The sequence below is a fragment of the Homo sapiens genome, chromosome 15 (assembly GCF_000001405.40).
Source record: "Homo sapiens chromosome 15, GRCh38.p14 Primary Assembly".
Lineage (NCBI taxonomy): Eukaryota > Metazoa > Chordata > Mammalia > Primates > Hominidae > Homo > Homo sapiens.
In genome coordinates, this window is record NC_000015.10 from 20,750,160 (window position 1) to 20,811,107 (window position 60,948).

The window sequence follows — 60,948 nt, forward strand, 5'->3', positions numbered from 1 at the left end:
CTCACGCCTGTAATCCTAGCACTTTAGGAGGCCAAGGCAGGTGAATCACCTGAGGTCAGGAGTTAGAAACCAGCCTGGCCAACATGGTGAAACCCTGTCTCTACTAAAAATACAAAAATTAGCCAGGTATGGTGGTGGGTACCTGTAATCCCAGCTACTCGGGAGGCTGAGGCAGCAGAATTGCTGGAACCCAGGAGGCAGAGGTTGCAGTGAGCTGAGAAAACGCCACTGCACTCCAGCCTGGGTGACACAATGAGACTCCATCTAAAAAAAAGTTCTGTAGCTTTCATAATCAGAAATAATTTCACTTTGAAATTTAAAATGAGATTAAGTTAAAACTCCAAATTATTGTCCTGTATCACTTCTAAAACTCTTTGTAAACACTCTGTCTTCCCATGTCATTTGTGGATCAGTCTAAATACTTAATCTAATATTTGGTTTATCTCATGGAAAAATGATAGGCATATAATAAACAACAACCCTGTTTCAAGTTAACCATCTTGTCTTTATACCAATTCTTGCCAGTTATGTCATGATTTATCAATATACTTATAACTTCCTTATATTCTGCCAGATTATAAATCTATGAATAATTCTGAAAATTATTCAGAAATTTCTATCTCTCTTCTGCAACTAAGTTACAAAAGTATTAACTACTTCGGGAGGCTGAGGCAGGGAGAATCACTTGAACCTGGGAGGCGGAGGTTGCAGTGAGGCGAGATCATGCCATTGCACTCCAGTCTGGGTGACAGAGCAAGACTCTGTCTCAAAAAATATATATATATGTATTAACTACTAAAGAAATTAGATTTAGACCCCAGATAAGTGAAATCAGAAAAGCTTGCTACCATCTGTCATAACAGAATCATTCTGAATATCTATAGTTATCAGATCAAGACAATACCTGTGTGGTTAACAAGTACTCCACACTCCATCTTAAGGGAAAAGAGTACTTAAGAAGATTATTATAGCATAAGTTTATGTGCTTTGTTCATTAATTCAACAATTTAGAACAAAGCTATGAGGTATTTCACCGCTAACAGAATAGCTTTAAGGTAACCCATCTTCACAATTTTCTCTTTGTTTTCATTTGTTTCATGCCTTATTATTTTATAGACAGTCATTCTATCGGCATTGCACAAGTACTATGTCCCTAAACAACTACGACCAAGTTTTATCACGACCCAAAAGAAAAAATAACTTTCTAGGCCAGGTGCAGTGGCTCATGTCTATAATCCCAGCACTTTGGGAGACCAAGGCAGGACTACTCAAGCCCAGGAGTTCAAGACCAGCCTGGGCAATGTAGCAAAACCCTGTCTCTACAAAAAATGAAAATAATAATTTTTAAAAAGAAAAAATACATTTTACACGGCAACCAAGTATACATACATAAACATATCTTTTAAAAAGAAAGAGAAGTTTCCCAAATCAATATTTACTTTTACTTTACACAATGTACTGATATATTCTTTTTTAAAATGCTTTTTAAAATAAGTACATTGATTTCATTACCCTATGACACTGCCACCTGCTACTTAAAAATGTAGCCTTAAAACTTTATGCAGAGTGTGCTAAACTCCTTGCTCCTACCACCTTCTCCCACGACTCCAACATAAGAAAATGGGTAAAATCTAGCAAGTCTATTCTAAGTACAGACCTTGGCATAAATGTGAGACACCCCAGGTTCCTCTGAAGTCCCTGCAACATTGTGATTATTCCAACTGGCAGACAGGATACATTTGCTGAAAGGTTTCTCCAGCCAGACTACAGAAGCAGAAACCTTTTCTGTTGCCTTATCAGTGATATTGCTAAATTCTGCACTTGACAATGTGGACCAGGTTTACTACTGCTCCACAAGCCAATTCTTCCAAGAAATAAAACAGGATTCCAATATCATAGGATTCTAATACCAGACCCTTACATTTTTTGAATACTTTTCAAACACATTATTCCGTTGCATTCTCCCCCTGGCAGTCTGTTAGAAAAGTAGAGAAGCTGCTCTTCTTCCTTTCACTAATGAAGGAATTGGAGCTCAGAGGGGTTACGTGGCTTGCCAGAAACAACACGGCTAATGAAGAATACAACGCAGGCTTGAACCCAAGATTTACTCATCTATCCACTTTTATGCTACAATTTTCATTTTTAATATCTGATACAAGTATGAACTTAAAAAGTATATTGTTTCTAGATACAAAAGCAAAGGTGAAAGCATGATATCAATATTGATGATACCAAAAAATTAAGATTAAAAATAGCAATGACATGTTAATAATTTTGGAGGCCTCTAAAGTTACTGGCAGTCCTAGTTCAATCCAATATGAATCTGATATCATCTTATATCTTCAATCAATGTTACATGATTATAAATTTATGTATATATTCACCATAGAAAATTACAGAATTGGGTGGTAAGAAACAACTAGCTATATAAATTGCACATACTCCCCCAAATCATTCTCAAGTCTTGTGGCTTCACACTAAATTATGAAGTTCCCAATGTAAAACCTGATTTGATTTCAACACTAAGCGAATTACAACAGCATAAGCATGTTCTTACTACATAATACTTGCAACATACATTCAATTTCCGAAGCACTTTTGGACAATGTCTAAAATCCATAAGCTAAAAGCAGAACCCAACACAGAATCTTGTTTCTTTTAAATGGCAAAGGTTAGTCTACCTATATGAGATGAATACCAAATAACATAATTAGAACTTATTAAAAATTTACAGAATCAGGCTAGAGAAACTACTTGAGGTCAAAGACTATAGGCCCTTAATTGTATAGATGAGAAAATTGATGCCCAGAGAAGTTAAGTGACATTCCCAACAGCAATTAATGACACAGATGGAATCAGAATATATGTCTATCTGTCAATCCAGAACTTCCCATTATTCTATATTACCTCTGCATTTAATGTGCTCTTAAAAAAGTCACTAACATCTAAAACACTTAAGACACATTAAGACTCAAAAACCAGGGGACACAACAATGTTCACGACAGTCTTTAGAAAACAATTTCTTAAAGGAATCTCAAAAATTCCAAACAACAAGCACTGAAAGCTGGCTCTTTATTTTTTTTATTTTCTTTCCTATCCAGAGCCCTACTTGATCAAAAACTGGCTCTTTAATCCATTGCAAATTATCAAGTAGCTTTTAATAACTAACACGGCTATAAACCACCATAACTGTTCTTTTTTCCATATCAATACTATTCACTTACTAAAAAAAAAAATCTGAGGGTATAGAATATGCTGATAACTGTGCTGGGTATTGGCGACACCAGGGAACAAAACAGACGAGGCCTCTGGCTCTTCTAATGGACAGCTGGGTGCAACTCTCTAAAAATACTACTTCATGATTTGACAGGATATTTGCCAAAGTCCTTCACTACTCTACACAACTATAACAACATTTTCTTCCACCTCTTCCAAACTTATAATAACCTTCACCACACCCCCTCTAAAACGTGAATACGTCCTTTGGTAACTCAGCATTCTACTTCACTAAAGAAGGTGTGAACGTGTTAACTAGAACTACAGCAGATTTTTAAACTGACTTTACCACTCCTCACGGCCTGCGGCAAATTTCAAGAACTTTTCACAATCTGTAGTAACCCTTCCTGGTTCACAACCCTGATCTCAAATGACTGCTAACACACCCATCCTACCCTCCACTAGAAATCTGAGTCAGATGGTTTAGGAGCAACCATGTTAGGGAGCATCTTCAGTGGACCCCTTTATGAGCCAGAAGCTGACTTACTTCCTCTCCTTCTCTGTTTATTTCCTCTGGATTCTTGTGTATCTCTGGATACAATGTATCTCCAATTAATCAGCATCTAATTTTATCAAGTGTGTTCCTGATAACTTGTGCACAAATTAACTTTTGGCAACAAATCTGTTTCACCTACACAAATCCATTATATTTTAAGAGATGCTCAATTTGCATCCTTTAAGTTTCTCATGCTTCCCCTTCTCCACTTCTTAAATTCTTAAAAAGCTATAAACTGCATAAGTTCGAGGAACTTAGGTCGTCCATAATATTGCTAATGACCAGCCTTAAACTAGACAACCACTGAAGAACCTGGCCTATGAGCTGAGAAACTTGGGTTCTTTTATGGCTGGCCATTAACGACAAGTGGGGCTGTACCACTGTGCTGGTCACTTGAAGTTCTCTGAGTCACCTGAAAATGAGGGAGTAATTGGAGCCAAAAGAGGTCTGTCATCATAGGCAGCCAATCTAGAATTCTAGAATCCTCCAAATTTAGTTTAATATCACATACTATACTGGGTTACTCAAAACAGTGTCATTCTGGCTGGGGGTGGTGGCTCACGCCTGTAATCCCAACACTTTGGAAGGCCGAGACAGGTGGATCACTTGAGGTCAGGAGTTCCAGACCAGCCTAGCCAACATGGAGAAATCCCTGTCTCTACTGAAAATACAAAAATTAGCCAGCCGTGGTGGCGCACACTTGTAATCCCAACTACTTGGGAGGCTAAGGTGGGAGTATTGCTAGAATCCGAGAGGCGGAGGTTGCAGTGAGCAGACATCACACTACTGCACTCCGGCCTGGGCGGCAGAGCGAGATAACGTCTCAAAAAAAAAAAAAAAGTGTCATTCTGTAAGCTCTTCTAGCCTGCCCAAGTCATAGGCCCTATAAAGGGAAGACTTTCTGCATGCCATCAATGTCTCCTGTCCTACTGAACAGCCCTGAATCTGAAAGGGGATGGTCCCCCACCACCTCTCCACGGACAAATCATAAACATTTAACATTTAAAAAAAATCATCTCCTGTAATTCAACCCAGGCCTCTCATGGCATTACCATTCACATAAGAGAAAGTTGAACCTCAACTGGAAAAGTATATGGTTTGGGGATGTTGTTTTGTTTGTTTGGGTTGTGGAAAAACAGATGTCAGAAAACAAAGTGGATATCAAGATACTAGAACAGTAAGAATTTAGGCCTCGGTCTGCAAACGACATTTGAACATCAATATGTAATAGTAGTTCATGTCCAAAACTCACAAGTGAGATTATCAAACTCCAGGGGAGTCTATTAATGTGGCCATAAAATCTACCCCATAATTTTGACATAACTTTTCCAGCCCAAAATACGACTGACATCATCTTATGGGTCCGGAAATACCATACATCAAGGAAAATTTCTACCGGAGAAATAACACTGTAATCGTTTGGGGAGCAGTCTGACCAGTGTTCCCTGAGTTACGCCAACCGCCCCCAACCATCCTTCCCACCTAATTATTACCAGGTCAGGAGGATGTCCTGCTGCACGCTCAGGCGGTCGCTCCTCCTTTCCACAAGACCCAGGCCCGCACCGTTCGCCCCGGGGCTCCCATGGCCCCCGACCTCCAGTCTCCAGCAACGATGGATCCCCACAGACCAGGCAGGGGGCGAAGGGCGCACACCCACCTCCCGGGAGTCAGTGGGAATAACCCCGGGCGCTCCCAGGATACGTCCCACACCCGGAGCCGCACGGGCCCATCCCCGCCAGGTCTGGGCAGGCAGCCGGAGCCCGGGACCCCGCCTCCCCCGCACCTAGGGTCCCGGCCGAGCTCGACCGCTGAGGTCCCGTTCCCACTCCCACTCCCAGCGCCTCCCCCTGGCGGCGGCGGCCGCCCGGGACGCCCCTCCCCTGGCGCTGCCTCCTCAGAGGGTGACAGCCGCCTGGCCGGGGCCGTACAGAGGCCGGCCCCTCCTCCAGCTCCTCCTCACCCCGGGAGGAGACAGGGGACGGGGATGGGGTTCTTACCAGGCAGCAGGACATGGCAAGGCCCGCCACGGCACAGCCTCCTCCTCCACCATCTCACCAGGCTCCCTGCCAGGCCCGGCGCAGGGCAGCGACTGAGCTACTAGGGCGTCTGGTCCGGCTGCTACTCCGCCGCCGCCGCCGCCTTCTCACAACCACAACAACACTGCAGCAGCGGCCACACAGAGTGCACTCCCGACGCCGAGCCGGGCGACGAGCGGAGACCCGCGCGCACGCTCGGGCGCTGAAGCCGGTGTCCGGGAAAGGGGGCGGGTCTCCGCCTGTTGGACGGGGGCGGGGCCTGGACAGGTGGTCACGCCCCAGGAGATAGGCGGGGCTGCAGCCCAGACGAATACCAGCGGCTGGGGAGAGGCTCGCGAAAAAGACCAGCGGAGGCAGAAGGGCTAGACAGATGGGAATTGGGCGCAGGAAAAGCGATGACAAAAAAAAAATCTGGAAGATAACCAAAGGTGGTCCTACAAATTTTTAGGAGGCGTCTTTCCCTGGGCAAGACATGGCTCACTCTACTTACCAGAAAAATAGAACAACAGTGGTTATCTTTCACCTGCAATTGTGGTCAGGATAAAACCAGTTTAATATAGTGCAAGTAAATGTAGTGTTTTAGAAGATGTATTCAGGATACAATTTCTTTTTTTCGTTTCTTTTTTTTTTTTCTGTCGCCCAGGCTGGAATGCAGTGACATCTCAGCTCACTGCAAACTCCGCCTCCCGGGCTCAAGTGATCCTCCCACCTCAGCCTCCTGAGTAGCTGGGACTACAGGCGCAGAACATCATGCCCCGCCAATTTTTGTATTTTTTGTAGACACGGAGTTTCTGCCATTTTGTCCAGGCTGGTCTCGAACTCCTGGGCTCAAGCAATCCACCCACCTCGGCCTCCCAAAGCGCTGGGATTAAAGGCATGGACCGCCGCACCCGGTCCAGAATACAATTTCAAGCTGATTCAACTTCAGCTCCTAATCAAAAGCTTAGCGGGAAGAAGTGAATTTTCAAACAAAATAAACCCCTCCCCCCAAAATTGTAACCTACCCACATTAGCCTGCAGAATTCCACAAACCAGGATTGCATTACCGCAGGCCCTAACAGATTCACCTCCTCTGAGTTGCCTTTTAACATTCTACCCTTGACTTTTCTGGAAACTGTCTGGGAGAGCTAGTCAAATGAAATCTATTCCTGCATCTGTTGTAAAGTTTTTCCACAGCACTTTCTGAAATTTATTTTCAATGTTTATTGTTTTTTCACTCCACTTAGAATGTAAAAGCTACTTGAAGATAAGGATCTTGTTTGTCTTGTTCACCACTATTTCCCCAGCACCTAGAACTGTGCAGGCTAAGTAGTAGGCAGTCGAATTTCTTGATAGCTGGCTGGGCGCGGTGGCTCACGGCTGTAATCCCAGCACTTTGAGAGGCTGAGGCGGGTGGAACACCTGAGGTCAGGTGTTCGAGACCAGCCTGGCCAGCATGGTGAAAACGCGAATCTACTAAAAATGCAAAAATTAGCCGTGCATGGTGGCGGGTGCCTGTAATCGCAGCTAATTGGGAGGCTGAGGCAGGAGAATAGCTTGAACCTGGGAGGCAGAGGTTGCCATGAGCCAAGATTGCGTCACTGCACTCCAGCCTGGGTGACAGAGCGAGACTCCATCTCAAAAAAAAAAAAAAAAAAAAAAAAAAAAAATAGCTAACATTTATTCATACAACTCATCTAATTGAATCTTCACAACTTTAATAGGTAGACGCCGTTATCTCCATGTTACAGATGAAGAAAGTGAAGCACAGAATAAATTGCATGTATTAAAACAAAATTCAAACCCAAACCCAGCAGACAACAAACAAACAAACACACAAACACACAAAAAACCACTGTACTCTCACCCACCAGGCTGTACTGCCCAGTGCATGACACAGTAGCCTGAAATAAAATCTCAAGTAAGAAATTACTTTAGGCCGGGCACAGTGTCTCATGCTGGAAATCCCAGCACTTTAGGAGGCCAAGGCAGGTGGATTGCTTGAGCTCAGGAGTTCCAGACCAGCCTAGGCAACATGGTGAAATCCCACCTTTACAAAAAATACCAAAAAACTGGCCAGGCATGGTGGTGCGTGCCTGTAGTCCCAGCTATTTGAGAGGCTGAGGTGGGAGGATGGCTTGAGCCTGGGAGGCAGACGTTGTAGTGAGCCCTGATTGTGACTGCACTCCAACTGGGTGTCAGAGCGAGAAAAAAGAAAGAATGAAAGAAATTACTTTAGAGGTAATTCTTGGAAAGCCCTTGCTTTACTACCAGAAAAACCAGTGCACTTCCTGCTTTTTGATAACTCTTATGCAGCTGGTTGTGTCTCTCTTTTCACTCTGGCTTCCAGAAAGCCCAGGGCTAAATGTGAAGCTCAGCAATGACCCCTGCTTGGCCCCTAAGGTCCACTCTTGCCTCGACTTTGCACCTTTATTTATATGTGGCTGTCCTGATTTTCCCTTTGTGTTATATGACGGTAGGCTTTATGGAATGGGAGAAGAAATAGTAAACACATAAAATTGATGAATGACTTAAAGACTTTTATTTTATTTTTGAGACAGAGTTTCGCTCTTGTTGCCCAGGCTGGAGTGCAATGGCAGGAACTTGGCTCACTGCAACGCCTGCCTCCTGGGTTCAAGTGACTCTCCTGCCTCAGCCTCCTGAGTAGCTGGGATTACAGGCATGAGCCACAACAGCCGGTTAATTTTTTGTATTTTTAGTAGAGACAGCGTTTCTCCATATTGGTCAGGCTAGTCTCGAACTCCCGACCACATGTGATCCGCCCGTCTTGGCTTCCCAAAGTGCTGGGATTACAGCTGTGAGCCGCCATTCCCGGCTTATTTTTATTTTTATATTTTATTTTATTTTCACACAAGGTCTCACTCTTGCCCAGGCTGGAGTGGAGTGGCTCACAGCCACCAGGTGATTTGGGCCCACAAGTCACCCTTGCTAAGAGGCAGAGTCCAGAGCAGAAACTGGGTAGATGCCAAAGGCAGCACTCCCTACTCCACACATGGGTTTCTGTCAAGTAAATCACCAGCCAGGTGAGGTGCATACAGCATCTAGGGAGATGGGACACCGTGTTGTCCCCTCCTTCAGCCAGGAGGCCCCACACTGAGCGCCACTGCCTCCACTGTCCGATGCTACAGGAGAAACGTTTCCTGCTGGTTAAGGAAGTAGAAACTGCAGATCACTTTTCATCTTATTGGAAATCACTCTTTGACACTCTTGCCTCATCTTCACTCAGTACACATTGACTCTACCAGCAATAGCGTAAAAATAAACATAGCTTAAGGAAATAGGAATCCTTTATTCCTGGGACTTAAAAGCTTGACTTTCTCCAGTAAGTCAATTACCAGTGCCCACGGCAGGAAGAGCTCTGATGCCAGGGTTGACAGCACGCTGGAAAACCGGAGGAGTGTTTGCATTTCTGGGGCCTCAAGTAATGAGAAGTTCTTCCAAGAACACTGACAGGGGTATTATTGCCCTATTTTAGAATTATTACTCTGAAGATCAGGGAATTTCAGGCGGTTGAACTCATGCCACAGCACCTGTGCTTTTCTGGTAGGGGAGGGATGGAGTCCAGCTCAGGAGTCCCCCGTCATGGGGGAAAGCACTGTGATGGGATGTCTGTGGGGGAATTAGAACCCTATAGCAGATGGGATAGGGTGGGGAGTCTACATATTTTTATTTGGATGTTTTGATGGAGTAAAGTTCCAAACCAAGCAAGTATCAGGCAGGGGGCAGTCCAGGCTGTGGTGCTGTGCTGTGAGGCTGGGAGTCCAGGCAGGTCCTGTGTTCACTGGTCACTTCCACAGCCTGAAGCCCCTCGAAAGGACATCTGCACAGAGGCCCGCTAGTGACTTCAGGATGCTGATGATGCCCTCAAGGTGAGAGCCAGAGAAAATCCCGTCAACTCTGTCAACCAAGGGCATCAATGGCCACGTGTGTGGTTTTCTCCTGCAAAGAACAAGCCAGTTTGCAAACCATGCTTTTGAGGCTAGAAAAATGGCTGTATTCCTTCAGTGTCTCCTGAAGGCTGGGTCCCCTGAGAGTTGATTCAAATACTGTATTCTCGTAAAATATGGTAACATTTAGACCTGAAAAATGGCCTGGGGGATAATCTTATCAAACCTCTGATGTGGTTATTTTGTAACTGAGTATATTGAAGGCTGGGGAACAAAGCCATCTGGTGCCAGCATCCTAGCTGCTCTCTCTCCTCCAGGGGCTTGCCTTGGTTGGGGGCCTTTCCAGCAAAATTAGGCTGAAGAGATGAGATTTTAGTTAAACAAGGCCCACTGTTGCTTTAAGACAAAATGTCAAAGTTTTAAAAAATGTATTAACTTGTTCTTTTGGCCAAGAAATCAATAGATGCACTTCCTTTCCACTGTGCAGGCACTGAGCTGACAGAGGAGTAAGAGCTTGAACCATCTACGTGGTCTGAGTGACCACATCCTTCACTTGGAGCCCTGTTCTACAGCAGATAATTCTGAGTCACCCCAGCTAATGGCTGTGCACAGCATCCTGATGCTCTGATTAGGCTGAGGGGCTTGTGGCGTGGTGGCTAGGCTGTCTCAGAGAGCACCTCAGGCTGGGTGGACCAGGCTGACCCAGAAGAGGGCAATGGGCCTTTGACAGGGACTAGCTGGCTACTATCTGCCTCTTCTGCAGTTTGGGACACTTAGGGTCATGGGTGAAAGTGTTTTTCCACATATGGTGGCCCGAAAGGAAAGGAAACTCATGCCAGTGTTCAGAAAGTGTGCGGGTTTCTCAGGTAACGTTACTGCAACCACTGATGTCTAATCCAAAGAGCTCTGAATGCTTGCCATAGAGATTTGTAGTTTTAATACTGAAGCCCCGAATATTCTGATTTCCTCATTAAGACCGACCTAACATGAGCTATGCAGTCAGCTAAGGTATCAACGGGAGGAAATTGCCAGTGTTTCCCTCTTATTTTCCTCTGAGGTCATCTGAAAACAACCGCAGTGAGGACGGAGTTCGTGCGGCCCTGATGGCTGTGTGTTCCCAGCTCCAAGCATGCACTAAATATTTAATTCATTTGAATATAAATAAGTTAATGAATATGAATACATTAATAAATTAATTGGCATCGTTTTAGTCCTGTTGCAGTTTCAAACTCACCGATTTATCCAACTTCTTTGCACTGAGTTCTTATTCAAGTGAAGTATTCCGGTCTTGTGACTTGTACTTCTGACATAGTAATAGAACAACTAATATTTATTTAGAACTTTAGTTTACCAAGCACTCTACATTTTATTTTATTATTTATTTGTTTATTTTTTTTAGTAGAGACAGGGTTTCACCGAGTTAGCCAGGATGGTCTCGATCTCCTGACCTCGTGATCCACGCTCCTCGGCCTCCTAAAGTGCTGGGATTACAGGCTTGAGCCACCGCGCCCAGCCTACATTTTATTTTTACATTTTGTCTTTACAAACCCCCACGGGGCAGGCATTCTCCTTACACGCAGTGTTAATTGGTGACACAGAGGCTCAGGGGTTTAAATGGTTTCACTGTAAACAATGTAATCTAGTAGGATGTTGCTTTCCTATTTTTCCTAATACTACCATGTTTAGATGTGGGTGGCTGAGTGGGAGTATATGATTTCCTGTGTATGTATAGATGTAACCCACACTCACGGGCGGAAAGTTCTGCAGGCTGAGAAGTGAAGCCCTTTGCTGAACAACCACCAACAACATTCTAGGGCCCCCACACCCTTGGTTCTGCAGGCTATACCCCTCCCATCTGCTTAGAAGCAGAAAGAAAACTCTGCGGTTACTTTTCCCTTTGACAATAAGCCGCGGTTCTCTTCAACGTTCTCCTGGGGACTTGGGTCAATGTTCTCACATGCAAATGTTAGCCAGGCCCAGGGTTATTGTTTCCCCTACCCCTGCGGATTGATCATGGCATGCAACTGCCCCATATTGTATTTTGGTCACCCCCATCGGCATCCCATCTGCTGCTAGTGCCTCTGGCCAGCTTCTCGCATGGTCCTGACACGGTGCTGTCACTCTCACATTATTTGCACACATTGTTTACCTATAGCTGGACACATTGTTCATAGGAGCCCAGCTGGTAAAGTAAAAATATTCCAAGACTGTGCTGATAAGCTACTTCTTCCCTGCATCCTGGGCTGGTGAGAAGCTAAAGAGGAATGAATGCTCTGCCTGTGAAGAGGCCGCACTGCAGAGAAGAGGAGGCAGAGATGCAGTCGTCACGGCCCTAAGACCCTGCCTGGACCCGGTTTTGCAAGTCGAGGGAAGAGTTTTGCACAAATTCTCACTGGGAGCATTGTCAGGGCTGCAGCCACATCACTTTTTTTTGATCTGAGTCCTTTTAACATTAGCTATGATGTCAAAAAAGATGAAATTGAAGTTGCCAACATCTGGTGGAAGGCAAAAACCAGTGAATTTCTACCCAGGGAGAGTTCCTCTGCAGGGTCCCCGCTTCTGGTGGCCTGGAGTTGGGGAGGCCTCTGGAGCAAGTCAGGGGATTAAATTCTGGGTTTTCTTCCATTTTTTTATTTTCCTATTTTGACATCTTTGAAAAATGGCTCAGCCTCATAGTGTATGGGTCTTCTGATTGCTTTTGTCTTGATTTTATTCTGACTGAGGGGCAATGGCCACTGTGGGCTCCTCATCCAGGATGAAGAGGGCCCCTCTGCGGCCTGGGTGCATCCATGCTCTTCACGGTGGCCTCATGGATCGTCATACAAAGGATGATCTCAGTGATGAGCTTGAGCCTACCCAAAATTAAATTATATGGGTTTATAAGATTCCTCCTCAGGATCAGTATCATCAGGCCTGTCCCTGCTGGTAGCAAGGCCATCTTTATAATGTGCTGTCATGGTGGTAAAGGCATCACTCACTTGATGGAGATCCCAAAGACCAGCTCTACTCGAGAGAGATTTAAGCTAAGTTGCCTGGGAGTCCTTGGTGCTTTTTCGAGGTTCTACTGAAGACAATGCCATCATCCAAGTATCTCTGAATGCCAACGTAGCTCTTGCCTCAGGAGCTCTGAGACCCATGTTATCTATTTTTGAACTGGCCAAGGCCCCCCACAGCAAGGAAAGGGATGCTCTTCCCATCCTTGTCAGCCCTCGTGTCTTGTATTCCACCCCACAGCCTCCTAGCAAGCATCTCAGTGTCTGCAGGTGAGCATGGCTGAGTTCAGTCTTGCTTACTGCAACTGTAGACATGAGGTCTGTGGAAGTAAGAATCCTCTCATTTGCTGACTGGCATTTTGTTTAAGTCCCATGTCACTAATCTCTGGCGAGACAATCCTCTTTGTGTTTCCTGGTGATGGACTTGAGTGATTTCAATGTAAACAGTGGCTCCACCTGGGAGTGTATCCCCTTCCCATGGGGAGGGGGTGCATAGCCCCTGCCAGGTTTCTGCTGTCCTCTCATCCTCCCACTGGGCTTTTCCCCTGCCCACACTGCCTGCAAATGGTCACTCTTGCTTGTCCCAACACCACCTCCACTGCAGCTTCCAAGAGCCCTAGAAGGGCCGGGCCCTGGCTGAGCACTATTCCTAGGCCCTGGATGGCGGGTGTGGAACTATGTTCTCATCAAGGTCATTTCCTCTTCTATTTTCATCATGTTAAGTAAATCCCTCTCTCATCATGAAATGCCCTGGAGAGAACAGATGCATAGCTGTGGAGTCTTGTTCTGGGATATGTCAGGTACCGGCTCAGGTGTGTGGAGGCTACAGGGGGTGGACATGAGTGGTCTTTCTCTCGCTGTGAATCACATGTTTTGTGCCAGCCCAAGGGTTCTGTGAAGGAGAATCAGCCGTTTACCTGGCTGAGTCTAACCCTGGGATGGCGACAGCCGAAACCCCAGCTCCATTCCCTGACCTTCCCTAGGCTGCCGCATGGGTTCCCTGGCACTGTCACTGGGCTAATGCCTTCTGTCTCCTCCTGGGGTGAGGCCAGCCTTTACTCATAGTTTCTGCCCATTCCACATCATTCTGCCTCCCACCCTTGGCTTTTTCAAAAATCTGAGCCAAGCGTGTGCAAGGGGTTAGAAACATGCTGTCCACAGGGAACTAAAATACACTGAGATGAGAAACCAGCAGCACCTGCTTTGGAGCTGTCACACCTGGGAACTGAGAAGCAAACTCTCAGAGATGCCTGGAAACCTTGGGAGCACATGAGTTCTCTGCATATATTTCGGTTGCAGATGAGTTTCTAGTCAAAGTAAAAAACACATGAAGGGCATTCATGTTTCCAGGAACAGAAGCATCCTGTCTGATTTTTCAGAGGTGAAGGGAGCAGTCTGAAGGGGCCGTGGCATAAGTATGTCTACAATCAAAGCTCACAGCCAAGGCCCTGGGGGAGGTTCAGGTGTACCCCAGGGGGTGCGCCCCATCCAGCACTCCACTGACAGGGGCCTCGTCTTTATTAAATTCTAGGCCTTTTCCTGGGCACTAGTTACAAAAGGTGGGTTCAATGAACCCTAGGTTCTGTGGCTGCCACCCATCTCAGGGTCACACAGGTAATGATTGCCACCCCCTCCACCTTCTGCTGAGGGTCCTGGTGACCCCCTGGTGGTGTAACCCAGGCCCTCACCCCTAAGGGGTCCTGAGCCTTGCTCACCACAGAGTCCTTGGTCTAGGGCTCCCGCACTTGTCCACATGCCATCAAATGCTGTGTACCGGGAGGTACTTGCGTGGAGCCCCTCCTTCCCCAGGCAGCACAGCCCTGCTTCTGCTAACACCACGGTCCAGGTGGTACCCATTTTTCTGCCTGCAGGTCCCATGGAGGAGTAGCCTGAGGACAAAGCAGCACCCGGAGCTTGTTTTTTCAGAGAACCTGGCCCAGCCCTGGCTAGAAGCCCCACAACTGTGGAAACCAGGGCCTCCTGCTTTTCAGAGCCTAGATATGCAGGATATAGATGCCCCTCAGAGGTCCTGGCTGTGAGGTGGAAGGTTGGGGGACACTGGGCTTCCTACTGCTGTGCTCCCATTGCCACATCTTCTACCTGGTGGGACAAGGCAGCTAGCAAAGGTGACAGATTCACCCAGACACTGTGTCCTCCCACATCCTGACCTGGCACCTGAGCCACCACTGCTGGGTCTGAAGCTCCCAGGAGTGTGTGTGTGCTGTGACCAGCAGACCTATGGCATGTGCCCTCTTCCTCCCTCTGTGGTGTGAAATCAGTTCCTCTGATGGTGTCATGTGAGGTCTTTGTCCTGATGGGTAGAACTTTCTATAAACCATCCCATGGCCCCGGGGAAAGGCAAGCTCATCCCTTCAGGTTTAGCTGTTTCTGTTAAATGCAACCCTGTCCTTCCCAGGGCATCAGGGCCCCGTGCAGTTGTCCCAGCCTGGCAGGAAGTCCCCTTGAGGATTGTGTGGAGGGCGCAGCCTGGGCCTGACTCGTGACCCTGGCAAAGAGCAGGTGAGCCCTGGGGCTGACCACCTGCACTTCCTGTTTGGTGGTGGGAGATGTGGGGCAATATTTCTTGCATTTCCTTTAGAGAGCATCTCCCAGCCTGCCCAGACAACCAGACCCCTAAACATGTGACTTGTAGGCAGGGCCTGGCTCTCTGTGGTGCTTTTCTGTCTCCTCCAAGCACCTGTGACTCCCAGGCTTCCAGCCCTGCCAGCTTCCCCCATCTGAGCTCCTGATGCAGGGTGAGGACTGTATTGTGGCAGACAGCATGCCGGTTTACACAGTTCTGGGACGAAACTGTAGGTATACATTATTTTATGTCCCGAGTAAATGAATCCTATTTATGGATACTTTTTTTGACACAGAGGGAAGAAAGGCATTGGTGAGATCCACGGGCCAGAGCTCAGCCTGTGCTCAGGCTCTGGCAGCAGCTGTGCAGCTCTGGAGCTGTTGCAGAGTGGGGAGGTGCTGTGTCTTTGCTCCCTGTGTTAAAGGCTTCATTTGTGTCTTTGTTCAGTTTGTTTTCTTTGACCCCTGTTCAGCAATACTGAAAATCAAGCATTCCTAAGAGGTGGAGACTTTGCTTTGGAGCAGGGGCGGGGGCATTGGGTGGAAATGGGGAATAGCTTGATAGTGGGAATTTCATTTTCTGGAGCTCACGTGCAGCCTCTTGATGGCCTCGTCACAAGTTCACCTGATGACCTGAGTGGCCACTGTCCTTCTCCTGAGTGAGTTATGTGCTTGCCAGGCACATGAGCAGTGCATGCTCACATTTTTCAAATGAAGGAACTGAGAAGGGTTTGTCAGCAGATTGTAAGCCTGAAGCTGCCAGTGTTTGGTCCACAGTAAACCACATGTGGAGAGCTTAAAAAAATTGCCCTCAAATCTGGCAAGAAAATGACAGTAATAAATTAAATTATTACTGTGATACACATGTTTCTTTCATTACAATTAGATATATTACACATATCCCAATTTTGCAGAAGTTTATCATCTATCAGTATTTATTTATTTTTTTTTGCATAAGTTTCCAAGGAATCCTAATGATGGGGACTGTCTCTTTTAAAATTAAATTGTGTAAATAACTCCCAGAGCCATGCTGGTAAGAAACAAAACAAAACAAAAAGAACTAGAAACATGAACAAACATTGGATTTCTGCTGTAAAGAGGATGCAAAGCAGGCCTGCCTGCTGCACCTCCCCAGAGCTAATCCTTGAGCCAAAAGAGCTTCCTGGTGAAGCCTCGCACTCTCTGTAACAGGGCGTGGGGGGACCAAGACATGCGGGCTCCAGATTAGACCATCTTTACCTAGTTATGGGATTTCAGTCATGTCTTTTAAATTCTTTGAGCTGCAGTTTTCACATATGTAAAGTGAAAGTATTTTTAAAATTTTAATTTGTGTTATGACCTTGTATAAAGTTAAAATAGTACATTTGAAAGCATTGTAGCTGAAGTCAAACGTTCACGTGTGTGCATGCAATGGCTTCTTAATTATTTTAGGGCTTAACCTGGTTTTACTGGTACTGTTACTAGCACTGCTACTTCTCCATGTCTCTGAAGACTATGAAATACTTAGAACTTAAGCAACAAGAAGCACCTGTCAAAGCGTTCTATGGCCGATGACAGATTTGACACAGCTGGATATAGTAATATGTTCGATGGTGCCCAGATCATTGCTAAGCAGAGACTTCATGCTATTCTAAGTCGAAAGTGTCCCTAGAATTCTGAACCTGCTGAAGCAGCCTTCAGAACTGAAGTTGAGAAAAGTACATTTTCTTTTTTTTATTATTATTATTATACTTTAAGTTTTAGGGTACATGTGCACAATGTGCAGGTTAGTTACATATGTATACATGTGCCATGCTGGTGCGCTGCACCCACTAACCCGTCATCTAGCATTAGGTATATCTCCCAATGCTAACCCTCCACCCTCCCCCCACCCCACAACAGTCCCCAGAGTGTGATGTTCCCCTTCCTGTGTCCATGTGTTCTCATTGTTCAATTCCCACCTATGAGTGAGAATATGCGGTGTTTGATTTTTTGTTCTTGCGATAGTTTGCTGAGAATGATGATTTCCAATTTCATCCATGTCCCTACAAAGGACATGAACTCATCATTTTTTATGGCTGCATAGCATTCCATGGTGTATATGTGCCACATTTTCTTAATTCAGTCTATCATTGTTGGACATTGTTGGTTCCAAGTCTTTGCTATCGTGAATAGTGCCGCAATAAACATACGTGTGCATGTCTCTTTATAGCAGCATGATTTATAGTCCTTTGGGTATATACCCAGTATTTTCAGTTAAAGAAAGTCTGAGAGACCGTGTTGCCATCACACCCAAACCCCAATAAATAAACTTGTTCAGGATGAAGAAAAATAACAGTTGGAAATTCTACTTCACAGAAAAGATGAAAGTGTGCCAAAAATAGTAAATATGTGGAGGGGAAATTACTGTTTTAATGACATCCTCCAGGAATTACAACATGTACAAAAGAAAAATCTATGACAACATGGCACAAAAGATGAGAGGATGGTAAGGTAAGGTTTTTATATTTTATATACAGTGTTATGATATTTAATATACATTAAGTATTTATATTTTAATTTCTGAACAACTCACCAAAAATAAATAAATGAAACAAAGAGTCATAGTTAAAAAAAAAACAAGGTACAAAATCCATACTAAAAAAAAACAAAAAGAAAACCCCATAAAACAAACAAACAAACCAAAACTACCATAATCCAGAAGAAGATGAGGAAGGCGGAACAGAGACTGTCAAAATAAGTAAAAAGGAAACCTCAATAACCACTTTTAAAACGAAATACACTTATGAGATAAAGATATAAATAGATTTGAACTGAAAAGATGGACAAATATACACTATACAAATCTTTGTTATCAAAAACTGCAGCCAGTGTATTAATGGCAGATAAGACAGACTACAAGAAAGACAAGCATCACCAGGGATAAAGAAGGATGTTTTATACTAATAAGTCCATTTGCTTAGAAAACCTAATAAGCATAAGCATGCATACACCTAAGAAAAATAACAAAATACATGAAGCAAAAGTTATTGAATTAAAATGATAAATGCATAAATCCACAATTTGACAATTCTAATTCTTATATCTCAGAAATTAATAGAAAAAAAACTACAACAATAAGACTACAAGGTATTAATAGGAGAGATTATAACCAGAGCACTGGGAGAAAAACAGCAATATCCAATATGCTTACAACTATTGGTTGACAACTCAAAAGTTCCCAAAAGAATTTTTGACACTAAATAAAGGTAAATAGCCTGGAAAACCTACAAGCCAGCATAGGAAGGAAGTGGAAAATGAAACATTGATTGAAAATAAATCTGGAAGTCCGGGCGCAGTGGCTCATGCCTGTAATCCCAGCACTTTGGGAGGCCAAGATGGGTGGATCACCTGAGGTTGGGAGTTCGAGACCAGCCTGACCAACATGGAGAAACTCTGTCTGTACTAAAAATACAAAATTAGCTGGGTATGGTGGTGCATGCCTGTAACCCCAGCTACTTGGAGGCTGTGGTAGAAGAATTGCTTGAACCCGAGAGGCAGAGGTTGTCGTGAGCCAAGATCTCCCATTGCACTCCAGCCTTGGCAACAGGAGCGAAACTCTGTCCCCCAAAAAAAAGAAGAAAAGAAAAGAAATCTGAAAAAAGGAAAAGAGAATTGAGGATAAAGCTTTGCAAATACAAAATCCAAAAATCAAATGATAGAAATAAGTTCAAATATATCACTTTTTCCTACCAAACATAGAGGGATTAACCTCATATATTAAAATACAAAATTATCAATAACTAAGCAGCACTTTCAAATTAAAGAAATTAAAAATTAAATATTTTATAAAAATTTTAAGTAAATATTCACAGAAAGCAAGCTGCTATCACAAAATTAATTTTAGTTTAAATAAAATTTAAGGAAGAAATAATAAACAACAAGATTGACACTGCACATGGAGGGACCATAGAACCGGGTAGGTGAACCAACGTCAAGTCCAATGCTGGCCTCACCTCCAGGACATACAAAGAAACTAACAGGATAGAGCAGGTCTAGAGAGGGACACTGGAACTCATACTTCTGAATTTAAATGGGAAATAGACAAAGATGTTATGTGTTTATAAAAGGTTTTAAATCACAACAAATGCTGAATGTACATCACTTTCTAGTATATGTAATACTTACCAAATGGGACCCATATTAGGTTGCAAAAGAAATTACAAAAACCCGGAGATAGGGACCAAAGGACTGAAAGAAGTCAGAACAAAAAACACGCCCCATGTATTTTAGGGAAAAACAGCACAGTGATTTAATGGTAAATCACTATAAACATGAAGGCATTCACCTAGAATAGAGATGAGATGCCAGAGTTCAAGACGACAACATGTGTCAGCCTGACTTTCTGAATGACTGCACAGGCAAGGCTGCCATCCATGGAAGCGCAGAAAAGGACACCCCTTAGGTCCTGGATGGAGGAGGATGACCCCCAATACTGGATAGAGAAAGATGCCCTCCAATTCTGGGATGGAGAAGGATGCCCCCCAGTCCTGGATGGAAAAGGATGCCCCCTAGTCCTTGATGGAGAAGGATGCCCCCTAGTTACTAGATGGAGAATGATGTCCCCTGAGTCCTGGATGGAGAAGGATGGTCCCCCAAGTCCTCGATAGAGAAAGATGGTCGTCCAAGTCCTGGATGGAGAAGGATGCCCCCCTCAGTCCTGGATGGAGAAGGATGCCCCCTAGTTACTGGATGGAAAAAGATGTCCCCCAAGTCCTGGATGGAGAAGGATGCTCCCCAATTCCTGAATGGAGAAGGATGCCCCCTAGTTCTACATGGAGAAGGACAAACCCAGTCCTGAATGGAGAAGGATAACCCCCCAGTCCTGGATGAAGAAGGATGCCCCCCAAGTCCTATATGGAGAAGGACAAACCCCAGTCCTGGATGGAGAAGGATGCCCCCCAAGTCCTATATGGAGAAGGACAAACCCCAGTCCTGGATGGAGAAGGATGCCCCCCCAAGTCCTATATGGAGAAGGACAAACCCCAGTCCTGGATAGAGAAGGATGCCCCCCAAGTCCTAAATGGAGAAGGATGCCTCCAAAGTCCAGATGAAGAAGAATTTCCCCCACTCCTGAATGGAATAGGATCCCCTTCAAGTCCTGGGTGGATAAGACACCTCCCAAGTCCTGGGTGGAGAAGGACACCCCTCAGGTCCTGGATGGAGAAAAGATGCCCCCTAGGTCCTGGATGGAGAAGGATGTTCCCCAAGTTCTGCTTGGAGAAGGTGGCTCTGGGGACCTCATGGGGAAGGATGCCCCTTTTCCAGCCTCCCCATCCATACTTATCCTGACTTGTTAGTGTAGAACAAAGAGATTTGGAGGAAGAAACACAGGACTAAACTTTAGTCAGAATGTTTTCCTTTTAATCAACATTTTATAAATTCTAATTTTTATTTGATAAAAATAAGTGAAATGTATGACATAAACACAGTGTAACAACCGATTAGACCTATTTTTCCGATCTGAGTCCTGGCTACCGGCTCTATTAGTCATTCTACTTTTCTGTATTTGTAAAGCTTCTCAAAATTAAAGATAAAAGAGTTTATTGCTAGTAACATGTATAAATAGACATTGAATAAAATGTGGCTCTTTAAAAATTAGTTTATTCTATGGGCTTCTTTTGAAAGGTTATGGTGTACTAAAATTACTGGTGGATCTTTATTACAAGCTCACTGGTAAAAATAGTCAATATGGGAATATTCTAATTTGTTAGAAATTAGTGTTGAGTGAGTATTAATCAAAACTTTAAAACCAAAATACATGGACATAAGAATAAATTATTCGACTTAATTATCCACTGACTTTAAATTCTAATTGCTAAATTTACTTTTTGCCCATTTCACCTCCTTCAAATCTCCAAGTAACTCTTCATTTTTCTCTCCTGTCAATATTTTATTCTCCCTTATTTTTTTTTCTATTTCCTGATTTTTTGAACAACTCCAAGGGAGTTGTGTTTTGCTTGTGTTGAATGACGTCATTACACCAACCCGTTAGGCAACTAGAACGTCACCAAGGTGAGCACTAGGAGACTTCAGACCACGGAGCCTCTCCTGATTTTTGACTCAGGTTACCTGGCAACTGTGTTTAAATTATGAGTTGTTTAATTTTTTTAGATCCCCTATAGATAAAGAAGGATTTTTAATAACCATCAATTTAAAATGCACTGGGACACTTCATGACTGACATTTCTTGCAGTTTCTGTGCTGTGGCCTCATGAGTAACTGTCTGTAAGGAACATCATGTTCCTCATTCTGCCCTTGCTCCTTGGGCTCCAAAGGGAAAGACCAGAAATTCTGTGGATATAAAACATGGAAACATTCATTCTTTAAAGGAAAAGGCGGTAAAGCAGAGATGAGGAAAGGATGGTATTGAATACATGCAAATGGATAAAACATGAATGATCATGTTCTCATGTTCAACTCAATTTTTAAAAGTGGATGTATGAGCAGTGCGAGCATTTAGTCAGGGCATGGTGGGCCTGTGGGCTAGAACAAGAGGCCACACTCAAGGAGAGATGGCACTCACGACGGGGGGCCTCTGCTCCTTTATGACTCCCCTTCCTCAGTGACCCAGAGCACCCTCCTATCACAGCCTGTAGGGGAGAGGAAGGTGTTAGGGCACTTTGAATCACAGCGGAGTGTGTGTCTACATGCTCTCCTCACATGCCACAAATCTGCATCGCTTTACAATATTTCAATAGATTATGAGTAAGGAAGATCGCTGCAGAACCAGTAAAAGCTGCCCTCCCAGACAATGCGCTAAATTGGGTTTTACAAAGTATTGTGAGAGATCTCGGGAGAGGGGGAGCAACCTGCTCATAGATTTTGCCAAAATCAACATTTAAACACCTCCGTTAGGCAGAAGAGCAGCGTTACTGGAATTAGTTAGCAGTTCTTTCCTGCTGGACATCTCTCAGCCTCCAGACCCTACAGAGAAGAGGCCATGACCTAAAAGCAGTTTAAAAGCTTGAAAAAATAGAAGCTAAGGATTAAGCAAATATCGAAATTTAGAAAAGGAGAGAAGACTTTATTTCTTGTAGAGGGTTACAGCCTGCAAGGTGGCCACCCCACAGGCTGGGAAGAACAGCCTCCTGCCGAGACCAGAGATGGGCACTTCCAGGAGGAGGGGTTGGGGCAGGAGCTTTGGGGTGAAAAGGTTGGCTAAAGATACACAGTCATCAGGAGACAGGCATAACAACATAAAACCAGTTGTAGGTAACACAGAATGATTCTGATATTGATGTTCAATTCCACACACTAACAGACGTGAGAACCTCATTCACCGCACGTGGAGAAGGCACTGTATCTGCTCCGTGGTGGTCCCGATGACTTGTGTTTATCATTGCCTGGGTCTGCATTTTCTCTTCTCTAGATTTTGCTTATCCTGCAAAGTTTGTGCTGGGACATCATTTCTAGGATTGAGTTTAAGCTGAGCCTCAGAGTTTTTATTGCAGCTACGGTGGATATGGCTTGGTTCCCTGCAGTACTCTCTGGAAAGTACCTTCCTCCGTTTGAAATCCCTGACGTGGTACCTCCTACAGCCTGCACAGCTCTGGCCTCTGCCATGGGTCTCATGGCCTCTTCTGCTAAAACTAGAGAGGAGGTTCATCCCCTGCCTCTTTATAGAGAAGAGCCACTTGCTGACTGAGCTGAAAAGGGACTCCCCACTGAGCAGGCTCACCAGTGTCCCGACAGCCGGGCAGATCATGGGGACGGGGAATTCTGAGCAGAACCTCTTCAGAAGTTGAGTCTCAAGGGGCCTTGGGGAACTTGGTCAGCAGATGGCAAGACTTCATCTGTCAGTGGGCGGGTCAGCTCAGCGGGACTCCTGTCTTTGGAACTGAGACTCAAGTCTCTACTCTGTACCAAGACAGAGATGGAGGCCAGGAAACAAGACACACAACCATTTTCCATCATCGAGGGGCAAGGCAGGGCTTGGCATGAGGCAGAACCAGGCTCCATCAATGCCACATGTCAGGAGGAACCTCTTTTCTGTTTCAATCCCTCCTGCCCATTTGTGGGAGGCATTAGAGAGGCCTGACATAGTTTTTTTTCTCCACAGCCTGAGGACGTGATAGGATTTCATTCCCGCCCCACCTTGTGGTTGGATGGAATCATGTGCCCAATTCTGGTCAAGATCAAGAAACTGAGGTATCATTTTTGTTTGTGTGGGACCAGGAAAATGGCTCTAATTTGGCTTTGTGTTTGTGCATGTGTGTGAGAACGGACAGGTAAATGTGTGTAATGGAGAGTGGGTAGGTGAGTGTGTACATGTGTGAGAGTGTGTATGTGAGTTGTGTGAATGTTTGTGAAGAAATGTGTGATAGTGGTGTTTGAACTTGGCAGTATGAGTGTGTATGTGGAATATAACTGTGTGCGGATGTGTAAATATGAGTGCATATGTGTGTTAATGTGTGTAAGTGTGTGAATAAGCCATGTGAGTGTGGTGTGTGAGCTTGGGTCCATGAGTGTGTGTGCGTGTCTGTGTGAGCATGACAGAGTGTGTGAGTTTGGGGTGTGTGCAGGCCACAGCCAGTCCCTCCTGGGGTACTAGATCTTTCCAACCCAAGCACCTCAAGTCGTTCTCCTTCCTCACTCCATCCTGAGCTTCCCAGCCAACTGCCTCTCATCCAAACTCCCACAGGGAAACAGTCCCTGGGACTAGGGGCTCTGAGCATGGCACAGTGCCAAGTCTCCTCCCTGGCCACCTCCTGAGAACCTGGGTGTAGCACAAAACAGTCAAATATGTTCCTCTTCTGTCATCACTAACTAGAGCTCCACAGCTTCCCAGATTGCCCTGTTAGCTCTTCACCATAATTAGCTATTTTCTGATATCATACTAACATTCCTTAATTATTCCCTCAGAAACAAAGCAAATCCGTGGGATGCAGAGGGTACGCTGATGACTTCTGCTGGGGAGAGAAGCCCAAACACACGTCCTGGGCAGAGCCCAGAGACCTGGAGTGTGGCTGCCAGTGGGCACCCGGCTGAGGGACAAGCAGGTGGGCCTCAGTGGTGGCTGCCAGGTCCCTGGACGCAGGGGGCCACCGGCTTTGCCTCTCCTCTGCCTCGGAAGCACCGGAGGCTTTGGGGATCTGGTGGTCCTCCGGCCCTGAACGTGGACCTGGTGTGACAAAGGGAAGTTTGCCATCTCCATCCTCCTCAAGCTGCCTGTGCACCCCAGTAGCACTCACCCTCTCTGTGCTCCCGTCTGCACCGCATGTCCTGGGGTCCTTCTTTGTGCTGCACCCAGTGACAGGAACCAGTGTCCCGACTGTGACTTACTTCCCCCCTCAGGGACACACAAGGACTTTCACATCGAGGCTACTTTTCACCCCTTCTGCCTCCTGCAGGGACGCTGCATGCAGAGGCAGGAGGACAGAGGGGCTGGTCTCAGGTGTGGCTTCTCTCATACCTGGCGCAGGTGGCCACTCCCCTTCCCCCCCCACTCCCCCACCCCACCTCAGCTCCCGGGTGTGAATGAGAAAGGGGAACCAAGAGATCATCATTACATGGGACATGCCACAAACCCCAAAAAGACCCATTTGGTGAAAAGAAGTAAAACAACCACAAGGCTATTTTGGCCTGAGGTGGTCTCATGGCTGAAGCAGCCGCTGGTCTCTTGCCTGGGCTACTCAAATAGTAACCCGGTGTGTCCTCCCATGTGCATTTTCCTTCGGGTTGAGCAAAAACACTTTGTCATCCTCCCACTCCTCAATAGAGCAGAAGGGAATGAAAGGCAACTACAGGGCCTTACAGAGCTGCTCCGGGGGCCGCGGGAAACTTATCAGCATCCTAGAAAAGACAAAACCAGTGGGTTGCATGTGGCCTCTGACACCTGCCACCCTGACTGCAGGGAGTGGCCTCCCCCACCTTTCACCTTCCCATCATTAGTAAGCAAAGTGACCCCCTACGCCTGGACAAAGCGCTCAAAAGCCCAGGCCCGCGGGTTAGCTCCAGCCGCTCGGCTTGACAGGGGCCAGGGAGGCGGGCCAGCCCCACAGCCAAGTCACAGCTCCAGGGCCTGGTCGCACCTGAGCAGCGCGGCCTCGGGCTGCTGCTGGCGCTGCAGGATCCGCGCCTGACCCTCCAGCCTGCGCAGCGGGCACTCGGCCGGGAAGCACCTCTCCAGCAGGCGGCTCAGCACCACGTTCACGCGCCCGCGCCTGTGGCCGCGCGGGCCCCAGCTCCACTTAGCGCTCACAGACCGTGAGCCCGCAGGGCAGCGTCACAGGCTTGTGCAGCAGCCGTGGGCAGCCAAGCAGGTCGCGGGGCGCGCCGGGCGCCAGGGCCGGCCCTCCCTAGCCCTGAGCTCGCCGCCAGGCTTCCCCGCCAACAGTGGCCGTTCGCGCAGGCCGGGACACACCAGGCCGCCCGCCAGCTCCCCCAGCTCCTCCGGACTCAGCGCCTCCAACCTCCCGGCTACATGGAACGCGCCCAGGGCCACCGGGAGGCGGCCGGCGCGGGCCAGCGCGTCCCCCAGCCTCAGGCACCGGCCGCGGTCGGGCTGCGCCAGCAGGGCCAGCATGGAGCGGAAGAGCCCGGCGCTTTCTGGTACTTGCTCGCGCGGAAGGCCTCGTCGCCCTCCTCCAAGCGGTGGGCGCTTGGCTTCCCGCAGCAGCAGCCCGACACTGGGGCGGCGGCGGCGGGACCGGCTCAGTGCTGATTCTCGCGGGGCTGCGACCGTGCGGGCCTGGAGCGAAGGCGCGGAGCAGGGGCGATGAGCTGCTGCTGGGAACTGGCCGGCGGGAGCGCGGCCACAGCCTTCGCCTGCAGAACCAAAAAAACGGTTTTAAAAATCTTTTTAACATCCGCAGAACGTGAAGAATTACATTGGAAATTGGTTAGAGATTGTATTGGACCTATAGATTGATTTGAGTATGATGGTCATTTTAACAGTATTAACACTTCTAATTCAAAAAATGGGATAACCTTGTCTTTACTTGTATCTTTTCAATTGATTTTTATCAATGTTTTATAGTTTTCATTTTAGACGTCTTTATTTTGCCAGGCATTTTTTTTATAGCTATTTTCAATGGGGATTCCTTTTTCAGATAGTATGCTGTTGGGTATAGAAATGCATCTGATTTTTCTATGCTGATTTTGTATTCTAAAACTTTACTGTATTCATTTACTGTTTCTGTTTTTCAGTATAGGGTCTTTTATACATATGACATGATCTATGTCATCTGCAAACAGGGACAATTTGACTTTCTTTTTGTTTTTCAATTTGGATGTCTTTTCTTTCTCTTTTCTAATTGCTCTAGCTAGGACTTCCAGTGCTATGTTGAAGAGAAGTTATTAAAGTGAACATCCTTGTCTTGTTCTTGATCTTAGAGACACAGTTTTCAATTTTTCCTTATTCAGTATCATGTTGGCTGTGGGTTATCACATATGGCCTTTATTTTATTGAGTTATACTCTTTTTATAACTGATTTGTTAAGAGATCTTATGTTTACAAAAAACATTGAATTTTGTCAAATGCTTTTTCTGTATCTATTTAAATGATTATATGATTTTTATCTTACCTTAGCGAATGTGGTGTATCACATTTATTGATTTATATATCATAAGCCCTCCTTGCCTCCCTGGAACAAATACAGCCTGATTATGGTGAATCATCTTTTTAATGTGCTTTCAAATTATGATTGCTAGCATTGCTGGTTTTGAATTTTTGCATTTATGTTCATCACTGATATTGGCCTGTAGTTTAGTTTTTCACTGTTCTTGTCGCATTTTGGAATAAGGTAATTCTGTCTTCATAGAATGAGTTTGGAAGAGTTTCCTCCTTTTCACTTTTTTTGGAACAGTTTGTAAATAATTAGTATATGTTCCTCTTTAAATGTTTTGAAGAATTCAGCAGTATAAGCATTGGATCCTCGATTTTTATTTTCTTCTCCTTCCCTCCCTTCCTTCCTTCCTCCCTCCCTCCCTCCCTCTGTCTCTCTTTTCTTCCTCTTTCTTTCTTTCTTTTTCTTCTTCTTCTTAAATATTTTTGGTTTAGAGACATGGTCTTTCTTTGTCACTCAGGCTGGAGTACAGTGGTGCAATCATAGCTCACTGCAGCCTCAAATTCCTGGTCTTAAGTGATCCTCCTGCCTCAGCCTCCCAAGTTGTTAGGACTGCAAGTGCACACCACTAAACCTGGATAATTTTTATTTTTATTTTTGTAAAGACTGGGTCTCACTATGTTCCCCAGGCTAATCTGGAAATTCTGGCTTCAAGTAATCCTCCTGCCTTGGCCTCCAAAGTGTGAGATGACATGTGTGAGACACTGTGCCAGCCCTCCAGATTTTCTTGTATTGAGAGACAATGCTTCAATCTCTTTATTTGTTATTGGTCTGTTCGCATTTTGTATTTCTTAATTCTTCAATTTTGATAGGTTATATGTGTTCAGAAACGTATTTATTTCTTCTAGGTTTTCTAATTTATTGGCATATAATTTTAGTACTTTCTCATGATTCTTTGTATTTCTGTAGTAACCATTTTAATGTCTTTTTTCATCTCTCATTTTATTTATGTGAATCTTCTCTCTTTTTTCTTAATCTGACTAAAGATATATCAATTGCGTTTATCTTTTCAAAAAATAACTTTTTATTTCATTGATCTTTCATATTTTTGTCTCCATTTTGTTTATTTGTGCTCTGGTCTTCATTATCTATATTCTTTTACCAATTTGGGGCTAAGTTTGTTCACGTTTCTATAATTCCTTGAAATGCATTCTTAAATTATTAATGAGAGTTTTCTTTCTTTCATATAGAAATTTATTTCTACAAACTTCCCTCTGAGGACTTTTTCTGCTGTATTTCGTAAGTTTTTATATGTTCTGATTTCATTTTCATTTGTCTTAAGAATTTTTAAAATGAAACAAAATTTATTTTTTAACCCATTGTTTGTTTAGGGGCACGTTGTTTAATTTGTATGTATTTGCACAATTTCTGAAGTTCTTGTTGTTTATTTCTAGTTTTATTCTATATTGTCAGAAAAGATGTGATATAATTTTGATTTTTTTTTGAATTTGCTAAGGCTCATTTTGTGCCTAGTATATGATCTATCATGGAAAATGTTCCATGCGCAGTAGAGAAGACTGTGAATTATGCAATTGTTGGATAACATGTTCTGTAAATGACTGCTAAGTTATTTGGTCTAGAGTTCACTTTAAATATGATGTTTCTTTGTTGATTTTATGTCTTGATAATCTGTTTATTGCTGAAAGTAGAATGTTACTATTATTTTATTGCTTGCTGTTTCTCCTGTTAGATCTATTAACATTTGTTTTATATATTTAGGTCCTTCAATATAGAGGGCATATATATTTACAATTATATTATCTTGTGATATTGATCCCTTTATCATTATATAATGGCTGTATTTGTCTGTTTTTATAGGATTTTGTTTGAAGTATATGTTATCTGATATAAATATATCTATACTGGCTTTCTTTCGGTTTCCATATTTATAAAATATATTTTTCCATCTGATCACTTTCAATTTATGTGTGTATTTACAGATGAAGTGAATTTCCTGTAGAAAGTTTATAGTTAGGTCTTGTTTTTAATCAGTGTAGCCATTATATGTCTTAAATGGGATAATCCATTTACATACAAGATAATTGTTGATAGGCAAGGACTTGGTTCTGCCATATTATTACTTGTTTTCATGTTTTTTTTAATTTGTACTTTGATTGATTGATTTCTCTATCTTCCTTTGTGATTAAGTGCTTTACTCTATCAGTGTGTTTCGGTTTTTTTTTTTTTAATTTTTAGAGTATCTTTTAAAAGTTTTTGCTTTGTGGTTACCACAAGGCATGCAAAGAACATTTTGTGGTTACAATAAGTTATTTTAAAGAGATAGCAACTTAATTTTGATTCAAAAAGAGGGGAAAAGAAACCACTCTACTCTTTAACTCCATCACTCCCTCACATTTTGCATTTTTGATGTCTTAATTTACATCTTTGTATATTGCTATTCCTTAACAAATTATTGTAATTATTATTATTTTATTTGTATTGTTTTTTAACCTTCCTACTAAGGATATATAAGTGCTTTACATCCAATTATTACCATATTAGAGCATTCCAAATTTGTCTGAATCCTCACTTCTACCTGTGGGTTTATACCTTCAGATTTTTTGTGTTACATATTGCTGCCATTTTCTTTCAGTTTGGAGAACAATATTTAGCGTTTCTTGTAAGGCTGGTTTGATTACAATGAATTCCTTTGCTTTTTGTTTGTCTGAGAATGTTTCAATCTCTCCTTTATTTCTAAATGATAGCTATGCTGGATACTTTATTCATGGTTGACAGTTTTTTTAATTCAGCACTTGAATCTATTATCCTACTCTCTCCTGGCCTGTAGTGCTTCTGCTGAGAAGTCTGCTGCCAGGCATATTGGAATTCTCTTATGTGTTGTTTCCCTTTTCTTAGTCCTTTCAGGGTCTTCTCTTTGTGTTTGACATTTGAGAGTTTAATTATAAAATGTCTTTGGTTGTCTTATTCAGATTAAATATGATTGGGCACTTTGACCATCCTAAACATTTTAATCTTTCTCCAGGTTTAAAAAGTTTTCTGTTATTTCTTTGAATAAACTATCTCCTTTTCATTCTTAGTTCCCCTTTAACACCAATGATATGTAGATTTGCTCTTTTGTTGGTGTCCCACAAATCTCATAAACTTTCTTTGTTTCTTTTCATTCTTTTTTTCATTCTACTCTGACCATGTATTTTCAAAGAGCCTGTCTTTGAGCTCACTGTTTCTTTCTTCTGCTTGATCAGTTCTTCTGTTGATGCCTTCCGTTGGATTTTCAATGTGTTAATTGAACTTTCCTGCTTCAGGATTTACATGTGATTTTTCCCATTATTTTGATTTCTTTGTTGAATTTCTCTGGTAAATTTCTGAATTATGTCTCTGCTTTCTCAGTGTTCAGGCTCTTCTTAAAACAGCCATTTTGAATTCTTTGCCTGCCAGATCATTCATCTGTATGTCTTTAAGTTCAGTTGCTGACACCTTGTTTTGTCCATTTGGAGAGGCAACTTTTCCTAAGCTATCATTATTATATGTAGATATACATCTCTGTCTACACATTGATGAATTAGATATTTATTTGTGTCTTCTCAGTCTGGGTTTGTTTGTGACTACTTTTAAGTGGGCTTATTAGGAAATGTTGAGCGGACTTACCATCGTATTCCATTTTAGCATTAGAGAGAGTCCAAATCCCACGTTAGACATAAGTCTTCCAATGGCTCCACCACTGCTGCAACATTTGCTGGATGGGCCCATGGGTGATCCACAGGGAGCCCCTGGCTATGGGGGAGAACAAGTCAGGCCGTCAAGCGTGTAGTCTGTGTATTATGTTTCACATGGTGGCTGTTGCTGGCCCCACCTCCTCTTATGTCCTTAACATGCCTCAGGTGGTTCATCCCTTTTGGCACTCATGGTGCCACTTGTGGGCTGATACAGGAGTGAGTCTACTGTGAAGGCACTCAGTATAGTGGAAAAAACAAATATCAACCTCCTGCTGACTTTTTTCAGTGTAAAAACTATAAGCCCTATGGGAGTTTCTGCAGATGGTACCATAATGGCCTGAGGGAGGAGTATCACAGTCACAGAGTATTGGTTCTCTCACTCTGTAAGCCATGGTTTTACCCATCTTCACAGGCCAAAGGTGCTTCATAACCTTGTTCATGTATTGAGGTTCTGTTGGCTCTTGTAATGGTAATTTCACATGTGGACAGTTGTTCATATTGATGTTTCTATAGGGGTATGATAGCTGGAGAGGTCTGCACCACTGTCTTGCTCTGCCTCGATCATTATTTTTTTCTAACAAGAATTTGTCTCCTCCTAGTTTTTCTTTTTCTCTTAACCGACCTAGGTATAGCCTTTTAATCCTTCTCCCTCCTCTGCTTCTAATGTCATTGCTTCTTTGTATGCCTATCATATCTACATGCTACATGACCTTCAGCTGGTTATGTATAATATATAAGACTTAATATCCTATAAAATAGAGGTAATAATAGCATCTACTTGATAGGAAAGTTAAGAATATTAAATGACACCATTGATGTTAAATGGAGGTAACTTTCTGAAATGTATTAATGAGACATGATTCTTTGTTCTAGTCCACTTCGTAGACTAGACTACTTTGTTTGAGTTTTCTCTTTTCAGTCAGAGAAAGCAATAAAATTGTAATGGTAAAAATTAAATAAAATTTAACTTAAAATTGTGTTCTGGTCTTCTCATTGTTCAGCCGTGGAAAGCAATAAAATTGTGATAGCAGAAATTAAAAGTGAGCAGAGACTTATTTAAAAATTGGTATTCTCCTTTTCAATGCCAAAATAAGAACTAGAAACTTTTAATAAGGCAACAGTCTGAAGAAACAATTTATTGAAGAGAATATGGGTTTCTAAATCCTAACAAGTTTTTTTACGTATGTGAGTCAAGTTTGGCTGCCTTGAATCCTATTATGACTTTAATGGAAGTTCTAGTTAGGGTGGAAAGTGTCAAAGAAAACAGTTGCACCAGACAAAGTTAAACACATAAAAAAGCTGTTATTGAAGACTATTGCAAAAGGGCAAAGAGGCCAGAACTTAGTCTGAACTCAGCTCCGCTGAAACAAACAGCAGTAGAGATTTTAAGAGCCAGGATGAGGGGGAGATCATAGACCACTTGTCTTTGATAGTTGTCTTTTTCCAAAGGAATATTAAACTATCTTTCATCTTTATGACAGAAGGTGATTTTACAAATTAGAGGAATATGCCCACCAAAATTTGGCTCTTACTCTCTCATGGAGTCTGGGAGATAATGGTGTTATCTTTTTTGAGAATTACATTTCAAAGGGATGGCTCTGAGGTCCTTGAAATGGACATTTCTGAAGTGTAAAACTGGCACGTGGGCTCTTAGAAAGATTTATCAAAGAGGCAGAGAAAGAATTTACAATGATAACATTTCTAAAATATGCTAAAGAAAAAAAGAGGTGAGGAGCCAAGAATCAGAAATAATCCTGTCTAAAAATTTTATCAAACTGAGGGGATGGCTTTAGTCAAAGGTTTAGTGTAAGGGGAATTTCTGTGAAGAAGAGGAAGAGAAGAGCTTTTAACTACACAGGAAGAAGAAAGTTCCCAGGAGATGTGACTATGGCTCTGCCTGTGTCTCTGATCAGGTATTCAGCCCCAACATCCTCCTGGGACTCGCTCAAACAGATGGATAGGAAAAAATAGACAGTTAAAGAAAGATGAGAAAATATGCAGGCTGGTGTCTTACTTCTCTAGTGCACATAGGGTGTCCCAGGAATGACAGAGTGGCAGGACAGGGGGAAGTGCCTGAGAGATCAGTTCCCTTACTCTCAGCCTGTGAGTGCTGTCTGAAAAGCCAGTCTCTCCAAGCTTGGTGGAAGGGGGACTCACACCTGGTTTGACAGGACCAGTGGAGGCCCCTGGTGGGACATGCTGGCCTCAGAATGTGAGGTCTTGGAGGCTAGAGGAAAATGGCAGTGCGTGACCAGAAACTTCATCACTGAGTGCCAATACATGCAAAATCAAAGAGAAGATGAGCCATGTCAGCAGATATCAGTGAAGCATGCCCAGAGAAGACTCCACTGACCATACACAGCACAGACCAGCCTGTTCCGGAGGACAGTGCAAATGGCACGCCACAGCAACAGAGGCGACTTCGACCCCGCCCACGCCATCAGCAGCTCGGACCCTAGGGTCAGATACCACCACAGAGGCTAATTCCAGTGGTCGCCCCGCATCTCAGGAAGACGGGAACCTGCACTCAGCACCATCCCCGTGGCTGCACAGGGCCCAGGACTCGTAACCCGGCGCTCTGGGTGCGGGCCAAGAAAGAGCGTAACCTAGGGTGGCATGTCGGTGAACTCGGCGACCCTCTGACAACCTGGGAGCAGCCCCAACAGCCTCAGTTGTGGGCTCAGCTGCAACTGCCACCTGCCGATGGTGCACGGGAGCAGCAGCGGCAACCCTCGACCCTGTCCCCGCCACCAGCAGCACGGACAGCAGGGCCAGATAGCGCCGCGGCGCCTAAGACCTTAGGCCACGCAGCTGCAGGAGGACGTGAAACGGGCGCTGACCGCCCCCCAGAAGCTATGCAATCCCCAGCGCAGGCGAGTCCTCACTCTGGGCGCGGGCCAAAGATCAGACACTACGATGAAAGGACGGTGAACTTGGTGACCCTGAGGCTCGCAATGGGTTTAGCAGCAGCTGCCAACTGCAACCAACCCTGACCCTGCCCGCGTCACCAGCAGCAGTAACCCAGGGCCAGATGCCGCCTCAGCGGCTAATTCAGGTAATCGTCCTCCAGCTGCAGCAGGGCGGAAATCCGCTGCTCAGCCCCACCTCGGCGGCTGCACAGAGCCCAGCGCCCGCACAACCCGCTCTTGGTAAGGGCAAAGGAAGAGCGGACCTAGGGTGGGAGGACCCTGCACTCCCTGACCCTCAGGCCGTCTGGGGCCAGCCCTGCCAGCCTCTGTCTAAAGCTACGCTGCAACTGCTACCTGCTCATGGCGCGCAGCGGTGGCAAACCGGGACTCCGCCCGCCGACACCAGCGGCCTCGAAACCCTAGAGACAGACTCCACCTAGTGGCCAAAATCAGGCAGTCGGCCCACAGCTGTAGGAGAGCGGGAACCTGCCCTTCAGCGGATTCCTGGAGGCTGCACAGTGCCCAGCGCCAGCCACCCGGATCTGGGCGCGGGCAAATGACCCTCAGGCCGTCTGAGACCGGACCAGCCCTGCAGCCTCAGCGGTGGGCTCAGGGGCGACTGCCACGTGCACATGGTGAACTATAGCAGCTGTGGCAGCCCCCGACCCTGTGCAAGCCACCGGCAGTGCGGACCCCATGACCAAAAGCCGCCGCGGCGCATAACTCAGGCGGTCGGCCCCCCAGCAGCCAGAGGGCGGAAACTTGCAGCTTAGCCCATCCCAGCGCCTGCACTGTGCTCAGCGCCTGCAATCCCACTCTCTGGGAGCGGGCAAGGAAGACTGGACCTTAGGGTGGGAGGGCGGTGCATTCGGGGACCCTCAAGGCTTCTGGAATAAGCCCTTCCAGCCTCCGCTGCGGGTTCAGCTGCAGCTGCCAGCTGCACACTCCTGGAAGCAGCAGCGGTGGCAGCTCTGGTCTCTGCCAGCTCCAGCAGCAGCGCGGACCGCCGAGCCAGAGGTCACTGCGGCGCCTGTTAGGAGGTTGGCCTCTCAGCTGCAGGAGGGCGGGAATCTGCACCCAACCAGATCCTCATGGCTGCACAGTGTCCAACGCCCACGACCCTGCAATTTGGGCGCCGGCCTAGGAATAACGGACCCTGGGGTGGAAGGGCGGTGCACTCAGCCACCCTTAGGCAACCTCATACCAGCCCTGACAGCATCTGCCTGGGACTCAGCTGCAGCTGGCACCTGCGCATGGCGCACGGCAGTAGTAGTGGCAGCCCTGACCCTGCCCTCAGACACCAGCAGCAAAGACCCTAGGGCCGGATGCCTCCAAGGCATCTAAGTCAGGTGGTCGGTCCCATAGCGCTGGGGATTGCAGCGGTCGCCCGCTGCAGCGGGGCGGAAATCGGCTGCTCAGCCCCATAGCAGCTGTGGCAGCCCTCATCTCTGTCCATGCCACCAGTAGCACGTACCCCAGGGTCAGATACTGCGGTGGCGCCTAATTCAGACTGTAGCTGCAGCAGGGCAGGACTCCGCCGCTCAGCCCCATCCTGGAGGCTGCTCAGAGTCTAGCGCTCGTACACCGCGTCCTGGGAGCAGGCTAAGGAAGAGCAGACCCTAGGGTGGTAGGGCGATGCACCCAGAGACCCTCAGGGTGTCTGGGACCAGCCCTGCCGGTCTCTGCCACGCGCTCAGCTGCAGCTACCACCGCCAGGTGGCTCCCGGCAGCAGCGGTGGAAACCCCGCTGACCTTGCCAGCCAACAGCAGTGAGGATACCACGGCTGGATCCCTTGCCAGGGCGGGAACCTGCCGCTCAGCATATTCTGGGCAGCTGCACAGGGCCCAGCGCCTGAAACCCCGGGCTCTGGGCTCGGGCCAAGGAAGAGTGGACCCTAGGCTGGGAGGGCGGTGCACTCGGCGATCCTCACGCTTTCTAGGACCAACCCTGCCGGCGTCTACTGAGAACTCAGCTACAGCTGCCACCTGTACAAGGGCGCCGCAGCAGCAGAGCAACCGGGCACTTTGCCTGCACCACTAAGAGCCAGGACACCGGGGACAACGCCGCCTCAGCGCCTAATTCAGGCACTCAGCCCAGCAGCTGCAGCAGGGCAGCAACCTTTGCCCTCGGCCGAAGCACCTTGGCTGCACAGTTCCCGGTGCCCGCGACCCGGAACTCTGGGCGCAGGCAAAAGAAGAGCGTACACTAGGCTGGGACAGTGGTCCACTCCATGACCCTGAGGCTGTCTGGGAAACTCCTTGTCAGGTGATGGGCCCAGCTGCAGCAGCCAGCTGCACATGGCGCGCGCAGCAGCCTTGGAGGCAACCCCAGACCAGGCTCCTACACCAGCCAGGCGGATCCCAGGGCCAGACGCCGCCCACCGGCTAATTCAGCTGGTCAGACCCCAGCTGCAGGAGGGCGGGAGCCGGCCGCTCAGCCATTTCCTGGCTGCTGCCCTGTACCCAGCGCTTGCACACCCCGCTGTGGGCTCCGGCAAGAAAGAGCTGACTCTAGGGTGAAAGGGCCCTGCACTCAGAGACCCCCAGGCTGTCTGGGACCAGCCCTGCCTGCCTCTGATGTAGGTTCAGCTGCAGTGGTAACCTGCACAAGGCGCGCAGCAGCAGCTGTGGCAAACTCCGACCCTGCCAGTGCCACCAGCAGTGCGGACCCTTGGGCCAGAAGCCTCCACAGCGCCTAAGTCAGGGTGTTGGTCCCCAGCTGCAGGAGGGCAGGAACTGGCACTCAGCCCCACCTCAGAGGCTGCATGATGCCCAGAGCCAGGGCCCAGCTCTTCTAGCGCAGGTTGTGGAGGGGCCAGGGGCCACCCAGACTGGAGGGCAGTGTCATGATCACAGCTCACTGAAGCCTCAACCTCCCAGTTTCAAGCTATCGTCTCACCTCAGCCTCCTGAGTAGCTGGTAGCTGGGACTGCAGGCGGGTGCCATCATGTCTGGCTATTATATTTTATATACATTTTGGAGAGACAGTGTCTCACCATGTTGCCCAGCAGGTCTTGAACGCCTGGAGTTCAAGCGATTCTCCCAACTTGACCTTCCTCAGTGGTGGTGGTGGGATTATATGTGTGAGCCACTGTGCCCTACCTGCCGCTTTCTTATAAGGATACTTGTCATTGGATTTAGGGCCCATCCTAATCCAAGATGAGATGCCCTCATCTCGAGGTGCTGGATTTAATTACATCTGCAGATTGTTTTCCAAATAAAGGTACATTCACATGTTCCAGGTAGACATATCTTTTGATAGACCACCATGCAATCCACTCTAGGAGTATTAAAGTGCCAGTGTGGACCGAGGCACCAAAGAATCACATTATTATGTCATATAACTTGCCTTATTTGTAGTGACCCGTGGGCTTGGAAACAGAACCATTTGCAGCTGTCAGGGAAGTGCACAGTGCCTGACCTTTCCTGCAGCCTCCTCCCCACTGGGCTTCCATGAGAGGATCACCCCTTGGAGTGTCCAGAGATTCCTGTTAAATGCTAAAGACCACAGGAGAGTTTGAGCGGGGGAAGATGTTTGGGGAGCAACTTAGTTGTCCTGAGGTGCCCATCACCCTTCACCGTTTCAGCAATATGGATCTTCCAAGGCTCTGGGAATGGGAACCAGGCATAAGACAGATACATGTGAGTGAGAAGAGGCCAGAGTCTTTCTCTGTGTAGGCACCATCCAGCCCAAGATGAGCATTGTTCCAGAAACACATGCACTCATGATGCTAAACCCAATCTATTGAGGACTTAATACAAACTGTGATTTTTTTAAGCATTTAATTCTTACCACAGTCCTTTGTCATCTTATTATCTCCATTTTACAGATAAAGAAACAGGCACAGAGGGTTTAAGTAACATGTACAAGGTCACACAATCACAACTAGTAAAGCCAGGATTAAAGTCCAGTCAGTCTGCATTCAAAGCCTGTGCTCCTGCCCCAAAATGACAAGTAATGACTTAAAGGCAAGAAAAACACACTCTCCTCTACCCACCATCCTCATACAGACTTCCAGCCCAGGATCTAAACCATTCATTCATTTGCTCTCATATTCATTCATTCATTCATTCATTCAGTTCTTCATCACACATTTAGTGAAGCTCTGTCATGGAATGTCCAAACAGAAGGTACAAAAATGAGGCAGGTATATTTTCTCCCATCTAAAGGGGGATGACCACGTGAAGAGAACTGATGGGCTGTGTGTCCCATGGCCTTACAGGGCAGTGGTGGAGGGTGGCCCAGGTCATCCACTCTCTGGGGAGGCAGAACCAGAAGCACCAGTTGGACAACTGCTAAAGAGATGTTTGTGCAGCCTCATATGTTAAGTCCTATATTTTGAAAGCTTTTTAAATTTTTTCTTTAAGATTTTAGATGCTTACCACTGAGTACCAGAGGGATGTAGCCTGATGCCCTTATCAACAAAGTCAGGGATGGTGGCACACAAGGTTTGACTACTGCATACACGGTCACAGTGCTACCCCCAGATAGCCTGATTTCCCCTGCCTTCTCTGGTGGGGAGAAGGGCTGGCAGAGCCATTAGCATGGGCTTCAGCCAATCCTGGCCACTTTGATGCTCCTGGTGCTGACCCAGGGTCCTGGAGGATGGGCTGAGGCGGCGGGGTAGAGATGTTCAGGGCAGTGGCCCCTTTCCATCCACACTGGAACTATTTCAGTATTTTACCACCAATTCGGCTATTCCCTTATCGGCTGGCTGAACATCGGCCCTGCTCCAGGTCTCAGTTTCCCCTTTGTAAAGGGAAAGCCCTGGATTCAGGGGTGACTAGGTCATCATGGTCTTGAGATTCCAGGCCTGTAGGCAGGGGGAGAGAGGTTCACTAGGAGTGCAGAAGACCAAGGTTGGGGAGAGGCAGAGGAGAGAGTGGCCTCCCTTTGGCCCAGGTGGGAGATTCACAGAGACAACCTTCCTTCTTCTCCAAGGCAGGACTTGTTAACAGTGAGCTTCAGGCAGTCTGGCACTTGGGACTAACTAGGATGTCACCCTCCCTGCAGCCTCCACTCCATAGACAACATGAGAGGAGTGTGTAAGTATAACTAGGAACAGGCTAGTGTCCTGATATTCTCTGTGATAGAGGGGACAGCCCTCCTCAGAGACCCGGGGGAGCCCAGAACCATGGACAGCCTGAACACACTTTACTTTCTCAGCAGTGGCAACCAGAACCCTAGCCTACTAAAGCCGAAATTAAAAGGAGAAAAACCTAAATTCCTGCCTGTACCAGGCTGACTCACATCAAGGCCCTGCTAGGACTAAGCTAACTTTATATACAAGGCCAAGCAGAGCCCAGAAGGAATGGACTCCAGGAACAGGGATGAGAAGAACAAGTTCTTCTTATCAGCTTCCCCCTTTGAGATTCTTTCCTAGGCCAGTATCTCTTTGCTCTGCTCTCATAACTATTTTTGTAACTATTTCTGTAAGTTTGTAAGGATTTTGTAAGTTCCTGTTTTCCATCTGTGCAACACTGAGAAGGTCACAAGACATGTCTGAGCAAGCCTAAAATAGTAACCATCTGCTGAGGGCCTGCTGGACGGCCCAGCAGAGGTCACCAGGCATGTTTGAGTCATACACCTGTCACTGTTTGATTAACTGCCTTTGTTCTGCTTCTGTAAGCTTGCTAAGCCCACCCTGTGAGTTTCACGCAGCTGCATGCTTAAAAACCAGGCCCCATCTTTGTTCCAGGCTCAGCCTTTTGGATGCGAATCTACTAGGCCAGTGGCCACTTTAATAAAATCCTCCTGTCTCATCCATTGGTCTCTCCAGTCTCTTGAATCCCGCAACACTACAATGGCTCCAAGACAGCATGTGGGATCTAAGTAATAACTTTTTATTTTTTTTATTTTTTTTATTTTTGTACAAGACTGGGTCTGGCTTTTTCACCCAGGCTGGAGTGCAGTGGTGCAATCACAGCTCACTGCAGCCACCTCCTGGTCTCAAGCCACCCTCCCACCTTAGCCTCCTAAGTAACTTAGGACTACAGTTGTATACCACTATGGTTGGCTAATTTTTGTATTTTTTGCAGAGACAAGGTCTCACTGTATTGCTCAGGCTGGTTTCAAATTCTTGAGCTCAAGAGATTTACTAGTCTCAGCCTTCCAAAGTGCTAGGATTACAGGCACGAGACACCGTTCCTGGCCAGTAATTTTGTTTTATTATATTAAGGTGAGGTTTATACCACATTCTTCTGGTTACAGAAGTAATACATGCTCATTGTATACACTGAAAAATGTAAGCAGTATAAAGAAGAAAATAAAAAAGGATATGAAAATCACTAGTGGTCCCATTGCCTACCGTAACATTATGTGCTGCTTCTTAATCTTTACTTCCTCTCCCTCCGTGTGTGTCTTTGTGTGTGTGTGTCTGTCTGTGTGGTTTTTTGTTTGTTTTTTTGGCACATAGTACAATAGCTGACATTTATATCTTCCCGACCAGTGTTGAGCATGGTGTTAAGCAATTGACAAAGTGTATTGTATTTAACTCCTACAGAAAACCTAAAAAGGGGAAGGGCAGTATAATTAATAGAATTTTCCAGATGAAAAGACTGGGGCCTGAGTTGAGGTTACATTTTATATATGGCATTATATTGTACTTCAGACATGTAACATAGTAAGTGTCCTGGAGAATCTTGGTCTGTTAGTCTGTATAATAACATAAGCATCTTTTGTGGGATTAATAGTTTTTCCAAAGCATGCCTGGGATGTTTGCATAATATTCTAGTGTTTAAATATGTTGCTTATTGCCAGGTGTGGTGGCTCATGCCTGTAATCCCAGCATTTTGGGAGTTCGAGACAGATGGATTGCCTGAGCTCAGGAGTTTGAGTCCAGCCTAGGCAACACGGTGAAACCCCATCTCTACTAAAATACAAAAAAATAGTGAGGCGTGGTTGGTGTGCCTGTATTCCCAGCTACTTGGGAGGCTGAAACAGGAGCATTGCTTGAACCTGGGAGAAGGATTTTGCAGTGAGCTCAGATCGTGGCACTGCACCCCAGTCTGAGCAACAGAGTGAGACCCCATCTAAAAAAAATGTTGTTTATCAAACCATTTTCATCTTTGAAACATTTCAGGTCTCTTCTTTGGCTTTTTCGCATTATTAATAATACTGTGATAAACATCCTTCAGCAGAAACCTTCATAGGCTAGCTTCCTAGAAGTAGAGGTATTAGGTCCAAGGTTTTGAATTGTTTTAAAGCTATTGATTTATCTGGATAAAATTGCTTCCAGAGATATTGTCCCATTTTGCTTTCCAATCAGTGGATCTCACCTTCAGTATTTTGTGCAATTAAAAAAAATAATGTTTCTCCTTTTAAAGATTATATTTAAAATAGCTTTTAAATATGAAAAATTTGTATCTACAAATAAGAGATAGTGACAAAAAATAAATAATAAAATAAACACAAGAGCAGAAAGTAGATTGAAACATTAAAATTCAAATCACAGGCCTCTGTTATGGAGAAGACAGCTGCAATAGCTTTTCTGTTCTTTTATCTACATTGGTAGGTTCTTCTTTTAATTAATTTTTACCCCAACTTAAGTGCTGGCTGGTTTGGCAATTTGTTGCTGGGATGGAAAGAAGAAATGTGCACCTTGTCTTTTTCAGGTTATGAGAGCCTTGTCTGTCCTTGTGGTTGTGTGGGTGTCTGTTAGATTATTGTGAATACTGAGCTTTGAAAATAACCTAACAGTCAATCAATTGCTGAGCTTCTATTACCAGTAGTGGGACATAATGTACATCATGTAGATAGGCAGGCTTGTCACTGACAAGGGGGCTGACCCCTGGAAAACCAGCACAGAGCCAGCTCTTCTGTGTGAATCCACTCTCTCCAGAATATACCATAAGTCATGGAAAGAAATAAGAGTCTCAGGAAATGAGACTCTTACCGCGATGAGAGGTGAACCTTGAAATCTATTTTAGCAATTAGGAAGAGAAGTCCCATTTCGCATCCCAAATCAAGTAGAGGCCTGCTAGTCCAAACATAGTTTCTGAATAACCTGAGTCACCTGGGCCCTGAGGAATCCTGGCCTCTTAGTCCACATTTGCAGAAATATCAGGAGGTCAATCAGGAAGCTGGTTAGGCAGCTCAACACAGGGTCAGAAAGCTCCTAGGTATGCAAATAAATGTGCACACTGGAAATTGAGTTCTGTAATTTTTCCATGACCTAGAAAACTATGATGATGAAAATGTTCTACATTCATGCTGCCTAGTTCAGTAGCCACTAGCCACATGTGGCTATTGAGTAATTGAGATGTGGCTAGTACAAGTGACCAGCTAATGTTAAATTTTGTTTTATTTGAATTAATTTTAATTTTAATAGTCACCTGTGGCTATTGGCTACTGCACTGGATAGCACAGAGATGAGAAATAATAGAAACCTTTTTTGTTGTTGTTTCAATGGCTAACATTGTCAAAAGCTGAATTCCTGTTTTATGTAAAATTTTGGTTTATATTTTCTCAAAGAAGGGAAGTACAAAAAACAAAACAAAACAAAACAAAACAAAAGGATGATCAAGCAGAACTTTGGTAAGGAAGGGTGAAGCAGAGACACTTAACTCAGAGTGGGGAAAACAGCAATGACCTTGTTTGAAATGCAGCTCCTGTCTATGTGGCTCTCTGTGCTCTGTTGGGGTGTCAGTTCTTTACTTCTTAGTTAAAGCAGTTATTTCGGCGGTGCAATGCATTTTTGTTCAATAAGCATGACTTTTTACACAGCTGGTTTATCTCCAGTATGGAAACTCTCTGCTTAATCATCTTGATTTCTCTGGGCTTGTTCCTACTCTGCAGATTTAAGCATGACACTTGTATCTCTCTCTCCAGGCTCTGATCTAGGATGACAGCGTCTATGATGTGCCCATCTACAGAAATATGCAAATTGCAAATTTAGGAGGATTAAAAGAGGGCCCTGCAAAAGGCATCTACAGGCCCCATGTGCTGTTCACCTTTCTTATTTATTGGTGAAGTGAGTCCTCATCCATTTATTGGGCAGTTGCAAGCAAAGGAATTAACTATGACAATTCACCTTGATGTACAACAATTTAGTCTGTTTGGAGTTTCCACTGTTGGAAAAAACCTAGTTATCCTAATTAAGAACAGTTACAGATAGTATAGTGATAGCTTTTTTTTTTTTTTTTTTTTTTTTTTTTGAGACAGGGTCTTGCTCTGTCACTCAGATTGGAGTGGAGTAGCATGATCATGGCTCACTGCAGCCTCAACCTCCCTGGGCACAGTGATTCTCCCACCTCAGTCTCCTGAGTAACTGGGAATACAAGCACATGCCACCATGCCTGAATATTTTTTCTATTTTGTTTTGTTTTATTTGTTTTGTTTCGTTTTGTAGAGATGGGGTTTTGCCATGTCACCTAGGCTGGTATTGAACTTCTGGACTCAAGTGATCCTCTCTCCTCAGCCTCCCAAAGTACTGGGATTACAGGTGTGAACCAGCATGCCATGCCTATAGTGATACCTTTAAGTAACCCTCTCTTTTCTTCTTTTGGGCAATTTTTCAAAGCAACAGGCACTTTATTAAATAAGAAAGTTGATGTGCTTTCCTAATGCCTGCTAATAAAGTAAAGAACCAAGGAACCTCTGTGATTTCAATGAAATCCCTCCAGATGTTATAGGCTACTTGTTACAGACAGGTATGGTAGGAACTGTGGTCAAGCTGTGATAGGCAAATAGATCTTGCTGAGGAGGAAGAATGATTGGCTAAGATAATGTCCCAGGACAGCTGGCATACCTTTAGACACAGCTAAATTGAATGCTTTCTGAGGATGAGTGTATTAGTCTGTCTCACATGCTATAAAGACATACCTGAGAATGGGTAATTGAAAAAGAAAAGAGATTGAATTGGCTCACAGTTCTGTGGGCTGTACAGACTTATGCTTATAGGGAAGCCTCAGGAAACTTACAATCATGGCAGAAGGTGAAAAGGAAGCAAGCACATATTCACATGGCTGAAACGAGTCAGGGGAGGTGCTTTTTAACTTTTTAAACAAGCAGATCTTAGGATAACTTTATCATCAGACAGCACTAGGGGGATGAGGCTAAACCATTAGAAACCACCTCCATGATGCAAACACCTTCTACTAAGCCTCTCCTCCAACACTGGCAATTACAATTCCACATCAGATTGGGGATGGGGGGGTGCACAAATCCAAACCATATCAAGAAGCATGTTAAAAATTGAGGGAAGTTCTAATCAAATGACAAGTCAGGACACGGCATTCCATCAACATAACACTCCTCTCAATACATTCCAAAATGGGAGAAAGGAAAAAGTGCAAGGATGAAGAAGGGACACAGCAAAATGACAAGATGACTAACAAGATGACCCTTGTGGAAAGCATTTACTGATTCAACAACCAAATAATGAAGACAATAGAGCAAATTTGCTGAGTTTCTATGCTCTTTATGTTTATTAGGGAAGGGCAAAAGCCAGTCCCTCGACATTGTTACTGTTAATTAACATCATCACTGCCTGCTCTTAAGTGTCTAGATACTTTCAAGAATCTAGTATTATCTTCACTTAAATGTTTCTTGGATGTGCCCTGTCATGCATGTGATATTGCAAAAAGATTCTACATTAACCACAGCAAGATGGCTATGTAATAATTGGGATCACTTTAGGGGAGCATATTTCTACCACATTTTGAGATGGAAAATGAAGTAAAGATATCCATTTGTCAATTTCTTCCACATTATGCCAAACATTCAAAGAGATTATTTTATTTATTTCAAAGATGTACACATGTTGAAATTAAAATTTAAATTAAGAAAATTTATAAACTGAGTCAAAAGAAAAGTAAGCGAGGCAGTTCTGCATGCCCTGAAGTGTCAGGCATATATGACTAAAGTATTCGGCATTTGGCCAGGTGTGGTAGCTCATGCTGTCATTCCAGGATGTTGAGAGGCTGAGGCAGGTGGATTGCTTGAGCTCAGAACTTTGAGACCAAGCAAGGCAACATGGTGGAACCCTATCTCTATGAAAAATATGAAAATTAGCCAAGCATGGTGGTGCTCGCCTTTTCATACCAGCTACTGGAAAGGCTAAGGTGAGAGGATCATTTGAACCCAGGAGGTCAAGGCTGCAGTAAGCTCTGGTTGCACCACTGCACTCCAACCTGGGTGCAAGAGGGGGACCCTCTGCCCAGGACTCTTGGGATATGACTATACCCATAGGGACTGCCCGCAGTAACCTCACATTTGAGTGGAAGTGGAGATCATATGTACCTGTACCAATATGTAGTGAAAAAGGAAAACATAAGAAATCATGGCAGAAATGGCACAAAGTATAAAAGAGGCTTGGTGTAATTGAGAGAGGCATTCTGGTGATAAAATTTGAACTGATTTCTGGAGAATGGGTTGAATTCCAATAGAGGGAGATGGACCAAAGTTAACTCTGATGAGGGAAATGTCTTGAGCAAAATCTAGAAAAGGGAAACATGCTCATTTTAAGTGTTAATGAGGGTCCAGTTGGGGTACAGTGCAGGAAGAGAGTTCTAGTGAAAAGGTAGTTGGTCTGATAGGACAGGGTCTTGCAGGCAGAGGCAGATACTATCATTATTCCATTGTTCAGGTTGGAAAACAGACACAGAGAGCCCAAGGTCGCAAAGCCAGAAAGTGAATCTGGGCAGTCTAGTGGTAGCACCCTCTTCTTAAATGATCTATTAAAGGGCCTCTTCTCCAGGCACTCTAAAACTCTTCTCCATCTTTAGCTCCCCCAGAGTACAGTGAGGCCCCCTGTCTACCTCACAGGATGGGGTCTCAGAAAAGCAACAGATCCCAACTCATACTAGCTTTTAAATAAAAAAAAAAAAAAACCTTGCAAAACAAGAAGTGCAGAGGTTGGGAGAGAGCCAGCACTGGTTAATTCAGCAGCTCAACAATAAATCCAAGACCTGGGTATTGGTTCACCTCTCCACACCACCATCCTCATGGGCCAGCTTCTACCTCCTCCTGAATGCTGTGTCTTTGCCTAGTTTTCTCCCTGATTTTAGCTCAAGTGCTGCTTCCTGGGGGCAACCTTTCCTGCCTCCCTCTTGGGGTCAGTCCACCTTCCCAGGCTCTTGCAGCATCCCTGGGTCTGCTGAACTTTCCCTTGTTACATAATTCTGTGACTAACATCACCTCTTTCTGTTAGACTCTCAGCTCCACTAGAGAAGAAATTCTGTGCATTTTTGCTCACTATTGAACCCTGGAGTCTACTACTCAAATATTTGTCAAATGAGTAAATGGTAGCTCTGTGCAGGGCCAAGGAACACAAGAACCACAAGAAACATGCAATCTGCCAAAATACTCATTACAGCTCACTCTCCTCTGGTGACATTTCCCTGAGGCACATTCCTGTTGGTTTCTTCCCCTCAAGAAGCATTCTTCTTTCTCCTTCCTATAAAAGCCAGGATTTTCTCAGATAGCCACACCATGCCCCATGCAAAGAGATTTGGATTATTCTATCATCTTGAGGCATTTCTGTGGAAACTGCTGTCAGTCCAGGTGGCCCATGACCTAAGCTGACCCAAGCCGACTGAAGGGAGGACGTATTCTATGCACCCTATGCAGTTCCACAGGGTGCTGGTTGTCCCGGCTGCTGCTGGTGGTCTTCATGTAGCCAAGGTATCACTAGTGCATATGGAGAAAACAGAGCAACTGGAGAGAAACCGAGTAGGTAAAAGTGGGCAGGGCTTGGTGATGTTTGGGGATATGATATGAGGGATAAGACAGAGGATGGTCTTAGGAAAATCTCCTGTATTTTCCTTTTGGACAATGGTATAAATGAATAAAAGTTCCAATCACTGGGATAGAAAACACTTGGAAAATATGAGATTCATTCAGGCAAGCCTTTCATACACTATTCCATAATCAGTTTCATAAGTGAAAGGGAGTCAGAACTCATTTCTACCTTGTTTGCTTCTATCATACTGTGTTGTACCCTGTTGGATCTACTTATCACATTCCTCCTGCTAGTGGACTTACCTGCTAATGTTTGCACTTCTGCCTTGCCAGCATGGAACCTCTGAGACAGCAGGAGCAGTGTGTGTGCATGCATGTGTGTGTGCACTTTTGTGTGTGTGTGTGTGTGTGTAATTGGATTCCCCACAGCACATTATTGTTTTATCCATAGTAAATGGTGGATGAATATTTGCAGGATTTAGCTGGACTGCAGCATTGTGGAGGTCAGATAACCACATTTTGACAGACAAGTTGCATTCTAACCTTGAAGCAGACAAAATGCCCATCTTATCAGCCTCGCTCACATCAGCTGTGCCTTTCCTTTGTGGTTGTATGTTTATGAAGCTCATCCAACAAGCTTCTTAAAAAGGGGATTGGACCTTCGCCAGCCTCAGGCTGCATGGCAGGGTGACTGTGTCTTTGAATATCCCAGATGGAGGCTGGTCACCCTTTTGTCTTTGGGTGAATAGACTACTCAGGAAGGCAGGGATGCAGGCACCCCCATTTCTTGTTAATGAGTTTGCAATTTATTTTGGCAGATCTAAAATAATAATTCAAAGGCAGTGTAGAAGAAGATGGGGACATTACTTTTGTTTAATATTGTTATGACATGACATGTGCTTACAGAAAGAGAGGCAAGCCACCATCTTCAAGGGAGGGCATAGTCATCGACTGTGATCCTGGTGTCCATGTTGGAATATCATGGCAACTGTCTCCCAGCACTGAACTCGATGACTTCTGCTGCATTCCCAGTGTTAGCTGAGTTGCTTAATTTACTTTCTTCAACGCCATGTGTGAAAGGGAAGCTAGAAAACTGCACTATGTATGGCTTCGTGCACTGAAAATTTGACATTATCAAAGGAGGCATGATCTTGTCTCTCTCCATCCCTCTCCAAATGTTTTCTATAATTATATTCAGAGGCTCATGGGTCTTACCATGGGTGATCAAGGAAGGGCTGGTAACTCTTTCAACCACAGGTAAAATATTACAAACATCTGAAATATGCATTTTTACAGGTGAGAGAAATGAGGCCAGAAAAGTTAAGTGCATCATGTTGAGTACAATTTTATTTGGTGATCAGGCAGCCCTGGGTTCAAATCCTGGCTCTATTGCTACCAATTAAGCCACTTAACTCCATCTGAGCCTCAGGTTGCCCATCTGCATAATAAGCAGTAATAGCAGCTGTCGTGCAGGACTACTGTGAGAATTACAACTCAGGCAATGATCATGATATTTCTTGGCACAGAGGTGTTCACTACCTAGGTAGTGTTATTATTATTAGGCCTAAAGTCACAAACGGAGTTTTTGAGAAAGCTGGAATGAAAACTTGTTCCTCTCAGCTCTGAGCTTATTAGAGCACACCGTTTTGCATGAATAAAGCAGCCCTGAAGTCTCTCAGGGGAGGGTGTTTGTAACATCTGTTCAGGCACGGTTTCATTTGCTATATACCCAGAGACTAGCACGGTACAAGTTGTGGGGAGATACTCATGTGAGTTGGCGGACTTTGGGTCAAATATTTTCCCTAAACCCAGGTCTCTATGGCTTTCTACAGAACACTCTGCATCCTTCTAAGGGACACTGGAAGAGCAAATGGATTGTACAGTGAGTTACAAATAAAATGGCCAATCTCAGCATGAAAGGCTGGGGGTGTTACCTGAATGAGGATGCAGACCACTCCATCTACATACAAGCAAACCTAAGTGACCATGAGCCTGCCGGAAAGAAATCACATGCTATGTAAAGGCTTAGTAACAGTGATGAATATTTGAACTTGAACTCCAGCTCCAGAGCAGTTCAGTGGCCTCTCTTCCAGGAACAGAAGCCAAAGCAGCTCAGGATTCTTGAAGGCTCTGAAAGGTCAATGACAATCCTGGTATATGTCAAGACTTTCCCACCAAAGAAGGGCTCCATGTGTAGAGACTTAGAAAGGATTCCCAACTTCCGCCCCTTCAAAACCAGAAACAAAGGTGGGGGACAGCCCAATTAAGTGGCCCTAGAGATTTGCCCAGGAGCTGGAGCCCTCCGGAGAAGTCCAGTTTTCCTATGCAGGGAGAGGACTGGGAGTTCTCTGGTCACAAGCGTTCTGCCTTTGTTTTCATGAAGCTATGTCTCTTACCTGGTAAGAAAAATGGAACTTCATGCAGCTGCTGAAAACTTTAACCAAAACCCAAAGATGCTGGCACAAAGAAAGGAGGCCTGAAGAAAACAAGTGACCATGGAAACACATTTAGCTCTTAATCTGACCAATTTCTCATGGGCCAGGCCTGGTGCCAGGAATGCTGTGATGAATAAGGCCTGAGCTGAGATTGTGAGGATGAGACGGAGTCCACCCTGTGGGGATCTGGGATGATAGAAGGGCTCCGCAGATAGAGGACCCGGTGGCCAGAAGTTCTGCTGAGTGGAAAAGGGCTCGGAGTAACTGAGGTCAGCTGGATTCCTTAAACATTGCCCAGAGCCCTTGAAGCCATCTAAGGGCACACTTCTCAGGCCTGCTCCGAACCACACTCAACTGGGAATCTTTTAAGGACAGCTGCTCTGTTAGGCTTGCCTGAGATGGTGCAGTTTTCCCCCGCGGCGGCAGAGGCACAGACAGTTAAGAATGCAGGAGCGGGGCCTCACAATGCCTTGGACTAGGGCAAAGGAGGACCCCCGCCTCTCCCCTCCCGGGGCTAAGACATGGGAGGACCCCGACCGGTGGATCCATTGACTCTGGCACCAGAGGATCCCCGCTCTCCAGCGCCCTAGACTGAGGCAACAGAAGACCTCAGAACTGCTCCATCCTGAACTAGAGCACAGTGGGACCCGCGACCTGCCGTGGTCTCAGGCACTGGAGGACACCTGCAACGCCGTGCGCTAGACTATGCTACTGAAGGACCTCTACCGCGGCTCAGCCCTGGACTAAGGCACCGGAGGATCCCCGCCCTGCCCCGCCCCGCGGTGTCCTGGACTGTGCACTGCAGAACCCCCACCCTTCCACACCCTGGACTCTGGCTCCCGAGGACCTTGGCCCCGGCTCGCCCTGAACTACTCCTGCCCCTCAGCGCCCTGGACTGTGGTTCCAGAGGACCTGGTCCTGGGGCAACTTGTGCTACCGCGTGGACTCCAGGACCCCAGTCCTTCCACGCCCTAGACCAAGACACGGGAGAACCTCTGACTCGCCGCCCCCGAACTAGGGCACCAGAGGACCCACACCTTGCCGTGCCCCGGACTACAGCACGGAAGGACCCCCGATCCGCCGGGCACTGGGCTCCTGCACAGAGGGACCCCCGCCATGGAGGTCTGGACTACCCCTGCCCCACCGCACCCTGGACTACTGCACGCCAAGACCCTCGCCTGAACACGCCCTACACTCTGGCATGGGGGAACCCGGCCCCGCAGAGCCCTGGACTCTGGCATTGGAGGACTCCTCGGCTAGGTTCTGGACTCCTGCACCAGAGGACTCCTGCCCTGCCACACCCTGGACACCTGCACTAGAGAACCCTGCCCCGTCGCCCCCTAGACTATGGCACGGGAGGACCCCTGCCACCGACTTCGGCACGGTAAGACCCCTGACCCGCCTTGCACTGGATTCCAGCACTGGAGGACCCCCTGCCACGGCGCTCTCTGGACTACCCCTGCGCCACCGCGTCCTGCACTACAGCACAGCAGGACCGCCGTCCCACCGCGCACTGGACTGAGGCACAGCAGCACCCGGGCCTCGTGGTTGGTGGACCGCAGGACGAGGTGACCCCCCGCCCCGCTGCGCGTTGGACTATGGCACAGGAGGACCACCATTCCCGCATGCCCTGGACCACTGCAGGACAGGTCCCCCACTCCGCAGCGGCCTGGAATATGGCACTGCAGGACCCCCGCCCTGCTGCTCCACGGACTCCACCACTGAAGACCCTCGCCCCCCTGCACCCTGGACAAAGGCACGGGAGGACCCGGCTTCACCGCCCAGTGGGCTATCACATAGGAAAACCCCCAGCCCACCCCCATCGCACCAGAGACTCTGACAAGAGAGAACCCCTGCCCCCTGCTCCCCGGACTACAGCAAGGCAGGAACCACCCTCCTCCAGGATCCTCACTATGGCAACTGTGGAACCCCGCCCTGGTACGCCCTGGACTAAGTCACCGAAGGACCCCGACCCCACCACACCGTGAACTCCAGCACTGGAGGACCATTGCCTTACTGCGGACTCAAGCACTGGACTATCGCAGGGCTGGATCCCTGTCCCGCCATGCCCTACACTATGGCACGGGAGGACCCAGCCTCACTGAGCTCTGGACTCCAGCACCGGAGGACACCTACACGGAGGACTCCTGCTCCGCCACGTCCTGGACTCCTGCACAAGAGAACCCCCGCCCCGCGGCACCCTGGATATAGCAAGGCAGGAATCCCGCCCTGCAGTGTTCTGGACTGCGGCACCTGAGAATCCATGCCCCATCGCGCCCTGGACTGCTGCTCCACAGGACTCCTGTTCCACTGCACCCTGGACTATGGCACCAGAGGACCCAGCTCCCGGCAGCCTGGACTATGGCACCAGAGGACCCAGCCCCTCGCATCCTGGACTATGGCACCAGAGGACCCAGCCCCCTGGCGTCTTGGACTAAGGCACAGTAGGACCCCTCAGCATCGTGTATTCCTGCACAGGAGGACCCTCGCAGGGCTGCGTCCTGGACTGAGCTACTGAAGGAGCCTCACCCCTGCCTCACCCTGGTCTAAGGCACTGGAGAACTCTTGCTCCGCAGAGCTGCGGACTCTTGCACGAGAGAACCTGCGCCCAGCCGTGCCCTGGACTGTGGCACAGTAGGGCCCACACCGGGCCATGGACTCCTGTACTGGAGGAAGATTAGTGATAAATGTCCAGGTTTACAAGTTGAAAAGTAGCAGTCAATGTGCTACAATGGATGGATTTGATGTAAAATTACAAATGCTGAAAACATTATGTGTAATTGCCTAGCCAGATCAATTACACAAGACAAAGAAATAAAAGAAATCCATATAGGGAAGGAAGAGGTAAGATTGTTTCTGTTTTCTGAAAATATAATCTTAAGATACAGAAAATCTTTTTTTATTATTAATGTTCTATTTACTTATTTTTATAATATTTTATAAATAAACTTTATTCATATAAAACAGGCCAAACATCTGACATTCAAAAATGGCTACTGTTATAAAATCAGAAACATAGTCAGAGTGTTGGGAATATTGAAATTTCTAAATCTTTATGAATAACACAATCACTTAAGTTATATCCACAAAGAACAGAAAAGAGGCAAGCTTGAAAATATGAGGATAGAAAGATGTCACAGTGATGTGTTTTTAGAATCAGTACCTTCACCTCTAAGCAACTTTCAGGTAGGTGATAGCTAGCTCATAGGCACCAGAAATTCATAACAGAAATTAAATTACCCAAAAGGCACAGAAGAAAATGTTAACACAAGTATAAAAGTAATTTTATGTAAGGTTAAAACCTATTTTTAAAATGCTTCCAAATATGTAAAACTATACACAAGTCCATTACACATTCAGCTTAAGTTTACCATTAAAAAGTGTACACACAATACTGTAACTGTAAATACATGCCACCGTTTATAATGTAGCATTTACCACCACAGCACCCAAAGATATTAACAGAAACCAACTCCCCACTAAAATCTAGGGAAAGGTTTTAGAGCTAGTGAAATAATTTATTGCAGACCGTATTTATTATAAAGAAACTATTGGCTCATTCTACTGTATCCACACTCCCTCACAATCTTAAGGGAGATACAATAAATCCACTTTCTTCTCCTAAAATGATATTTAGCACATTTGACAAGGAGGAGTGGTTGTTTTATTCCTTTTTCTTATCTTTTTTTCTTTCTTTCTTTTTTTTTTTTTAAGAATAAATCACTTTCACAAAACTGAGACTCAAACTTTTTTGAAGCTCAGCTTGATTTGCTGGAACTACACAGAGACATGTTTGATCACACAACAGCAACCGTACATCCTCCCAAGTCTGGAATACGGAACTGATGGAGGACACTTACTTGCTTAAAATGTATTTGATTATTCTGCATTTATGATAAAAATATCATCCAGGGATCATATTCAAGAGGGTAAATTTAGGATTACATGTTTCTAGAACATATAATATGTAATGCCATCCAAAACCAACAACAAACAACATAGAGCACTGAAACTGAAGAGCCACTTAAAATTTAGAATTAGGAAATTTCAATCTATAATTGTCAAACAATAAGTGAGTTATAATATTTTTCTAATTAGAAAAATATCACCTAAAGTGGAAAGCCAGCATTTAGTTGGGGACTATGAGATACTACATCCTTGGTCTGGCTGGCCACCATTTTAAAGACCACCACAGATCTCAAGGCATGAGACCTCTCACCAACAAAATCTATCCCTGCTATTGCACCTAGTGCCATCTCAATATGTGGCAGACAGCAAATGTTCTAACTTAATCTGATAGATGCTCCTTTAGCATATAAAAGAGCTTGCTAAGTCCCTATTACCTGTAGCAGTCTATCAACTAAATATTTAAGAAGTCATTTCATAGGCAAGGTTTATGAATGACTTAGAAGTAAAATTAGTAATTTCTAAACCACTGTAGTGTTTTCTATGTTTTTAGAGATATTCCTAACACAGAGTTTTCCGAGGAGCTGTGAAAACAAGTACAAACGTACATAAGTAATTTTGTCAGGGATGTTTCTGTACTAATTTGGGGGAGACTTGTGGGCCATAAATAAATGAGATACACATCCTAAAAATAATGGTAAAAATTATCAAGTACCACTTTCAGATGGTTACTCAAGTATCAACTTGGTATGCAAGTAAGTTCACCGATTTCTTCACCTATGATTTCATACTCAAAGTGCTACATCTTACTTAGGTACTGATAACATTTAGAAACCTTTATAATCAGCCTCTTAAAGAAAATCCAGCCTTTTCAGATGGTAAACTTGTCTTTACTAACTTTAATGCCCGTAACTATTTTGATATAACCAAACAAAAATTTTTAAAAATATATTCCTTACAGCTCCTGATTAACTTATTTTTTGATACATTCTGAGGCTAGTAACAAAATTTAGACCAGAATAGGTTTTCATATATCAAAAAAAGGAAAGGAACACGGAGAGCACAGATGAGACGTATGGAGGCTCTATACTATAGACCCATCCTTGCTCTGTGCGGGAATCATCACAGGAATCGCGCCCATTCGACTTAGATTAGGGGCAGCTACCTTAGCAGGTGGGAGAGTCGGACTCTGAGGAGTGCGTTCAAAGTCTTCACTTGGTACTTGTTTATACTGAGTCTTGGAATATCCTTCCATGTTGGAAGGAGTTATGGATCCCAGGGATGAATGATTACTGCCTATGTAGCTTCTGGCAGTGGACGTGCGGCTCTTTGGAGGCGGCACATCTTCCTTGATATCGTGATGAACTTCCTTTTCATATTTTTCTTCTCTGCGCTTTTTACGACAGCAAAAGATGATAAGACCAATGAGCACTAGAGCAAGCAAAGTTCCTATAATGGCTCCTGCAATTAGTCCAGCTTTATTTGAAGGAGGGACAACGTTTACACGCAACAGGCACTGATCAGAGCCCACTCTGTTTCTGATGTACAGCTGTATGTCCCAGAGTACTCAGAAGAAGCATTTTTATAGATATAACAGATGAAGTCATTTCTGCTAACCATGAAGTGGGCATTTTCTGTGAGTCAGACAATTTTTGCCACTCATACTGTAATGGAAGTGAACCTTCTTTTGGTTCACATTTTAATTTAAAGTCACTTCCAATTTCTTCTGATCCATCAACGTAACATCTTGTACCTGAAGGCTTACCAAGAACTACCAGCTGAATCTTCTTATTTGCAACACCAGGAGCTCTTTTCACTTTGCACTGATCTGTGCCAATATCTGACAGCTGAAAATTCGTTACATTTATTGATGCATCACCAGATTTGAGATCATTACTCTTAAAATGTACTCGGCCTTTCAGATCTGGATAGTAGTCATCATAAATTTTGTCTCCAGAATATAAAATAATCACTTGATCCACCTTCTGATTATCAGCTGGTGATATCAGCCACTCGATGTCCAGTGGTCCCTGGTCTTCAGGACTAAGCGTAAATTTGCATGGCAGATAGGCAGTTTCCCCTTTGGCTTTTTCAATCATCTGCTCAGGAGTAGTGATACTCCAACCTCTGATGAAATCCGCGACTCTGCACAGGAGCACGAAGCGCAGCAGGAGCGCCATGGTGGCTGCCGTGCCGTGGGCGGCGGCTGCAGGTAGGCGGCTCTCGCTCCAGGTCCTAGGCTCCCCGCGCCTGGCGCACTCAAGGTAGAGAAAATCTTAAAGACTCCACCACAATAAACGGTTAAAGCTGATAAAGAAATTCAATAAAGTTAATAGTTACAAAATCATACAGATAGCATTATTGTTTCTATACATTAATGACAAACTATTACCTGAAAAATAAATTAATAAGGCAATTCAATTTATAATAGAATCAAAACAGATATAAAAATATGTAAAAGACTTAGGAGTAAATTTAATCAAGAATGTGAAAGATTTGCACACTGAAAACTATAGCACATTGATGAAAAAAGTTAAAATGGCATAAATAAATGGAGAAACATCCTTTATTGATTGATTCAAAAATTAGTATTGTAAAAGTGTCAATGCTACCCAAAGCAACCTACAGATTAAATGCAACCACTATCAAATTCCCAGAAATAGAAAAATTACTGCTAAAATTTGTATGAAACCACAAAAGACCCTGACTAACCAAAGCAATCTTGAACAAAAAGAATAAAGCTGGAGGCATCAGACTACCCGATTCCAAACTATATTACAAAGCTATAGTAATTAAAACAACATAGCAGTGGCATAAAAACAGACATGTAGAACAGTGCAAAGGGATATAGAACACGTAAATAAATCCGTATGTCTGTGGTCAATTGGCTTTTTGATAAAATAACTAAAAATACACAATGAAGAAAGAAAATTATTTTCAATAAATGGTGTAGAAAAAACTGACTATCCACATACAGAAGAATAAAATTTGACTTTTCTTTTGCTCTTTATACAAGCATGAAATCAAAATTAAAGACTTAAATGTAAAACTACTACAAGGAAATATAGAAGAAGACTGTATGACATTGGCCTGAGCTATGATTTTCTGTAGATTATTCCAAAAGCACAGGCAACAAAAGCAAAAACACATGAATGAGATTGCATAAAACTAAAAAGCTTTTCCACAGGAAAAGAAGTGATAATAGAATGAAGAGAACCCACAAATGGGATAACATTTTTAAACCATACATCAGATAAGGGGCTCATATAATAATATATAAGTAACTCAACCTACTCAAACATAAGAATAAAACTATGCTTATTAAAAAAAATAAGCAAAGAACCAGAATAGACATTTCGTAAGGCATACAAAAGGCCAACAGGTACATGAAAAAATCATAAACATTTCTAATTATCAGAGAAATGCAAATCAAAGCCACAATGAGATATCACCTCACACATTTTACTAGGGCTATTATAAAAAAAGATGGAAGATAAGTGTTGATGAGGATGTGGAGAAAAAGAAACCCTGTGCACTGTTGGTAAGAATGGAAATTAGCACAGCCATCTTGGAAAACAGTATGAAGCTTCCTCAAGAAATTATAAATATATTTACCCTATGATCCATCAATCCCACTTCTGGATACGTGTCCAAAGGAATTTTAATCAGTATGTCAAAAACAGACATCTGCAATTTCATGTTCATTGCAGCATTATTCATAATACCCATGAATTAGAAACAACCTAAGTGCTTATCAACTGAAGACTAGATAAAAATATGTGGAAAAATTGGAACCCTTCTACACCACTGGTGAGACTTTAAAATGTAAAGCAGTCTCGCAGTTCTTCAAATGGTTAAACATAGAGTTATCACGTGACCCAGCAATTCCACTCCTATGTGTTTACCAAAAAGAAAATAAAACAAATGCTACACAAACAGTAGTACACAAATGTTTATAGCAACACAAAGTAGAAAACAACAGAAATGTTCATCAGCTGAGGAGTGGATAAATAAAATGTGGTGTGTCCATAAAATAGAATCTTATTTAGCAAGAAAAGGTAAAAAACTGTTAATGCATGCTCCAAAATGGATGAACATTAAAAATATGTTAGGTGAAAGATGTGAGTAAAAAGTGACTATGTGTTATTATAATTCCATTTATGTGAAATGTCCAGAATGGGCAAATTCATAGTCAGAAAGTAGACGAGTGGTTGCCTAGACTAGGAGGGGTTTAAAAAAGACTGGAGAAAATGGGGAAAGATTGCTAATGGGTGCAAGTCTCTTTTAAGGAAAATAAAATGTTCTAAAATTATATTATGATGATTATTTGTCCATCCAGTTAATATACTAAAAGAATTTGAAGTTTGTACTTTAAATGAGTGAATTACACAATGTATAAATTATATCTCAATAAAGCTGTGGAAAGTTAAAAGTATATGTAGGATGCATACAAAAATACTACTTATCTTTATAAATGAATGAAAATCTGTCATTTGCAAAAACATGGATGAATTTAGAGGACATTATGCTAAGTAAAATAAGCCAGACACAGAAAGACAAATATCTCATAGTATCACTTATATGTGAAATCCAAAACTGTGCACTCATAGAAGTTAAGAATAGAATGGTGGTTTATCAGAGGCTGAGCAGGGTGGGGGGCAGGGGTGGAAAAAGGGGAAATATTGAATGGGATAATGTTTCAGTTAGGAGAAAGACATTCTGGTGATATGGTGCACAGCAAAGTGACTGCAGTTACTCATAATGTAGTGCATATCTTAAAAGTGCTAAAATAGTACATTTTAAATGTTTCACCATAATGTAATACATATCTGAGGTGAAGGATACGTTATTTAGCCTAATTAGTCCATTTCACAATATCTACATGTATCGTACCACATTGTACCCTATATATATTTATTTATCAATAAAATCAACATTTTAAAAAGTGAGGAACACAGATGTGCTAGATCTTCATCTAAAGACATTTCTGAGAAAAGTGTATCTGTTTTCCTTCAGAAGAAATTTACACTTAATAGATATTATGGTAACTAAAGTAAGGCAGATAATTTTGGCCATCAGCTTTTATTGTGGGATAATCTCTTTTTGCTGACCTTGTAAAAGCTGTGGCATATTAACAAGTAGGAACATTTTTTTTATCATGATCAGGTAAAGATTCTGCAAGTTTCTATTTTGAATATTTCCCCAGGAATCACAAAGTGTGAATGCCTTTTATTTCAGAGGTCTAGCCCTAAATGGTTTAGTCAATTACATCATGCATTCTGAAATAAGTACTGGTGCATTTGGGAAGGTACTATATATAATTGTGTTTTAAATTTAACTATCATATAAATCTACTTTTCTAGTTAACAGTTTATATTTTATAGAGGCCCTCCATATACATAAGAGCTTTTCTGATAGTATATCCATTAGATTTCAAAGATAAGTAAAGGAACAATTTTGCTTTTATTTATTATTATTATTATTTTTTAAGGCTAGTCAAGTGAAGCAGTGGGAGTGGAGAAGGAACTGCTTTAATTTTTATATGTTGGTGTTACAGGCTATATGTGACAGGCTGTATATTTTTCTGCTGAATTTTAGAAACAAAATGAAATATTTATTTCCTATTTCATTAGATTTAGGGATGATGATTACATTGAGGGGTTGGGACTAGACTGAAGGCACCACATCATCAATCACTTGGAAACAATATTTTGCCTATGTGTTATGTTATATTGACAAAAACTTTTATTGTGGCAGGCAATATAGCTCCCTATTGAAATATGTGAAAAATGTAGAGAAAAAAGGACAATATTAGTTATCAAGGGATATTTAGGCCTGAGATGCATGATGCTAATATTCAAAACATACACTTTTTAAAAATTAGATTTAAAATGTAAATTGAAGCAGAACATTTAGAAAAAGACATAATATCTACTATAAAAGTCCTGGGTTAGAAAAGTTAAAATGCTAAATGAAAAAATAATGCTTCTTGGGTGGCTTAAAATCGAATATGAGACAAAAGATTACTCAGAAATGTTTCTAAGATTAAAAACGTGTATACAGTTTCTTTGATATAAAATGAAATAAATGTCTGGATATAACTTTAACAGAATAGAATAGGGAGACAAGGGCAACGAGCAGGTGTATGTAGAATAAAGTGAACATATTATTGTAATAATGAGAGGGACAGAGTTGAATGATTGCTCTTGGAGACAAGGGATTTTGATGTCTAAGTTAATGACAAATCTTTTGTTTGCAAGTTTAAAAATGTAACTTAAACCTGGTGAAGGAATAAAGGGTGGTTGGAGGGATGATTCTTTGTACACTAAACTTATTTTAATGACTAATGAATTAATCATAAGTTCAAATGATTTTATGGAGGCCCTTTCTTTATTTGATATTTCTGGACTCCTTTTTTCTTTGTGTGTGCTCCATTTTTACCTACTTGAACAATTTTTACCCCCAAAGTTTAGGAAACACTGTAACCAAATGTTCCAACATGATATAATCCCTGAAGGCATTTGCAGCTGGGGGAGTAGGGGAAAAGGGGTTTCTCTTTCAACAAATGCATGTTAACCTCGGTGAAAACTCAGAAGTTTAAACATGGTCCCCCTTGGGTCATGTGGCTACCTCAGGACCAATCATTGCACCAGACATAGGAGATAATCTCAAAAGCCAGGTTGGAGTCAAGGTTCTCCAGTGGAATTTCCACTTTAGAAATCAGTTTTGTCAGGCTTTGTGTTTGCATATTACAGACATGATAGCCATATAGCTATCTATTCCAGTAGAGATGAAAACCTAAGAGCATATGCCCATTCAAAGGATTTTACATGAATCTTCATAGCAGCTTTACTTGCAACAGCCAAAACCTGAAAATAGTCCAAATATCCATGGACAGGTGAATTTGTGACTTATAAACTTACTATGGTATCTGTATATAATGAAATAATACTCCCTAGTAAGAACAGAACAATTGATAGATGTAGCAACATGAATAAATCTCAAAAATAGTGATGCTGAGTGATCAGAAAGTATACATACCCTATGATTTTATGTATTTGGAAATAAAAACTCACGGATAGTGACTAGAAGTGGATCAGTGGTTGCCTGTGGATGGAATGGGGATAGGCAGGAAAAAGTGAGTAGAAAAAGCACAAGGAAACTTTGGTGGTAAAGGTAATGGATATGTTTTCTATTTTCATATGTTGTTGGTTTTGTAGAGCTACAAATGCCAAGAATTATCAAAATGTACAATTGAAGTATGTGCAGTTTATTGCATGTAAATAAACCTTTTAAAAATTAACCGATACAAATTGACTTACATGACCAGAAAGCTCTTGAAAAACTCTCCTGTTTTCTCCCCTATTTTTATTCTTGCATGCCCTTATAGCCTGTGTTAACACATTTCTCATCTTACCGTTATTTTGTGTCTACATTTCACCAAGTCAATATAACTATCACCATAATTTCTTGGTTTCTCTTTAGTTCATTAGTAATTATGAGTAATGTATTGAAATGTTAAAGATATGTTCATGCATTCAGAATGCTCTGCTCTCTGATCCACATAATAGTGAATTATGCTCTCAATAATTACACAGTATAGTACTTTTTTTTTTTTTTTTTTTTTTTGAGACGGAGTCACACTTGGTTACCCAGGCTGAAGTGCAATGGTGCATTCTGGGCTCACTGCAACCTCCACCTCACGGGTTCAAGTGATTTTCCTGCCTCAGCCTCCTGAGTAGCTGGGATTACAGGCATCTGCCTTCATCCCCGGCTAATTTTTGTATTTTTATTGGAGACAGGGTTTCACCATGTTGGCCAGGCTGGTCTTGAACCTCTGACCTCAGGTGACCTGCCTGTCTTGGCCTCCCAAAGTGCTGGGATTATAGGCATGAGCCACCACCCCTGGCCAGAATATTGCTACTTTTGCAAATAGCTACAATTGACCCTGATCTGGACTTTGAGTTGATCACAGCTTTGTAAAAGAGGATAGCATTGTAAAACTGCAAAATTAGACTAATAATAACATAGAATGCTTTCAGTATAAGAAATAATACTATCCTAAGCAAAAATAAATAAATAAATAAAACTGGAGGAATTATATTATCTAACTTCATATTATACTACAGAATTACAGTAACCAAAAGAGTAGGGTACTGGCATAAAAAGAGGCCCATAGATCAATGAAACACAATAGAGAACCCAGTAACAAATCTACATACCTACAGTGAACTCATTTTTGACAAAGGTGCCAAGAACATACACTGGTGGGAAATGGTGTTGAAAAAACTGGATATCCATATGCAGAAGAATGAAAACAGACTAGTATCTATCACTGAATACAAAAGTAAAATCAAAGTTGATTAAAGATGTAAAGCTAAGACCTCAAACTATAAAACTAGTACAAAAAAACTTTGGGGGAAATCTCCAGGATATTGGTCTGGGCAAAAATATCTTGAGCAATACCCCACAAGCCAGGCAA

At 44.2% G+C, this 60,948-nt stretch overlaps 1 long non-coding RNA gene and 3 pseudogenes across 2 annotated transcripts in view, besides 1 other annotated feature; 1 reads left to right on the top strand and 3 right to left on the bottom strand.

Annotated features, from left to right (window-relative positions):
* The window catches only part of NBEAP1 (neurobeachin pseudogene 1), an 86,684-nt pseudogene extending 80,692 nt beyond the window's left edge, over positions 1-5,992 (bottom strand). The window contains exon 1 of the transcript NR_027992.1: positions 5,771-5,992. The product of NR_027992.1 is annotated as a neurobeachin pseudogene 1 (transcript). The remainder of the gene's footprint in view (positions 1-5,770) is intronic.
* A 16,956-nt stretch (positions 5,993-22,948) lies between these two features.
* LOC124903443 (uncharacterized) lies at positions 22,949-24,575 on the top strand. The gene is made up of 3 exons (XR_007064498.1): positions 22,949-23,263; positions 23,353-23,441; positions 24,156-24,575. It is a non-coding gene; the product is annotated as an uncharacterized LOC124903443 (long non-coding RNA).
* Positions 25,303-26,066, bottom strand: LONRF2P3 (LONRF2 pseudogene 3; annotated as a pseudogene).
* Positions 50,955-51,124: a silencer, noted in NCBI's record as "fragment chr15:21006443-21006612 (GRCh37/hg19 assembly coordinates)". NCBI's record gives its function as "represses an EF-1alpha promoter that drives an FKBP-Casp9 reporter gene in an ReSE screen in K562 erythroleukemia cells {active_cell/tissue: K562}" and the evidence as "EXISTENCE:reporter gene assay evidence [ECO:0000049][PMID:32094911]".
* LOC100287357 (CXADR, Ig-like cell adhesion molecule pseudogene) lies at positions 53,632-54,727 on the bottom strand (annotated as a pseudogene).